The sequence below is a fragment of the Bufo gargarizans genome, chromosome 6 (genome assembly GCF_014858855.1).
Source record: "Bufo gargarizans isolate SCDJY-AF-19 chromosome 6, ASM1485885v1, whole genome shotgun sequence".
NCBI lineage: Eukaryota > Metazoa > Chordata > Amphibia > Anura > Bufonidae > Bufo > Bufo gargarizans.
In genome coordinates, this window is record NC_058085.1 from 43,305,349 (window position 1) to 43,369,656 (window position 64,308).

General features: G+C 44.4%; 4 protein-coding genes across 4 annotated transcripts; 3 read left to right on the forward strand and 1 right to left on the reverse strand.

Annotated features, from left to right (window-relative positions):
* Positions 1-10,127: 10,127 nt before the first annotated feature.
* On the reverse strand, positions 10,128-19,828 carry LOC122941225 (E3 ubiquitin-protein ligase Midline-1-like). Its single transcript, XM_044298298.1, has 2 exons — positions 19,752-19,828; positions 10,128-11,901 (listed from the first exon to the last, which is right to left on the reverse strand). Exons 1-2 carry the CDS (start codon positions 19,752-19,754, stop codon positions 10,279-10,281), a joined length of 1,626 nt encoding a protein of 541 aa, XP_044154233.1. The 5' UTR covers positions 19,755-19,828; the 3' UTR covers positions 10,128-10,278.
* A 7,917-nt stretch (positions 19,829-27,745) lies between these two features.
* LOC122941229 (E3 ubiquitin/ISG15 ligase TRIM25-like) lies at positions 27,746-28,390 on the forward strand. Its single transcript, XM_044298302.1, has one exon. It carries the CDS (start codon positions 27,770-27,772, stop codon positions 28,388-28,390), a length of 621 nt encoding a protein of 206 aa, XP_044154237.1. The 5' UTR covers positions 27,746-27,769.
* Positions 28,391-28,398: 8 nt separating this feature from the next.
* Positions 28,399-30,197, forward strand: LOC122941228 (butyrophilin subfamily 2 member A2-like). The gene has a single exon (XM_044298301.1). The coding sequence runs from the start codon at positions 28,399-28,401 to the stop codon at positions 29,320-29,322; it is 924 nt and encodes a 307-aa protein (XP_044154236.1). The 3' UTR covers positions 29,323-30,197.
* Positions 30,198-38,173: 7,976 nt separating this feature from the next.
* On the forward strand, positions 38,174-41,576 carry LOC122941227 (E3 ubiquitin-protein ligase TRIM39-like). Its single transcript, XM_044298300.1, has one exon. It carries the CDS (start codon positions 38,720-38,722, stop codon positions 40,205-40,207), a length of 1,488 nt encoding a protein of 495 aa, XP_044154235.1. The 5' UTR covers positions 38,174-38,719; the 3' UTR covers positions 40,208-41,576.
* Positions 41,577-64,308: the final 22,732 nt, after the last annotated feature.

Sequence of the window (64,308 nt, forward strand, 5' to 3'; positions counted from 1 at the left end):
GGACGTCATTTGCGGAAACACGGAACGGATGCGGAAGCACAACCTGAAATTGTGTAAATTGTAATAGCCCCACCCAGGAAAGTTGTATATAAGCTGGTTATGTGAGTGTTTGTACCCTGGAAACACAGCCTATAAAATGGCCACCAGAGTGTCGTCGTATTCCTTGGCTTTGCTCGCGTCGTATTCTTGCAGTTTGGGTCTTGCATTCACCATGGCAGATGACTCTGATGATGAGGTCCTCCTGCACTGGCTTATTTCTCGTCAATTTGGACAGCAGTCCATTCTGTTGGAAGAGGAACCGAGGAGAAGGAGGAGATTTTGGGTCCATCTCATTGTTTTCCAACGGTACAGGAAAGGACACTTCCATACACTGATCTTCGTCCGCATTCTGAGAAGTTCTTTGCGTTCCGTCGGCTGTCAGTGTCAACCTTTGATTGCTGTCGTCTCTACGTACTGTCCTTACCTTCACAGACACCAATATGAGGCGCAGCATTTCTCCATGAGGAAAGGCTCATTGTCACGCTGAGGTAAGCAATGTGTTATTTATTGCTAACATTAATGTCCAGTGCTGTCCTTAGTAAAATGTTGTTAGACAATGTGCTGATGTAAGCTGAAGTTACCCTTGTTTGTTCCTTTTTTCTATGCGCCATTGTGTAGCTCTTTTGTTATATTTTTTTCCGGCCAAATAACATGCAAAGATGAAGGGTAGTGTTGGGTTTGCCACGTCATCATCATGCTGATAGAGTACTCACAGCATCCCGCGTTGTCCATACAGTGTGCATTGAAATTGCGTGACCATAGTAGTCGTAACCGAGCTTGTAGTAATACGGGCCACACACCCATTTTTGTAGTTTGTTAGTCAGAAGTGAATTATTATTTTTTTTTTTTTTTGAGTAAAGTGGTGTATTTGAAAAAATATTCATTTTTGTATTTTTACCTTTTTCCACAGATTTCTTTCTACGGGTAACTCATTTGCATCCCTGCATTTTGAGTTTCTTTTGGGAACCTCAACGATTTCTCGGATCACGCGTCACACCTGCCATGTCATCTGGCATCAACTCCGAGCGACAGTGATGCCACAGCCCAAGGTGGCGGATTGGGTTAGAATCGCTGAGGGCTTTAATATTTCTGCGCAGTTTCCAAACTGAATCGGGGCAATGGATGGCAAGCACATCCGTGTGAAGAAGCCTCCTCACTCAGGGTCCCGATTCTTCAATTATAAGCAAAAATTTTCGGTAGCGCCTATGGCTGTTGCTGACAGTAACTACCAGTTTCTAATGGTTGATATTGGGGCCTATGGAAGCACTGCGGATGCTCACATCTTTAGTGCTTCTAGAATAGGCGAGCGGCTTCGTGCCAACCAGCTTGCCCTGCATGAACACAGAAGACTGCTCGGATATGGGCAGGTCCACCAGCTCCATTTGTCATCGTGGCGGATGAAGGGTTTGCATTAACTCCCCAATAGAGGGTGTTTTTGTCATCCATACAGATGGATCCGGAGAATGCTACCCTGGTGATTCAAGCTTGTGTTGTTTTACACAACTTCACCAGGATTCACGAGGCTTCCTCTTCTGTTGAGCTGGATGAATTTCCAACGTCATCAGATTTGGGTTTGGATCTGACCCTGCATAGACGACCTGCGACTGCAGGCATTGCAGTTCGGGAACTCTATGCAGATTTATTTTCCAGCCCAGAAGGGCCTGTGCCATGGCAGATGGACGTTATTTGTGGCGGGATTTGATCTGGTTTTCACAGATAGATTAGTCAATTGATTATGGTGTAGTTGAGTGTAGGGACTCGCAAGATAATGAGGACCTTTGACGTGGGCTTGCAGGCTCAGGTTTTGGCCATTTACAAATTGAAATATTCAGAGAATTAAACCGATTTTGGCAAGTGTGTTTTTGAAAAACATCATTCATCAATTTGCACTATGGACCCCAAAACCTTCTAATACCTCATTTGCAAATTAATAGTTTGAGAAGTATGTTGATTATATTAAAATTATACTGCTTGAAGGATATATTGTGTGTGTTTGATTTTTGATATGAATGTGTAGAACTGCTAACGTATTTTGGTGGGATAATCAATACTACAAGACAAGCAAGTTTTCACATACTTCTTTGAAAAAGTCATTAAAAAAACTAAATAAAAAACATACATAAAAAAAAAAAAAAGGCATGTGTGACATAATTTTACACAAAAAAAAATATAAACAAAGAATCCAACATTTATATATCAAAAAGATCCCTGGTGAAGGATCCTACTGCATATGAGGGTCCGGGACGAGCATGTCCTGGATCCTGGGCCCCTGTTGGATAAGGGGCAGGATAATTGGGTTGAGGCAAAGGTTGGTTCTGACTTTGGGACAGATATACATTTGGGGGTTGGCAAGATGGTCCTTTGCCTATGGGTGGCCGAGGTGGGAAGGTGGTGGGCTGTGGATTTTGTGACACCACCAGCTTGGCGCCTGACCCATTCGATTAGAGCAGTGTTTCCCAACCAGTGTGCCTCCAGCTGTTGCAAAACTACAACTCCCAGCATGCCCGGACAGCATTTGTCTGTGCGGGCATGCTGGGAGTTGTAGTTTTGTAAAAGCTGGAGGCACACTGGTTGGGAAACACTGGATTAGAGTATGTATGTCCCCCTGGTATGGGTGGCCATACATCTCTAACACCAGGGTCAGGGACGCCATGCACATTGCCTGGTTCTCAGCTGGGACCCGTTGCAATAAAGGAGCCAGGCCCCTCATCATAGTTTCCTCCCGCACTTCAGTCCTCTTCTGGGCTAGGTACTGAATGACTTGAGAGTCAATAATTTCTTTAGTAACTAGTCCAGAAGAAGCCTGAGCGGCAGCTCTCCTACGCAGAGTCTGTGGCCTTTGGGTTTCTTCTGTGAACACTTCTGCAGGCCTTGCGGGTTCCCCCGGCTGCTGCTCATGTTCTTCTGTGGGTTGATGTGTAGGACGAGGTTCTTGGGAAAACACAGCTGGTGTCTCTGCCCCTTCACCGTCGGAGTGCTGTGACTCAAATGTCTGGACTGTCCACAGTACTGTAGGTTGAAAACATATGAAAAAACATATTAGACTTCTCATAAAACATTTATACACAATATATAATCCTAGTATGGCAAACATAGTGCTGCAAGTCCAGAATAAGGTGAGCATGCACAGATCGCTCAAGGGTTGTAAATAGGAATGTTAGCAATAAAAGCTTTGTGATAACATAATAGAAATCCACAATTGTAGGACTGTTGATCAGGACAGTGTGCAAACTGAACATTTTGGAGGTAGTGGGGTGTTTGTAGCTGTCCAACACGAAAACACGTTGACCCGTTTCGGAGCCAAGTTCTGAAATTGGATAGATAGATAGATATACACATACACATGCACATATACACACACTTCGTATTGGTTGGCATAATTGAACAAAAGTGATTTTGGGGCCTTTGCCACAGGCGGGTAGAAAACCAAAATTACAAGTATAAAAATATAGCAAGTGAAAAACAGTAAAGGCTTATTTTACACACGATATGATCTAATGAATATACAACCACCATCATATATTGCAGACCAAACCCTGGAAAGAAAAGGTCTTCAATATATTATCATATTGCCCAAATTTTTTTTATATATATATATATATATATATATATATATACATATACATATATATATATATATATATATATATATATATATATATATATATATATATATATATATATATATACATATACACACACACACACACACACTGTCTAACATGATTTATTTTAATATATGAACTTACGGCCTCAAATCCATGACTGGCTTCAGAAAACGCAGCTGCTTTGTTTACATGTAGGGGCGTTTTTGTGGGGCCCCATCACCACTTCTGCTCTTCTCAGTCAGTTCTCGATGGAACTGGTCGCGGCAACTGTTCTATCAAGTTTTTGTTTTCTTTACTGTGAAAACATAAAACATTACAAATATAAATATAGTTTTAAACCACGAAAAACAATAAAAAAAAAAAAAACAACCACATAGCTTTCAAAGACTACGAAAAGGGGAGAATCCACAGCACATGGCACAGTAGGGCAACGCTCAATAACAGGCCACATCCGACAGGTCACAGGTCCATGGGCATGGCCCAGTACGAGTCAGCTCTGTATATACAGCTAAGGCTACTTTCACACTAGCATTCTGCTGTCCGCTCGTGAGCTCCGTTTGAAGGGGCTCACGAGCGGAGCAGAACGCTTCCGTCCAGCCCTGATGCAGTCTGAATGGATGCGGATCCGCTCAGACTGCCTCAGTCTGGCGGCGTTCAGCCTCCGCTCCACTCGCCTCCACACGGACAGGCGGACAGCTGAACGCTGCTTGCAGCGTTCAGGCTGTCCGCCTGGCCGTGCGGAGCCGTGCGGATCCGTTCAGACTTACAATGTAAGTCAATGGGAACGGATCCGCTTGAAGATGACACCATATGGCTCAATCTTCAAGCGGATCCATTCCCCTATTGACTTTACATTGAAAGTCTGAACGGATCCACTCAGGCTACTTTCGCACTTAGAAATTTTTCTAAGTTATTAATGCAGACGGATCCGTACTGAACGGAGCCTCCGTCTGCATTAATATGATCGGATCCGTTCAGAACGGATCCGATCAAACGCAAGTGTGAAAGTAGCCTAATGCGTTTTGACATTATCTAGCAGGGATTACTCGGCTCGTCGTTTAATCCAGTGTTTCCCAACCAGTGTGCCTCCAGCTGTTGCAAAACTACAACTCCCAAACTCCCAGCATGCCCGCACAACCAAAAGACTGTCCAGGCATGCTGGCAGTTGTAGTTTTGCAACAGCTGGAGGCACACTGGTTGGGAAACACTGGTTTAATCAACACTGTCAACTCACCTGCCCAAACTACACACCAGCAAAACAATGTCCTGTCCAACATGGCGAGGCAGGGGTGGGCATCAGCAGCATTATAAAACGGACATTATCAGCAAACACAACATCAAAATACACAACAGGGCAATGTCGGACAGTACATGGTGGTACTGATGTGGAACACTGGATACTAATGTTAGAGAATTGCATGAAGTTTTAAAAGATTTAGGGTACCCCTTTTAAATTAATAATATTTTATGGGAAGGGGACAGATGTCGCCAGATCTATTCTAACAGGGCGACATGAGTCCGAAACCGTAAAGGCCGCAGGCTGCGCAGACATTACTACTGTGTGCTGGAGCAAAGGTTGTGACATGCATTAAAACATTGGGGTGCTACTAGTACAGCAATAATTAGGGACAACACACAAAAAAACATCGATTGCACTAACCTAAATCCGCACGGCCTCTCTGGTTGGCTCGGTCCCATTCAGAAGGTCTCAAGAGTCTTACCACTTCTTCCCATGAGCAGTCCTTTTTAATGCGGTCGTTGTACAGACTGCTCCTTGTGTCCCACAGCACTGGCCGCTCCTGGACCAGGAGGATACGTTTTTCTACATCCCAGCAGGGCATTATTTTATCAAGTGTCACACAATCTCTCCTTTACAAATCATATCTCTTGGCAAACTGCCTTTGAACTTCCTGTCCAATTTCAATTTTTTAAAATTTATTTTTTATAAAGCTTCAAACCCTTGGACACAGGTGTCAGCGGATCCGCAAAAAATGTGGATGACATGTGGATGGCTTCCGTTTTGCATCCGCCGTTTATTGACTTCAATGGGTCCGCAATCCGTATTTTGCGGACAAGGATAGGACGTTATTTTTTTTTGCGGCTAATGGAACGGCAGCAACGGATGCGGACAGCATATGGAGTGCTGTCCGCATCTTTTGCGGCCCCATTGAAATAAATGGGTCCGCATCTAAGCCGCAAAAAATGCGGAACGGATGCGAAATAAAGCATCGGTCATGTGCATGAGGCCTTATGCAGACTGGTTGCTAAGAGCTGAATCTTCTGAAATATGGGGCAAGTCTAATAGTTAGGGATTCTGGAATATCATGGTAATCATAACTACATATATGAAAATTTAAATTAGGGTCCAAATGTGACAGTTATCTTTAAAGGGACCAATATTTCCCCCCTTTGTGTTCTAGCAGTCATAACTTTTTTAAATTTTTATTTCTAATTTTTTTAAATTTTTATTTAGCAGGTTTAGTTCTATTTTTTTTTTTTAGGAACCATTTTGTGATATATATAGTGTAGTAAATAAAATTTGATTTTACAGGGGAAAATTTTTTCTAAATAAATAAAAAAACACAGCAATTTTAACCACCAGACTGAAGGTGGTGGGGGGGCTGCTTATCACTGGTTTGGAACGGGAGATATGGCATTCCAAGCTTTCAAACAATACCAGAATGAAAGCAATACCTTGCAGTGAATACAGCTGAAAGTGAAAATAAAAGCAGATTTTACCGCGATTATTCTCGACTCCATTTCTAACAGTGATCTCTCCTGCTTATTTTTGAGCTAATGCTGTCATTTTAGTCTTGTATGAAAGCCAGCTTTCAAACAAGACCAGACCCATGCATCTAGCTGCTACCAATCAGAAGATATCAGCAGGTAAAATAGCCCTACCCCATTCCTCTTATTCCCAGCTCGGGCAGAACAGTTGAGTACTTTTCTCACAGCCCGAGCTGAGCTCCAGCAAAACAGGTGGTTAAGGGGGAGTACTTTGGGAGGAGCCTCTGATACAATACAGTGACCCTTACTCCTCTTCATGTTGTGTGCTCGAGACAAAAGTGGGACTCATCGCTCAAGAGGATATACCCCCATTTCAGCCTCCATTATCCTCTAGCTGTGTACCAATGTCATGTAGACACCTTCAGTTTGGGTAGACCAGGAAGGCACAATCATCCCACACAACCAGATCCAAATAGTTGAGGTTTCAAGTGGCTAAAAATAAAAATAAATTTGCTACTTATCTTTCAATCTGGCTTTTATGCCCCTGCCTTATGCCATAGATTGGAGCTAGGTGCTTGAAATCTGCAGATCTTAGCGACATCTGTCATTTTCTTGATTTGCCCAAGACAAGACGGTGGCTCACTCAGGAAGGAACTATGGAGCAGGTGCTGCTAGCCCAAAGGGAGGGACACCCACCCTCTGTAAAGTGAATATGTAAAACTAAAGTGATGGGCGAGCACACTTCATTTGGATCATAGAGGTTAAAATTTAATTAAATTACAATATAAGTAGACACGTGTTCGAGCATAAAAAGTCCAATCAAGTAAAATACAATAAAACAATAAATACAATTAATAATACAATTTAGGTAATCCACGGATTATATAGTGGAAAGGATGGTTTTTTCCTTTTTTCTTTTTCCAATGTACTATAGTCTGGTGATGGTATTTTACCCAGAGTACTGTACAACAATAGGTGTCTTCTAGTATTAAGAATCCACAGATGTTTCAATTGTTAGATACTAGTATTATAACGTCAATGTAAATAGATGGTATAGATATCCTGATTCAGTCTCTGGTCGACTGTATACATTAGAATAGTCTTGTATATTTCTTATATATTTCTCAGATGTTGGGTGCCAATCATGTGCACCGGATTTCTGGATAATATTGAACAGTCCCGTAATCACTGTGATTATTTAAGCTTATCTGTTAAAGCTTCTTACCTCCCTCGTTGTGCACGGTCGCTTTCAAACGCGAGTCGGGCAGCGCAGGACACTTCCGGCGTCTTACTTCGTTCAGCTGCAGCTGACTTACCCGAAGTCTCACGAGATATCAAAACGGGATTATCGTCCGTGAGGGAACGCAGTGTATCTTTGGTATCGTTTCGGTTATTGATGATCAAATTTTACAGCATGGCCATGCTTACAGACGTGGAGGTGCTTTTCTTACGCACACCTGTAAGAATAGCACCTCCACGTCTGTAAGCATGGCCATGCTGTAAAATTTGATTGAAGGACCACATCAAAAACTATAGTACATTGGAAAAAGAAAAAAGGAAAAAACCATCCTTTCCACTATATAATCCGTGGATTACCTAAATTGTATTATTTATTGTATTTTACTTGATTGGACTTTTTATGCTTGAACACGTGTCTACTTATATTGTAATTTAATTAAATTTTAACCTCTATGATCCAAATGAAGTGTGCTCGCCCATCACTTTAGTTTTACATTTTCTTGATTTGCATAACCTTTCGGCTGGTCCTTCTTGCTGTTGTAATTTCAATGTAAAGCATTGTATATTTTCACACTACACTGTGCATCCACCAACAATTTTACAATTAATCTTTAAAAAGTTGTCCGACATTAGAAATCTCCCTAAAGTCTCCAAAAATAAATAAATAAGATACTGATCAACTGATCTGTTGCAGTTTCTGTTGTGCTACATGGCACAAGAAGGCAGAGGACAGGGGTCTGATGCTGTATACAATCAAGTGTCCTCTGAAGCTTGTAAACGCAGGATATGCCAACCAATGTCAGATAGGTGTGGATTCCAGAGGTGGGACTCGCACCTACATCTAGAATGTGGCCCCAAAAGTGAAGAACAGCGCCCTGCACATGCGATGTGTGCTCTCCATTCACTTTGATGGGAGTTACGAAAAAAGCCAAGTGAGCCCGCTCAGCTTTTTTTGGTAGTCTCATAGAAATAAATGGAGAGCGCACCACCGAAGCTCCATTCTCTTTTATAGGAGTTCTGGAAATAGCCAGCATCCAGCTATTTTTGGAACTCCAGTAGAGATGAACAGAGGGCGGCCGCACATGTACGGTGCACACTAGTTCACTTTGGTGGCTTCGTTCTAGAGATTGAAATGATCCTGGGACCCATATCTAACTCCGATGCTCTCCCTAAATCGAGCAGGGCAAGGGCTTTTTTTAATTTTTATTTTATTTACCAGAGTCTGTAACGTACTGGGTCTCTGATAGGCAGAGGCTTCCGCCTAGCAGTGTTACCTGTGATGTCAGCGACACTAATGGACAGGCTTTAGCACTGTTCTAGGCTGTAAAACAGGCAAGGGCAGAGCTAAAGTCTGCTCATTAGTGCTGGTGACGTCACTGGGATCACTGCTAGGCGGGAGCCTCCTCCAAGCAGTGTAAGTTTGTAAACAAAAAAAAGCCCTTGCCCTGCACAATACAGCGCAGGATAAGGCCTCTTTCACACGACCGTTTTTTTTTTCCGTTTTGCGGGCCGTTTTTTGCGGTCCGTATACGGAACCATTCATTTCAATGGTTCCGCAAAAAAAACGGAATGTACTCCGTGTGCATTCCGTTTCCGTATTTCCGTATTTCCGTTCCGTTTAAAGATAGAACATGTCCTATATTTGGCCGCAAATCACGTTCCGTGGCTCCATTAAAGTCTATGGGTCCGCAAAAAAACGGAATGCATACGGAAATGCATCCGTATGTCTTCCGTATCCGTTCCGTTTTTTGCGGAACCATCTATTGAAAATGTTATGCCCAGCCCAATTTTTAATATGAAATTACTGTATACTGTATTTGCCATACGGAAAAACAGAACGGAACAACGGAACGGAAACGGAACCACAACGGAAGCAAAAAACGGAACAACGGATCCGTGAAAAACGGACCGCAAAACACTGAAATGGACATACTGTCGTGTGAAAGAGGCCTTAAGGGAGAGCATCGGAGCATGAAATCTCAGAGGGGCTGTCTGGGTGAAGATGATATGTTCAGGTTCAGGTCTGAACCTGGACAAACCCTTTAAAAACTTATTATAATCCTAAACACAGTCCCTTTAGGACATGATCTCATACTGAATAACTAGAGCCCAACTGGGAAAACTTCCTAAATTTTATAAAGCACTCAGCATTCCTATCTTATCATTATATATCCTAATTGTGCTCCAGAGCTGCACTCCCTATTCTTCAGGCTGCATAGCTGAAATCTAACACTCTCTGCCTGTTGCGAATATATAGAAAGTATCACTTTCTACATATTCAGACAAATATCATTTTACAGCAGCAATAGGCTCTAGGAAAAACTGTCCCGCTAATGTAGGAACTCTGCTTTCAGAGGAAGGTGTGAAAGATTTGAATTAAGAGTTCCAGATTTGGGAATGTAGGTCTAGGCTATAAAAACAGGCTGCAACTCGAGATCAGTGCAAAACAAAGAAAATTTATTTACAAAGTCAAACTTTTTTTAATTTATTTTTTATGTATCTCAAGTCAACAGATTAAGATGAATTAACATTTATTCAGCAGATGTGGCTGCAGCATCCACATCTCATTGCCTTTAACGTCAGTATCTCTCTGCATTAGGATCCTCCCTGCTTTCTCACTGGCTGTAATTTGAGGCAGCCTGATATATAGTATATTGAAACAAGCCTAACTTAAGACCCTCACCCAAGCATTAGACCACACAACGATCACTGGGTACAGAGCCTCGGTGAAGGTGGCATTGTAAGTATATAAGTGTCTCATCGAGTCATCCAGCTCATAGAAAGACAGCTGTCCAGCCATATAATCCAGATAGATCCTCACTTTATAGCAGGTAGCTCTGTATACTAATGGGATTTCTTTCCGGTCATGCCTTACTGAATATAGCTTATTAATTCCACGCAGACCCCACGACGACTTATTATTTCCAATGAGGGAATATTTTCCTTTTCTTCCTATACTTGCATAGGTCATTCCCACTCTCCATCCTCCCTCCTTACTTACTTCTACATCCCAGTAAAGTCTTCCATCAGAAAAACCCTTCACACTTAAAACTCTACGAATCACAAATCTCTCTCGGGTTAAGGGACGACCAAGATGGACTTCCGACCAGGAAGCAGTTTTTAGGTCATCCGAGATAAATACATCATTAGAAGCGGTGTTGACATCCAGCAATATGCCAGAAGCCTCCTGCACATAGTAGCCCTTCTGTAGGCTTGAAATGATGTTCACTATACCAGTGCTCAGGGTCTGGCTGATCACATCTTCAGCCAGATCATCAGGTTCGGTCATTTTTAGGTTATTGTTGTTATCGGACATCACCTCAGCAAAGACCTCTCTGTCTGCCTGTAAGAAGAGTAACGGATCCATCATATGACATCGCTCATCTATAGTAGATATTTTACTGGAAAGATAGTCCTTCTTCAATTTCAGCTGCTGGGTCAGTTTAGAGACAGACATTGACACCCGACCTTTTTGCTTAGTGATCTCTTTCATAACCTGATTCTTTAATGTATCTTGCTTCATCATGAGGTTTCTAAAATGGGTAGAGACCCTCTCCGTAACATCGGCTACTTTTCTTGGTAGGCGATTTACGTGGTCCTGGAGATATTGGACTCTCGTTTCAAGCTCTCCTCTTTCTTTGACGATATTTTCTCGAATAATCCTTAGTTTTTCTTTTTCCTGTTTAAAGGCTTCATTCAATAATCCAACTTTGTGTCCTCTGTGCTTTTCACCCAGGCAACAAGAAACACACAAACACTCAGCATCCTCAGTGCAGTAATACACAATGTCCTTCTTGTGCACAGAGCATCTACCAATCTTGAGGGAATTTGTTGGTTGAATTAAGGTATGTTCTGGGGACTTGCTGTGTCCTTCCAGGTGAAGTTCACATAGGGAAACTTTGCACAACCGGCACGTTTTCAAAGCAACCACAGGAGTATCACAGGATGTACAAAATACCTTACACTCTTCCAGTTCTTCCTGAGAAAGAAAATGCTCCGCTATGTTACACAGTGTGGTGTTCCTCTTCAGCACAGGACGTATATGAAATTTAGCTCTGCATTGAGGGCAGCTATTGGATACAGATGGCTCCTGTGTATCTAGCGTGGCCTCCATACACTTCTGGCAGAAGTTGTGTCCGCACTGCAGAGTTACGGGATCGGTGTAGAGTTGAAGGCAGATAGGGCAGGTCAGCTCATCTTTCAGGTCAACAGAAGACATCATATGGCAAAAGGAGGAACTCAGATCACACCCTCTCGAGGCCTTCAGTCTATCTTCATGTACACGACTCTGGAAGTAGACCAAACATCCCATAAGTGAATTGTTTCAACTGAAATGCGTAAGCCTGTGTCTACGCTAACATGTTTTTGTATTTTAAGAAGAAATAAAGAATTATTACTAGTAGAAAGAGGGAGGTGCTCATGCCGCTCTACAGAGCACTAGTGAGACCTCATTTGGAGTATTGTGCGCAGTACTGGAGACCATATCTCCAGAAGGATATTGATACTTTGGAGAGAGTTCAGAGAAGAGCTACTAAACTGGTACATGGATTGCAAGATAAAACTTACCAGGAAAGATTAAAGGACCTTAACATGTATAGCTTGGAAGAAAGACAGAGGGGATATGATAGAAACTGCTAAATACATAAAGGGAATCAATAAGGTAAAAGAGGAGAGAATATTTAAAAAGAAGAAAAACTGCTACAAGAGGACATAGTTTTAAATTAGCGGGGCAAAGGTTTAAACGTAATATCAGGAAGTATTACTTTACTGAGAGAGTAGTGGATGCATGGAATAGCCTTCCTGCAGAAGTGGTAGCTGCAAATACAGTGAAGAAGTTTAAGCATGCATGGGATAGGCATAAGGCCATCCTTCATATAAGATAGGGCCAGGGACTATCCATAGTATTCAGTATATTGGGCAGACTAGATGGGCCAAATGGTTCTTATCTGCCGACACATTCTATGTTACTTTAAGAGGAATATACCAGATCATACAGAAAAAAAAAAAAAAAACGCAGGCAAGCTTCTTACCATATACCAGGGTACCGATTTGTGGTTTCCAAACTTTAGGTGTTCTACAAGAGTTATTCGCAAATGGAGATGAAATTTCTGAATTTCTATTTCTGGTAACCTTGCCTCACAAAAATGTAATATAGATAAACCAAAAATCATATGTACCCTAAAAATAGTCCAAACAAAACTGCCATCCTTTCCCGTAGTTTCCAAAATGGGGTCACTTTTAGCGAGTTTCTACTATAGGGGTGCATCAAATGGGACACGGTGTAAATAAACCAGTCCAGCAAAATCTGCCTTCCAAAAACCATACTGCGCACCTTTCCCTCTACGCCCTACAGTGTGCCCGTACAGTAGTTTACAAACACATATGGGGTGTTTCTGCAAACTACAGAATCGGGGCAATAAATATAGCATTTTTTTGGCTGTTAACCCTTGCTTTGTTACTGGAGGAAAAAAAAAAAAAAAAAGGATTAAAAATGGAAAATTTGCCAAAAATAAAGAGTCTAAATTCTGAAATTTTATCTCCATTTGCCATTAACTCTTGTGGAACACCTAAAGGGTTAACGACATTTCTAAAATCAGTTTTGAATACCTTGAGAGGTGTAGTTTCTAGAATGGGGTAATTTTTGGATTTGAATTTTATATAAGCTTTACAAAGTGACTTCAGACCTGAACTGGTTCCTAAAAATTTGTAGTTCTATCTGTGTAATGGACATGTAGCAGAGCTGTGTATAGATTGGAATAAATAAAAAAAAAATATTATATATATATATATATATATATATATATATATATATATATATATATATATATATATATATATATATATATACATATATATACACACACACACACACGATGAGGCAGCACTCCAAATAAAGTGAAGAAATGGTGGATCTTTTATTCCCCTCTGCAACGTTTCAACCGTCTCAATGCAGTCAACTATATATAGTTGCGCTAACTAATGATCATGTAGTAGAGCTGTGTATGTAATCTGTATATGGGAGCGCCAGGCGGGCGCTGTGTCCCACTGTTATGACGAGAGTGGTCTTGTTTTTTCTTATTGCCATTTCTGCGCAGAAGACATCATAGAGGAGACTAGTAATGGTTTCCCTGCAGAAATAGTCCTACATAACTATGAGGCTGCCAAAAAAATACTCCTCAAATTTGTTAAAAGGAGTATTTTTACTCTCCTGGAAAAAAAAAAAAATAGTGCGACCTCTGGTTGTGTGTATGAGCTGTAAAGTTGACATTTATTCTTCTACACTTGGGTTGTCTCTGAGTTTTGTCTGCAACAGATCCTGCACCTACTCATATCTGTCCACATTTGGACGTTATGAATGGACCCAGGGTTAGCACCCAAAAATATACACTCACCTAAAGAATTATTAGGAACACCATACTAATACGGTGTTGGACCCCATTTTGCCTTCAGAACTGCCTTAATTCTACGTGGCATTGATTCATCAAGGTGCTGATAGCATTCTTTAGAAATGTTGGCCCATATTGATAGGATAGCATCTTGCAGTTGATGGAGATTTGAGGGATGCACATCCAGGGCACAAAGCTCCCGTTCCACCACATCCCAAAGATGCTCTATTGGGTTGAGATCTGGTGACTTTGGCGGCCATTTTAGTACAGTGAACTCATTGTCATGTTCAAGAAACCAATTTGAAATGATTCGAGCTTTGAGACATGGTGCATTATCCTGCTGGAAGTAGCCATCAGAGGATGGGTACATGGTGGTCATGAAGGGATGGACATGGTCAGAAACAATGCTCAGGTAGCCCGTGGCATTTAAACGATGGCCAATTGGCACTAAGGGACCTACAGTGTGCCCAGAAAACATCCCCCACACCATTACACCACCATCAACAGCCTGTACAGTGGTAACAAGGCATGATGGATACATGTTCTCATTCTATTTATGGCAAATTCGGACTCTACCATTTGAATGTCTCAACAGAAATCGAGACTCATCAGACCAGGCAACATTTTTCCAGTCTTCAACAGTCCAATTTTGGTGAGCTCGTGCAAATTGGAGCCTCTTTTTCCTATTTGTAGTGGAGATGAGTGGTACCCGGTGGGGTCTTCTGCTGTTGTAGCCCATCCGCCTCCAGGTTGTGCGTGTTGTGGCTTCACAAATGCTTTGCTGCATACCTCGGTTGTAACTAGTGGTTATTTCAGTCAACGTTGCTCTTCTATCAGCTTGAACCAGTCGGCCCATTCTCCCCTGACCTCTAGCATCAACAAGGCATTTTCGCCCACAGGACGGCCGCATACTGGATGTTTATGCCTTTTCACACCATTCTTTGTAAACCCTAGAAATGGTTGTGTGTGAAAATCCCAGTAACTGAGCAGATTGTGAAATACTCAGACCGGCCCGTCTGGCACCAACAACCATGCCACGCTCAAAATTGCTTAAATCACCTTTCTTTCCCATTCTGACATTCAGTTTGGAGTTCAGGAGATTGTCTTGACCAGGACCACAACCCTACATGCATTGAAGCAACTGCCATGTCATTGGTTGACTAGATAATCGGACTAATGAGAAATAGAAAAGGTGTTCCTAATAATTCTTTAGGCAAGTGTACATACACCTCCTCAGGTCACGAGTTCCCCACCACTGGCTTAAAGGGGGTGTCCGAGGTACATTTTCTTCTGTGCCGCTTCCAGTGTAGCGCTACAGTCCTCCCAGTTTGTGATAGTTTTCCTGGCTGCAGCAGTGACATGCTGTGCACACATCACTGCTACAGCCAATCACTGGCCTCTTCAGGGACATACTGCACACTACTGAAGTCAGTGATTGGCTGTGCAGTGATCTGTGTGCAGGGGACGTCACCGCTGCAGCCAAGAAACTGCTCAGAAATGCAACACTGGAAGAAGCAGAGGAGAAACATTGAAAGTAACTATACTTTAAAAGTAGTGAAAGTGAACAAAAGGAGGTCATGTCATTTTAAGCCCACACTGAATGCTGTAAAAACAAAACCTTGTCGGAGTTGAAATTTTTTCCCCCACAATTTCAGCCCACAAAGAATTCTCCAATATAAATCGTGATGAGCGGGAGGTGCCATATTCGATTTCGCGATATTTCACAAATATTCGATTGAATATTCGTGTTATATTCGTCGAAATCAAATATTCGCTATTATTCCAATTACCGCAAATAATATGCGATTTAATTAATCGCGTATTGCGATTTTTTTTTTTCTTTTGATAGTATAAGGCAACGTTCCTATGACTAATTGACTATGGCTAGGCTACTGTGTATTTTACGAGTATTCTTAATATTGCTCTAACTTAGTCTTTTAGAATATTCGTAACATTCTAAAAGACGAAGTTAGAGCAATATTACGAATTTTCGTAAAATACACATATAGATTGTAATTTAGCTAATATAGTGCTAAAATCCTTTTTTTTCCTCAATTTTTTTGCCTCTTATGAACTTAAGTTTTGTAAAATATGTACACTATTAAAAAAATTACTATAGCAGTATATTAGCTAAATTACAATCTGTGTACAGGTCCTTCTAAAAAAATGAGCATATTGTGATAAAGTTCATTATTTTCTGTAATGTACTGATAAACATTAGACTTTCATATATTTTAGATTCATTACACACAACTGAAGTAGTTCAAGCCTTTTATTGTTTTAATATTGATGATTTTGGCATACAGCTCATGAAAACCCAAAATTCCTATCTAAAAAAAATTAGCATATTTCATCCGACCAATAAAAGAAAAGTGTTTTTAATACAAAAAAAGTCAACCTTCAAATAATTATGTTCAGTTATGCACTCAATACTTGGTCGGGAATCCTTTTGCAGAAATGACTGCTTCAATGCGGCGTGGCATGGAGGCAATCAGCCTGTGGCACTGCTGAGGTGTTATGGAGGCCCAGGATGCTTCGATAGCGGCCTTAAGCTCATCCAGAGTGTTGGGTCTTGCGTCTCTCAACTTTCTCTTCCCAATATCCCACAGATTCTCTATGGGGTTCAGGTCAGGAGAGTTGGCAGGCCAATTGAGCACAGTAATACCATGGTCAGTAAACCATTTACCAGTGGTTTTGGCACTGTGAGCAGGTGCCAGGTCGTGCTGAAAAATGACATCTTCATCTCCATAAAGCTTTTCAGCAGATGGAAGCATGAAGTGCTCCAAAATCTCCTGATAGCTAGCTGCATTGACCCTGCCCTTGATAAAACACAGTGGACCAACACCAGCAGCTGACATGGCACCCCAGACCATCACTGACTGTGGGTACTTGACACTGGACTTCAGGCATTTTGGCATTTCCCTCTCCCCAGTCTTCCTCCAGACTCTGGCACCTTGATTTCCGAATGACATGCAAAATTTGCTTTCATCCTAAAAAAGTACTTTGGACCACTGAGCAACAGTCCAGTGCTGCTTCTCTGTAGCCCAGGTCAGGCGCTTCTGCCGCTGTTTCTGGGGAATGCGGCACCTGTAGCCCATTTCCTGCACACGCCTGTACACGGTGGCTCTGGATGTTTCTACTCCAGACTCAGTCCACTGCTTCCGCAGGTCCCCCAAGGTCTGGAATCGGTCCTTCTCCACAATCTTCCTCAGGGTCTGGTCACCTCTTCTCGTTGTGCATCGTTTTCTGCCACACTTTTTCCTTCCCACAGACTTCCCACTGAGGTGCCTTGATACAGCACTCTGGGAACAGCCTATTCGTTCAGATATTTCTTTCTGTGTCTTACCCTCTTGCTTGAGGGTGTCAATGATGGCCTTCTGGACAGCAGTCAGGTCGGCAGTCCTACCCATGATTGCGGTTTTGAGTAATGAACCAGGCTGGGAGTTTTTAAAAGCCTCAGGAATCTTTTGCAGGTGTTTAGAGTTAATTAGTTGATTCAGATGATTAGGTTAATAGCACGTTTAGAGAACCTTCTCATGATATGCTAATTTTTTTAGATAGGAATTTGGGGTTTTCATGAGCTGTATGCCAAAATCATCAATATTAAAACAATAAAAGGCTTGAACTACTTCAGTTGTGTGTAATGAATCTAAAATATATGAAAGTCTAATGTTTATCAGTACATTACAGAAAATAATGAACTTTATCACAATATTTTTTTTTTATTTTTTTTAGAATGACCTGTATTTTACAAATATTCTTAATATTGCTCTAACTTCGTCTTTTAGAATATTACGAATATTCTAAAAGACGAAGTTAGAGCAATATGAATATACGTAAAAAGTTGAAATCGCAATTCGATTATTATAACTTGAATTAATCGAATTGCGATTTCAACTTAGCACTGCTATATTCCATATTAGGCTAGAATTAACGAATATGGAATATAGCAGTACCAAGTTGAAATCGCCATGCGATTACTTAGAGTTATATTAATCGCATTGCGATTTCAACTTTATGCTGCTGCTGGGTCTCAACTAAACCAGGTCCAAGTTGAAATCGCAATTAGATGAATTCAAGTTATAATAAATCGAATTGCGATTTCAACTTGGACCTGGTTTACTATGGTTGGCTTCAATGGTTTGGTAGAATTAGCGAATATGACGAATGTATTCCCCAAAACGAAGATAAAGTATTCTCCATCTTCGTTTTAGCTACCTATTCATCAACTTCGCTAATTCTAGCAATCATATAGGAAAGTTGACTATAGAGACAGCTAAGTTTAATTCGCTATGCGATTATATTACTTTGCTTTTTTTAAAAAAATAAATAGAATAATTATACCTGATAAATATTATAATTATTCTATTTATAAAAAAAAAAAAAGCTAAGTAATATAATCGCATAGCGAATTAAACTTAGCTGTCTCTATAGTCAACTTTCCTATATGATTGCTAGAATTAGCGAAGTTGATGAATAGATAGCTAAAAACAATGATGGAGAATACTTCGTTATCTTAGTTTTGTGGAATATGACGAATACATTCGTCATAGTCGCTAATTCTACCAAGCCAACCATAGTAAACTAGGTCCAAGTTGAAATTGCAATGCGATTAATATAACTCAGTAATCGCATGGCGGTTTGAACTTAGCACTGCTATATTCCATATTAGGCTAGAATTAACGAATATGGAATATAGCAGTGTAAAGTTGAAATCACAATTCGATTATTATAACTTGAATTAATCGAATTGCGATTTCAACGTAATTCTCAAATCCGACAGTACATTCTAGTATATGGAGACATTCCCATGGTGATGGGGACGCTCCATGAGCACGGAAGTCGGCAGAAGCGGCAACGGGCACTGACTGGAGCAGCCAGGAATCCAAAGGACAGGTAAGAACAACTTTAGGGAAGTGGGAAAGAAAAAAATATAACCATTAAAAAAAAAAAAATGAATATTCGATTTCGCGAATATATAGAACTATATTCAAAATATTTGCGAAATCTGGAGGGAAAAAAAAAAAAAAAAAAAAAAAAAAAAAAAATCGCAATTCAAATATTCGCGCTCAACACTAAATATAAACTATGGCAAATTAAAGAGATCTCAGTTTTGTCATTTTCAGCATCAACTGACAGTAAACACATTATGACTAAGTGACTATTTATCCATAATGCCCTGTTTTCCGGCACTCTATAGCGGTGACGTGGCATATTCCGTTTTCCAATATAAGACATAGTAAATTAAACGGGGCCATTAAAAATTAGCTCTCATATGGCTATGTGAACGGAAAAATAATAAAGTTTTGTTGGATGCCTCTTCTCACTTGGCCTTACACCATTTGCTAATTCGCTCACACAAAAATGGTAATACACAAGATCTGTCTTCGTCCAGGTCTGCTCAGTTCCTGATAACACTCAATTCTCCCTCAAATATTCTCATCTCTCAGCATACTCCTACCTAATCGACATTTTAGGGCTGTTTCACACGAGCAGATGCCGCAGTAACACGGAGCAGTAACATGACTGATAATGACTGACGACTTTATCTCACGGTGATTTCGTAGTAAAGAGATCACAGAGAGGCACGGAGCATTATCAATCATGTTAATGCTCCATGCCTCTGCAGTCTGCATCGGGTCTTGGCTGTTATTCACGGAGCGGACGTCACGCACGGCATCCGCTCGTGTGAAACAACCCTTACAGTCAGTGTCCCAATCTTTCCCTATTCTGTTTCCACCTGGCTACCAACCATTACAGTGAAAGACAAGTGTTCTCTGGATGAAGCAGCAATTCCTACGCTCCAAACCTCCGGGCATAGACTGGAAAACCTTGGCATGCCTCATGATTTTCCTCGCAGATGACTGGCACACCTGAAGAAAACAAGAATGTCAGCAGATTTCCTCCATTTATGATAAAAAAAATACTAACTCTGCCCTTTGTCAAAATAACTTCTACTTTTTACTTTCTCCTAGTCCTAAATTGCGCTACCACTTATTTGAGAGGTATTATTGACAACCTCTCATCTCTCAGTCTCCCAGAAGCATCAACCCTAGTCTCTCCCATATTTCCTCTGGTTTACATTCAGCCTTCGATCCAATGACTGAAGTCTCCAGACTCCTCTTCTCACCCCACTACTACTTGCAATAGTGACCCCATTTTTCCCCACACCACCTTATTTGCCGCCATAATTTATCTAACTACCCAAAACCTCAGTTTTTTTATTTATTTTTTAACATGTCATAACCACAAGAAAACAGAAACACTGTAACCAACCCTTCCCCCCCCCTCTTTCATTTTCACTCCACTTCTAACCAAGACCCCTTTTGTTGTCTTGACTGTTGTATTATATTGTACTTTTAGAATATATTTTATTTTACTAAATTGTTAACTTTTTTTGAACATAAAAATGATAACATAAATAAAAAAATAATAATACCCACACACCACTACCTACTCCTTGACCCATCCTGCACTGGCAACCAACCAATCTCTAAGGTCACGTTCACATCTCCGGTTCTCTACCTGATAAGCCTGCCAGAGTTCACCACATCCAGCATTTCAAAAACTTGATATACTGTACAAGCATGGATTCTACACTGTAATCCGATGAGGGAAAGGGAACTATTTCTCCTTTTGGAGGACACAAGGACACATTCAAGGCAATGCTCCTCTGGGGGGGGGGGGGGGGGGATCCAAGGTTGCTTTACTATAAATAAATGTTCTACCTTGAGACCTGATTAGAGAGAACCAACTGGGTGAAAAGCAATCACCCCAAAACAGTTGCATGCAAGGGAGGTACTGGACTGGCTATAACCCTAAATTATGTTTTAAGACCTGTCTAAAAAGGTGTATTTTTTTTTTTCATAGGATACCTACCTTCCAACTGGTGGCACCGCTTTTCTTTCTGAGTAGAGCTATGTTATTTTCAACACCGTAAAACATTGAAATAATGTTGTGGCGGGTTAAGCGTGGCAAATCCCTATGACAAGTTCCCTTCAAACCTGTGCAGGGATACAGACACTATTAGCAAGTTAAAGTGAGGAATTATTTTCTAAATCTTGAGCCCAGTCCAGGTGTCCCAGGTATCTCCACCGATCCCAATAAGGAGGATACCTAGTCCCGTTGGGGAAGTGGTTGAACCATCGCTCTCCATTACAGCCCAAGTGAGAGAGATTCAAATGCATTGACATGCCAACTCTGCATCAAGAAGAAGTACCTAGGATCCACATGTGGTATGCACATGATCGGTCTGGTGGAGGTCTGACACTTGGCACCCAACATAGGTCAGTTATTACCTAGAGTAAACAGTGTACTGCACACTCCGGAACTGTAGCAGATGTTCCTATTCAAGTGAACGGTAGCCAAGCGCATTACCGAGAACGTCCAGAACATTTTGTGTGGAGCCAGAACACAGGTTACGCAAATCGAGGAAGTATCAGGACTTGTAAAGATTTGTATTACTATGTTGTTACTATGATGATTACTATGTACCCTGCATCATACGACTTCATACTGTTCATACTTTGAGATTATACCTGTTACTCTGATTTTCTGTATAACTGTGTACTGTTTGTACAACTATATGCTCAAAAAAAAAATTTAAAAAAAAAATCTAAAAATTAAAAAAAAAAAAAAAAATTGTTAATAATCACATTTGCAATTACCTAGCTCTAATCTGTGCCATGTGGGAGGGGCATAAAATCCAGATTGAAAGCAATTTTTCAATGCGCCCTGTTGGTCAGAATCCTTGAACTTAAAAACCTTGGTTTATCACTCTGGCAGAAAGCTACGCACCTAGGCTAAGATGTCAGCTCTGTTCAACGTTGTATGTCCAGGTGGTTGGGAGAATGCACCCGTTGCTGTAATTCTAGCTTATCAGAGATGCAAACCTCTGCATGGACGGATCGTCAAAAGAATGGCGCATAATGATCCATTCTGTACTGCAAGTAAAATTGGACTTCACATCCCAAGCCTAGGGCAGCGAACAATGTCTACACAAACTACCAGGTGGCATTTGCATTCAATTGGGGTAAGAGCCAGACATCCAGCTACAGGTTGTACCATTGACCTCTTGCCACCAGTCAAAGGCCATCATGGTGCACAACAGCAATGACTGTTAGATTAGGGATCTATCCTCTTCAGTGATAAGTCCTCCTTTTCTCTCAGATGCAATGATAACTAGAGATTGGTCTGGATACCATGCGGGCAACACCATGGAGAGGACTTCGGGCTGGTATGACATTCCCTTGTGAAGTTCATGACCTCACTGGCCTAAGGAAAGTAGCGAGAAGAACATGGTGCTCATAGGACTGTTGGTAATAACCAAGGGTAAAAAAGGGGAGAAGGGGGTACCTCTTATTACACCTGGCCCCTCCCATACCAGCCGAATACAAATGACACCGACAACCATTCTTCTTTAACTCTAGCAACAGCTATTAAGCGGCAAAACCATAAAAACACCATAACCAAACAGGGCGGTCTGCCGGCCGCTAGACTCTCAGTGGGCAAGTACGACAAATTGTCTCCAACACCTCTCCGCTGTATTCACCTGACGCCATAAAGGAGACCTGTCCTCTGAAACGGGGCTCTGACCACCACCACCGAACAAAAACAGGGCCTGCTCCACCCTATTCTGGAGGCCAGAAAAAAAAAATATATGTCCAATCTGAAATTGGAAAGGTGAACGCCGTCAGGCCTCATTAACGAACTGTTATCACCCTCCAGCTACGCCCCCCCCGGGACCTAACAAAGCGGGATATACGACGTGCATTCACCCTGTGCCTGCATTTTTCCACCACTTCCCCATCCCTGGCACCTTGCCATACTACCCAGGGAATGACCTTGGACCAGACCAAAACCACCTCCTAAAAAAATAAAAAAAAATAAAAAAAAAGGACGGACACTGCTCCAAGTTAGACCGAATAAGGGTCAAAAGCTCCGCCAAGCGCAGGGAACCTATATCATTGCCCCCCACATGAATGACCAGAATTACCAGACCTCTTGCCTGGAACCACCTAAGGCCACGAATCTCCCTCCAGAAGACATCCACTTCCCGTAAACAGACGGACCGCCCGCAGGGCCTGCATTTGGCTCTCTGTGCCACCCAGAAGATATATGAATGACCGACCCATCCATATGGCTGGCCGGCCCAGACCTGCAAGAAAAAAAATATCATTAGACCAAACGCAAACAGGAACCCAAACTAACGGGGTGCAATGTAGTTACCAACATCAACCACAAGAAATATATCCATCTCCTTGATTTTAATTTTTTTTATTATTTTTGTTTAAAATCAGAAGGTCTGGTCTAATATATCCTGCAAAACAAGCAGATGTCCACCTGCCAATTCTCATAACTTCCGCCTCAGGCAAACCAGCCAAGCCGCCTCCGTAGCGGTCCCAACCCGGGGAGCGTAGAGCACTTGAAGCGGATATCAACTGCACCGGGCAAGCTACCGCCGGGACCGGGTGAAGGGAAATCCATGTCCCCAAGCCGAACTGATCCGTTTTGGAGCGACAAATGCAAATTACCCATGACAACATGCTGACACAACAGACCCCCTGGCTTGCGACATGAGAGAGCAACCAACTCGAAGGGCCGCAAAAAAGGCTAGACTAAAGCTTGCAGAAAACAAGGCAGCCTCAAAAGGGCGATATACAGACATCCGGAAAACTGCTAATCATCCTATTTAGGAGGCTGAAAGAGACGGGACGCCGACTTTCCCGGGAGACGTACTCCTTCCTCCAACCCCGCAACGCCTGCTGAATAATAAACTGCTTAGCGAGTACCGTCCAGCCACGCAACTGTAAATGAAAAGCAATCCCCGACAGACGTCGCTACGCAACTGCCGCAGAAACACGCATGGACTGCAACAACCACTCAATCGTGACCTCCAAGTGCAGATTATCATGCGAACAGACGTCCCTATAACCTACCATCCCCCATCATTCAGCCCAGGCCTTACCATACGCCTGCCAGGTAGCAGGGGAAACCGAAGAGCTAATTAACAACATCAGCTGCTGTCCACCGGCTGCCACAGGTACTGTGGGCATTCCCTGCCTTTCTGATCCACCTCTGGTAGAAGGGCCCGAAAATCCTGCCAATAAAAAACGGGAAAGAGCATCAGCAACTTTGTTATCTACCCCCAGAACATGACGAGCCCTAAAACAGATATTGCACTCAAGGCACCGCAACACCAAGTGCCACAGTAAAGCCAGCACCGGGAGGGAACAGGAGGAAAACCACCCCCAAAATTGTCCAAATCAGGAAGCCTGCCCCCCCCCCCCCTCTCATAACTCAACCACCACAACAAACTGGGAACAGCTCTAGTAACGTGAGATTCTTGTATAAAACGGAGACCTCCACAAATCTGGCCACGAGGAAGCACACCATTCGGACCCGAAAATAGTCCCAAAACCACATTACCCCGAAGCATCTGAAAACAGGAATCGGAATTTCAGATCTCGCTGGATATGCAACATGTGTGGCCATTCTAAGAGTGTAGAAACGCTCTCCAAACTCCCAAATCCTCCTTCAGAGACTTAGTAAGACGGATGCGATGCCCACTAGTTGTGCCCGCCCTTGGCCCTCCCCTAGCCTGCCCTGCAGCTCCCAATGGATTCCGGAAGTTACTTAGGGTTCCAATTTCCTGCGCTGCGGCCGGGCCTGCAGCGCTTGTGCCTGGCTCCGCCTCAGTCCTTCAGGTATGCCCTCGTTCCGGCCCCCTCCACCGCCTACCTCATCTGCTGCTCGTGCGCCCTGCTCCAGTCTGACTCCTCCTCCCCAGTCAGGCCCGAGCTGCTCGCGGTCCGCGGCTCGGGCCTGGCTGCCTGTGTGTAGTGTGTGTGTTAATTAAAAAAAATAAATAAATAAAATAAAATAAAATTCAACAGAAAGCGGTCCGGATGAGTCCCCAGTGACGTAGGGCCCTTAGCCACTGCTATGGTTGCTATGGCGATCCCTACGCCACTGCCCAAGAACCTCCAGGTGCTCCTGCACAGATTTAAGGTTATCCGGAAAAAAACTGGAAACCGATTGAGAACGAATAGAATAAAAAACCCAAACCGAAAGGCAGTTGTGCTGCTGCCTGCTAATTGGGGCTCCTGTCTAGCCAGGGGCCCATCGCGGCTACTTGTGTCCGATTTGATCGGGCTGCTTGGGAAGTTAAACAGGGGGGGGGGGCACGCCTATTAGCCAGGTGAGAACCGTTGCAGTCTGAGCATTCATGCTTATATTTGCACAAACCGGCGAACCTGCAGTACCCTGCATTAAACGGCCCCTGGGTGGAAGATCCCCCTGAACCAGGGGGTGGCATTTGTGACACCATCAATCTCAGCCAAACATCCATGGCCTTAACCCCCCAACCAATTTCCGGTTGCAATGCCAAGTGGCACCGAAACTCCTCATCATAACACAAGGCACTCCCGCCATGGCACTTGTAAGCGCTGTAAATGGTGTCCTAGTAGACAAATTCCTAACAGCGGTCAGGGTAACGCTGACCCTTAATGCAACCCAAAACCGAGAAGGCCTGCAACCAATTGTTCATGGTTTTGGCCACCCTGGGCCTACGCTCGTAAGGCTTATCCAAAAAACGCCTGTCCCTGTTGACCAAATCCACCGATATTGGGGACCAGATATCAATATACTGGTCAGCCCAAATTCTTTCACGGACGGTCTCATCCAAGTGGGCTCCAAAGGGACTAACTCCACAAAAGCAAGAATCCTTATGGACCCATGCCAACACACGCACCGGCTTGGGAGGGACAGAAGACCCAGGAATTTGGGCAGGCTGCTGCAACCAACCATTCTAAAAGTGCCCTCACCACCGCTGTGGTGTCTGCACTACCACTGCCCGTTCCCCACACCCCCGTAAGTTGGTACTCACCAGACGTAGGTAGGGCTGGTGCCACCGAAGGACCAGGCACAGGAACTGCATGCCGAAGGTACGTAGCAGGAACCAGGCTATGGGTCCTGGAGGACTGGCTAGGCATCCGTCTCTTGCGTTTGTATCGCGACATCTGACCAGACTCCTCTGATGCGCCCGACGACCCATCCGAGGATGATTGAGCGCCACCTAGAGGATCTGGAGCGCCCACTCCTCGCCGAGTCTCTGGACGGGACAGACACCTACGGGAATCGCGGTGACCATGCCGCCCGCTTTCCTGTGAGAAAGATGGAGAACCAGACAGCTTCCTGCGTGATCTCTGGGGAGCAGAAGGAGGCATAGGGGGTGGTGGGGGTCATTATTGGGGGCTCCTCCGGCACCCCACTGATTTATTCAGGGGCAGAAGCACCACTCATGGCAGAAGCAGGGGCCACTGTAGCCTCGCCAGCCTGCGGGCCATGCACGGCAGGGGGCACTAAGGACCAGGAGGGGAGGATGTGTAGAGGGAAGCCCCTGTGATGAGGAGCTGCTGGAATTGGCGCCCATCCTGCAGCTCAACTGCTCGCGCCACAAAAGGTACCCGGGATGGAACGCCAGGTGGACCGCCTGCCCCCCGCCGCAGCCCCAGAGCTAGCCTCCAATCACGACAGCTCCCTAGCAGGACAAACAGGAACAGGGGAGGAGAAGAGCAGGGGAGAGCAGAGGCTGCTCAGAAAAGAGCGCAGCCACCCCTCGCCCTCCTCCGTAGCTCTTGCCTGAAGAGCCTCCCAAGGGAAGCATCACCTGCGGCCATCTCTCGTGCGGACAGAACGCAGTGAGAACTCACCACCACAACGCTTCCGCTAAAGAGGAAGTGAAGAGGCGGGGCAGGGGAGTATATAAGCCCTGGTTGACTACCCGCCCCCTTATCCAGCAACAGGAGGATCCCGGCCATTAACCCCTAACCTCCCTGACCACCCCTATCCATGCCACAAACGGGGCCAGGACGCACCCCTTAAAAAAAATAATAATAATTATATAGATGGGGGGGGGGGGGGGAATCACCAGTCTCTGCTCACCCTGCCTAGCCTGTCAGGTGCCCACCAGAACCCCAGGCCTTCTCAAATAGCTGACCCCCTCCAATTAGATGCTGATGACCTATCCTAGGTCATCAGTTACAAGTAGTCAGACAGCCTCATACCCCAGATTAGATGAGGATATTATTATTAATAAATAACTACAGTAAGGCTAATTTCACACTTGCGGCAGGACGGATCCGACAGGCTGTTCACCATGTCGGATCCGTCCTGCGGCTATTTCGCCGTGCCCGCGGACCGCCGCTCCGTCCCCATTGACTATAATGGGGACGGGGGCGGAGCTCCGGCGCAGCACGGCGGTGCACGGAGAAAGCCGCCGGACTAAAAAGCCTGACATGCAGTAATTTTAGTCCGGCGGCCTTTCTCAGTGCACCGCCGTGCTGCGCCGGAGCTCCGCCCCCGTCCCCATTATAGTCAATGGGGACGGAGCGGCGGTCCGCGGGCACGGCGAAATAGCCGCAGGACGGATCCGACATGGTGAACAGCCTGTCGGATCCGTCCTGCCGCAAGTGTGAAAGTACCCTTAGCCCATTTCCAGTAATGTCATCCCACACAAACTATGGGCGCTCAAAAATTCACTGTAGACTGTAAACCTTTGTAGGTTAAAAAGGAGCTGTTTAATGTAATTCATTCTTCAGCCAATATGCCACAGATAAAGCTCATCAGGAGTTAAAAAGGAAAAATAAATCCCCCACACCCTTTTCAGGGAAATCGAAACTTATGTCTTCAGAGGTGGAGTTCTAGCAAGTTACAAAGGAAATACGTTGCTCCCTGCATTGCCTTCACTGTCCTCTCTATGCTTCAGCAATGGCTTTGGCTGCTCTGAAAGAAGAACTCACCTGCTCCATCTGTCTGAACATTTATACAGATCCTGCAACACTGAAATGTGGACACAGCTTCTGCGGGGAGTGTATAGAGAATGTGCTCGAAACACAGTCTGCATCTGCAAATTTTAAATGCTTTACTTGTCCTGAATGCAGAGGAGAGTTTGAGGCGTTCTCAATGCCGCAGAAGAATGTAAGTCTACATAACATAGCAAAGCATGTCCTCTCTGCCAAGCAGGAAAAGGCAGTCGTAGAGATCTTTTGCACTTACTGTATTCAGTCACAGGTACCAGCCATTAAATCCTGCCTCTGGTGTGAGGCTTCATTGTGTGATGACCACCTGAAGGTTCACAGCAAGTCTAAAGAGCACATCCTCATAGAGCCCATGACTTCAACAGCAAACAGAAAATGTTCAATTCATGATAATGCCCTCTTGTATTACTGCACAGAGGACACCTTGTGTGTCTGCGTCTCCTGTAGCCTGGCTGAAGAACACAAGGGTCACCATATTGAATCATTGAACGAAGCCTCCGAGAGGATTAAAGGAAGTCTGAGGGATCTTCTGAGAAATCTAACCTTAAAGAGACAGGAGACCAAAATGTAAAGACAGATATGACGGAAAAAGCAGTTCGCATAAAGGATATGATCACCACCCTATTTAGCGATATCAGAAGACAATTAGATTTATTACAGAGTAAAGTATTTTGTGAGCTGTCCAGTGAAGAGGAGCGAGTGTCGCTCTCAATCTCTGACCCGATTAAGCAGCTGGAAACTGAGAAGGACAAAATGTCTGTGGAGATTAATCAAATTGATGAGATGTGTAATATGACAGACCTGTTAGCTCTACTGCAAGCTGGAAAATCTAGTTTCCCTGGAATGGACAAAAAGATTCTAAACGAGAAAAGGGATGCTCTCCATTCTATAAATGGCTTGGATGAAGGTCTGATTGCAGCTACCTTCTACAAAGGTTTAGCAGATATTGTGACTGGGATAAAGAGGAGATCCTATGTCGCAGCAGACTTGGACATTTTATTGGATGTAAATACAGCAGCCAACTCTTTAGCCATTTCCGCAGACTTAAGACTTTCCTCTAGTTCAGTAATAGAGAACGATTACACAGAGACACCCCAGAGGTTTCAATCCCATCAAGTTTTAAGCACCAGGAGCCTTAGTACAGGACAACATTATTGGGAAGTAGAAACAGCAAGAACTGGAACCTTTAGGTTAGGGGTGGTTTATGCGAGCATAGACAGACAAGGCGGAACATCATTCATTGGAAATAATGATAAGTCTTGGGGTTTGCGTAGGTGTAAAAATCAGTATTCATTTCGTTATGACCAAGTAAATGTTAAGATACCTCACAAGCCCTCCAGTCAGACTCTAGCAATATTTCTGGATTATGAGGCTGGCCAGTTGTCTTTTTATGAGCTCAGTGACCCCATTAGACACCTCTACACCGTAAAAACCACATTCACAGAACCAGTTCACCCTGCATTTCTCATATGCGATAACTGCTGGATAAGAATTATCACTTAGATTTAGAAAAATAAATAAAAATCAATCTAGTCCTAGATCATAGATCAGTCTGATTAGGGACCTCCACTTGCCAACATTTGCTTTGACACAAGCCATATCTTTGATCCATAGTAGTTTGGTTCCTAAATGTCTGCATACGCCTCATTTGTCTACACATCCTTATGTTATCTGATTAACTTCCCCTTCATTTCAGCCACAAATACCCCCCACCCCTCACCAAATTGTAGGGCAATACAGCGACAATGGAGGATATTTCACACTGTATAATTTTCCCATGGAATGTCCTTGGTTATGCTTCTTCTGAACAATCAGGTGGTGTAAGTCTTTACAAATGCGGCTACCTGACACGGTAATAAATAGTTTTCCCCCATGTTAAGTTGTTTTTCTTACCTTAATGCAAAATAGAAATACTCCTCTTAGCATTTATGAGAATTATTTTAACTAAATAAAAGGCCGGACCGGGGCAGAGCATTAGGGGAGGCTGGCATGACGGGGGGTTTGGTTAGTGAGACCAGGGGAGGGGCGAATGGGTAATTTGAAAAAGGAGTGGACTATGAGGGGGTTAAAATGGGAGGTGAAGCAATGAATGGGCGCCATTTTGTGAAGGGAGAATGAACAGCTACCACCCACCCTCCCTGTTCTTCTGGGGCAGCTAGGTGCAGTGAGAGTTCTTGTTTTGGGGCGGGGCATGGATTTTTGTCACGGTAGTTGGTGGCGAGAGGTCCTTGAAGTTGTATTAAATCTCTGGTGGGGAGGATGGGAGGCATCCATGGTTGGCGGTTGGTTGTGGCAGGGTTAGGGGTCCATCAGTGGTGCCTCCGAGCTAGCGCTTATCGGCTGGGGACAAGATGGTGTACCCTGGGCGGTGTTAAGTAACTATCTGGGGCTTAAAGGGCTTCTGTCACCCCATTAAACCGTTTTTTTTTTTCTTTACTAATAATCCCTACACTGCGATCTCATCATACATAAGCTAATTAATGATTTTCGTTCAGTAGAATTTGTTAAAAATCGATTTTTGAAATATGTAAATTACCTTGCTACCAGCAAGTAGGGCGGCTAGTTGCTGGTAGCAGCCGCATCCTCCGATGGTAATGACGCCCCCTCTGCTTGTAGATTGACAGATCCCGTCCGCTGGCCCTTTCTCTTCTGGCCCTGCCTGTTTTGATTCAATATCTGGCGCCTGCGCCGCGGCCGAACCTCTCTTCAATCTGCGCAGGCGCACTGAGAGGCGGCCGCTCGCTCCTCAATGCGCCTGCGCCGGGTGTAGATGTGACGTCATCGGCGCAGGCGCATTGAGGATGGAGCGGCCGAGCCGCCTCTCAGTGCGCCTGCGCAGATTGAAGAGAGGTACGGCCGTGGCGCAGGCGCCAGATATTGAATCAAAACAGGCAGGGCCAGCAGAGAAAGGGCCAGCGGACGGGATCTTTCAATCTACAAGCAGAGGGGGCGTCATTACCATCAGAGGATGCGGCTGCTACTGCAACACGCCAGACCTGCAGGGCATAGACGAAGTGAGGTCACGGTTATGGGCAATCGAGGGTACTCACTATATTTGAAGAACCCTGGGCAGGCGCGTGGCAGTGAAGGAGAGGTAGACACGGTTCCTCTGGGGCACGCTCTGTAGATAGGGACCAGGCCTGATGGTGGATGAGGTGCCCTGGATGTTACAGGTATTTTGTGTGCCTGGGGCAAGGTCCCTGTGGTATTCGTGACGCCAGTGCCTTTGGACGGTGGCACGCCGGTTGGTGGTTGGAATGATGGAGGTACACAAGTATATAGTGAACCAAACGTAACTTTACTGACCAATCCAACTTTGTACAGCAGGTAGTAGTACAGTCTTTATATTACAGTTCCACAAGTAGGCTTATTCACAATATGGCAGGCAATAGTCATGCAAGATACGCAGAGGGTAACTTCACAAGCACTCAGCAGCAGGTTGTACCTTTCCTCAGATTCAATGTACAGTGTCCTTTCTAGAACTCCTGCTCTGGCTTTATATCTCCCAAGGCCCGGATGCCTAAAAGGGTGGCTTAAATCCTTGGTTACTTTCTTCCTCAGGTATTAGATTCTTGCTACACTTTTCTAGGGTCCTCTGCCCATCAGGGTCACTTTGCTTACCCTGGGTCGCCTCCTCCTATAAGGTGGATGACTGTAGGTTTCTCCCAGGAGGTTGGGTCCTGCAACTGGGGTATCTCTTCAGAGCTAACTTAGGCTCTCTTGTTCTCAGGCAGGCTGGAGCTTCTCAACAGCCTCCTGGACATCACTAGCAGCCAGGGCTATCCAGCTGCATGTCAGGAGCAGGCTTCTTAACCTCTGTCTTCTCAGACTCCTGACTCTGCACACCCTCTCCCTGTCTGGGCCTGGACATTTATACTAGGGGCTCCCTATCTCCCTCTAGTGTCTGGGATGTCTAACTACACCCAACTAGGCCTGCTGTTGCATCATACAGGGGTACATTGCATATAACAACACATTAAAACATACATTAAATGCACAATTAAATATGACATTTCTGTTCCTTGTGAGTAGGAGTAACGCGCACACCAATTGACCCTTGTGTAGTGCCCACCCCTACCTAGTGGGACACTACACTACCAGCAAGTAGCCGCCCTACTTACTGGTAGCAAGGTAATTTACATATTTCAAAAATCGATTTTTAACAAATTCTACTGAACGAAAATCATTAATTAGCTTATGTATGATGAGATCGCAGTGTAGGGATTATTAGTAAAGAAAAAAAACAAAAAACGGTTTAATGGGGTGACAGAAGCCCTTTAACCCCTCAAGGACCAGGCTCATTTTCACCTTAAGGACCAGGCCATTTTTTGCAAATCTGACCAGTGTCACTTTAAGTGCTCATAACTTTAAAACGCTTCGACTTACCCAGGCCGTTCTGAGATTGTTTTTTCGTCACATATTGTACTTCATGACACTGCTAAAATTGGGTCAAAAAAGTGAATTTTTATTGCATAAAAAAAATACATTTTTTAGCAAAAATTTAGAAAAATTAGCAAATTTCAAAGTTTCAGTTTCTCTACTTCTGTAATACCCCCAAAAATTGTGATGACTTTACATTCCCCATATGTCTACTTCATGTTTGTAGCATTTTGGGAATTATATTTTATTTTTTGGGGATGTTACAAGGCTTAGAAGTTTAGAAGCAAATTTTGAAATTTTTGAGAAATCTTCAAAATCCCACTTTTTATGGACCAGTTCAGGTTTGAAGTCATATTGTGAGGCTTAGATAATAGAAACCTCCCAAAAATGACCCCATTCTAGAAACTACACCCCTCAAGGTATTCAAAACTGTTTTTTCAAACTTTATTAACCCTTTAGGTCTTCCACAAGAGTTAATGGCAGATGGAGAAACAATTTTGAAATTTCTATTTTTTGGAAAATTTTCCAATATAATCAATTTTTTCCAGGAGTAAAACAAGGGTTAACTGCCAAACAACACTCAAAATGGGTTGCCCTGATTCTGTAGTTTGCAGAAACACCCCATATGTGGTGGTAAACTACTATTTGGCCGAACAGCAGGACATAGAAGAAGGGGAACGTCATATGGTTTTTGGAAGGCAGATTTTGCTGGACTGGTTTATTTACACCATGTACCCTTTCAAGCCCCCTGATGCCCCCCTAGAGTAGAAACTCCATAAAAGTGACCCCATCTAGGAAACTACGGGATAAGGTGGTTGTTGTTTTGGGACTATTTTTGGGGTAAATTTGATTTTTGGTTGCTCTATATTACTCTTTTTTGAGGCAATGTAACAAAAAAATTAAATTCGAAAATTGTTTCTACATTCGCTATTTAGTTTTGTGGAACACCTAAAGGGTTAACATAGTTTGTAAAGTAACTTTTGAATACCTTGAGGGGTGTAGTTTTTTAGATGGGGGTCACTTTTTTGGAGTTTCTAGTCTAGGCTACATCAGGGGGGCTTCTAATGGGACATGGTGTAAAAAAAAAAAAAACTGTCCATCAAAATCTGCCTTCCAGAAACCGTATGGAGTTCCCTTCGTTCTATGCCCTGCCGTGCGGCTATATAGCCATTTACGACCACATATGGGGTGTTTCTGCAAACTACAGAATTGGGGCAATAAATGTTTAGTTTTGTTTGGCTGTTAACCCTTGCTTTATTACCGGCAAAATGGATTTAAATTTAAATTTTGCCCAAAAATAGGTGTTTTGGCACCGTTTTTATTTTATATTTTTAACACCGTTCATCCGAGGCGTTTGGTAAAAAGTTATTTTTATAGCGACGACTTTTACGCATGCGACGATGCCCAATATGTATGGCTCTCAGACTTTGGAGACACTAAGCAGGCATCCTAAAACTGCGGCCCTCCAGATGTTGTAAAACTACAATTCCCACCATGCCCTGATGATGGCTGTAGGTTGTCTGGGCATGCTGGGAGTTATGGTTTTACAACATCTGGAGGGCCGCAGTTTGAGGATGCCTGCACTAAAACTAATATTTTTTGGGGAAAGAAAAATTGTTTTCGTGTCTCCAAAGTCTGAGAGCCATAGTGTTTTATGTTCTCTAGTGAACTGTTGGGGATTATAAAAATTTAGTACTCCATGGAAGTGTGATACTCCCTGAAGCAATCGATAATGCAGAGGCCCGGATGATCGGGGCACGTGTCACATTGAGTGGTGGTGTCCTTCCGTATCCCCCTCTTGTGACACACTCTGCACTTTTTTTGGGTTCGTCCCTTCTTTCCAGTATGGGGGACCACACCTGGAAAGTGTTGGCCAGGGACGATCCGGGCGCCTCCAGTTCCCGAGGTACTCCGGCCTGCTCTTTCCCGGTCCGAAAAGATCAGGTCCTTGAGGACTGCCTCATAGAATTGGAGGAATGTCCCTGTGCTGCCAGCGCTTCGGGATAGTACAAAAGAGTTGTACATGGCAACCTGCACCAAGTAGACCGCAACTTTTTTGTACCATGCCCGGGTTTTGCGCATGGCGTTATATGGCGTGAGGACTTGATCAGAGAGATCAACTCCTCCCATATACCGATTGTAGTCGACGATACAATCGGGCTTGAGGACAGTTGCCGCGGTACCTCGCACAGGGACTGGGGTGGTGCTGTTACCGTGGATTGTGGACAGCATAAGGACATCCCTCTTGTCCTTATACCTGACCAGCAACAGGTTTCCACTGGTAAGTGCACGGGTCTCACCCCTGGGGATAGGTACCTGGAGGGGGTAGGCAGGGAGGCCGCGTTGATTTTTCCGCACGGTCCCACAAGCGAACGTGGATCTGGCGGCAAGGGACCTGAACAAGGGAATGCTGGTATAAAAGTTATCCACGTACAAGTTGGTGTAGGGGCAAGTGGCAGGGGGGGGGGGGGTCAGGGGTTAGGGTTAGATGGATAGATGGAAGTTTGGAAGTTTGGAATAAAAGTACATTTTTTTTTTTTTTTTTTTCCTAACTTACTTTTCCCTTCTTTCCCTGCCTAACGGTGCCTCTCCCTCACTGACCCTAACCTACCTGGGTGGCGATGGGTGCAGGAGGGTGATGGATGGCGATTAGGGGGACACAGGAGCTGGTGCTGGACGATGCTGCACGGTCAGGGTGCTGGACAGGAAGAGGAGGGGAGAGAGGAGCGCAGGAAGTTTGAATCTCGGGCCTCTCTCCCCTGCACCAATCAGCACCCTGGACAGCAGTGTTCAGTACCAGGGCCAGCACCGCCTCCTCAAATCCTCGGACTGCGATTGGTGGTGTAAAATTACGCCACCGATCGCAGTCTTTTTCCAGTTCATCGGGTCACAGGACACCCGAATGGACCGGAAACGCAGAAAACCGCAGGTCTGAATTGACCTGCGGTGTTCTGCGATCGCCGATACGGGATGCGTTGTTACGGGATGCCGGCTGAATGATTTCAGCCGAAATCCCGTTCCGATTAACCCCCGCGGCGCCGGAATTACATTTTTAAGTCAGGACGTACCGGTACGTCCTCGGTCCTTAAGGACTCGGGAAATAGGGCGTACCGGTACGTCCTATGTCCTTAAGGGGTTAAAGAACTCTCCTGTAATTAGTTATATGTATGGAGAATAAGGGGTTGCTTATATACCGTTGCATATGGGTTATTTAAATGTTATGCTATTTAAATGGTTTAATGGTTATAAAACAGCTGCTGTGGCCGATAGAATCCAACTCGGTGTGTGTCTTATGTGGGTTAAGGTGAACATTGATGGGCTAGTGGGGAAGGTGTTCTTTGGTCCGTCAGCTGTGAACAAGGAGCTGTATTATTGCCAGTTTTAGGACCTCCAGAAGGATCGCTGTTCAGCTGCGCTCCTCAGTGCAGAGTAAGGCCGAATGCACACGGCCGTTGTTCACGGTCGTGAGCGGTCCGTGGAACCGCGGCCTGGATTCCTGCTGAGAGCAGTAGCGCACGGCGTCATGGGTTGCTATGATGCCGTGCGCTCCCTGTTGCCGCAGTACAGTAATACACTGGTATAGATCATACCAGTGTATTACTGTACTGTGGCGGCAGCAGGGAGCGCACGGCGTCATAGCAACCCATGACGCCGTGCGCTACTGCTCTCAGCAGGAATCCAGGCCGCGGTTCCACGGACCGCTCACAGCCGTGAACAACGGCCGTGTGCATTCGGCCTAAGGCCTAGTTCACACGATAGAGTGTACGGGCCTTTTTTTGTGTTCCGTATACAGAACCATTCATTTCAATGGTTCCGCATTAAAAACGGAATGTGTTCCGTAAGCATTCCGTTTCCGTATTTCCGTTGAAAGATAGAACATGTCCTTTTATTGCCCGCAAATCACGTTCCTTGGCTCTATTCAAGTCAATGGGTCCGCAAAAAAAAAAAATAAAATAAGGGAACACGTACGGAAGTGCATCCGTATGTCTTCCGTATCCGTTCCGTTTTTTGCAGAACCATATATTGAAAATGTTATGCCCAGCCCAATTTTTTCGATGCAATTACTGTATATGCCATACTGAAAAACGGAACAAAAAACACAACAGAACAATGGATCCGTGAAAAAAAACAAAAAAAAAAAAACTCCTCTTACCATTTTTGTAAAGTAGTTTTACCTGAGGAGGAGTACGAAAGTTGCAGTAATGCAAATACATAATATGTAGGCTTATACTTGCTCACATCTGCATTGAAGGCTCAGGCTACTTTAACACTACGTTCACACTAATGCAGACGGAGGCTCCGTTCAGAACGGATCAGTCTGCATTATATTGGCAAAAAATGGCTAAGTGTGAAATTAGCCCGAGCGGATCCGTCCAGACTTTTACATTGAAAGTCAATGGGGGATGGATCCGTTTGAAGATTGAGCCATATTGTGGCATCTTCAAACGGATCCGTCCCCATTGACTTACATTGTAAAAGTCTGGACGGATCCGCACGGCCAGGCGGACACCCGAACGCTGCAAGTAGCGTTCAGGTGTCCGCCTGCTGAGCGGAGCGGAGGCTGAACGCTGCCAGACTGATGCAGTCTGAGCGGATCCGCATCCATTCAGACTGCATCAGGGCTGGACGGAAGCGTTCGGGTCCGCTCGTGAGCCCCTTCAAACGGAACTCACGAGCGGACAGTTGAACGCTAGTGTGAAACTAGCCTCAGTCTGTTGCAGATTCTGTCAAAAAAACCGAAAAAAAAAAAAAGCCTATATGCAACAACTTTTTTTGCCTGGTAAAAAGACAGACAGGATCCCGAAATGGAAACTGAACGGATCCCATTATAGTCAGTGGGGTCTGTTCCGCTTCTTCCCTGTCAGTTAGGCTACATGCACACGACTGCGGACCCGCAAAACACACACAGCCTTTACTATAATTGCCTATTCTTGGCCGCAAAGTGCGGACAAGAAAGGGACATTTATTTTTTATATGTCTATCACATATATTAGTTTCACCTTTTAACCTCTTAAGGAATAAATGTCACATTTAGACCCCAATTTCAATTTTCATATATGTAGGGGCAAAGGTTTAAAAGTAATAACAGGAAGTATTACTTTACTGAGAGAGTAGTGGATGCGTGCAATAGTTGAAAAATCAAGATACACTTACAACTGAGATTTATAGGGTATCATGCTATTATATCTGTCATTGAAAAGGAGTATCATCTATGGCAGTATTAAGTATGTACTTGCACTCACTGCATGAATATGTACTACTGATTTTGAATGACCAATAAAAATGTATATAAAAAAAAAAAAAAAAAAAAAAAACTAACATTTGTTATAGGAAAGAGTAGCTGTATCAACATGCATGAGTGAAGTCTGGTAATTACTATTGATGACCTTTTCTCTGCATAGGTCATCAGTATCAGATCAGCAAGGGTCCAACACCTGGATTCCCCACAGATTAGCGGGTGCTTTGTGATCGCTGCGGCCTCTTCCTAGGCCATGCAACATCACTGTACATCGGTCACATGGCCTAGTTGCAGCTCAGCCCCATTGAAGTGAATCGGGTTGAGCTGCACCACCAAGCACTACCACTGTACTACGTATGGTGCTGTGATTGGAGACAAACCAGGAGCCAGCTGCGCTCACCAGAGCTCCGGCGAGTGCAGCATCTCCCTGTAAGGGCCGTTTCACACGAGCGGATGCCGTGCGTGGCATCCGCTCCGTGAAAGAGTGCCAAGACCCGCTGCAGACTGCAGAGGCACGGAGCAGTAACATGACTGATAATGCTCCGTGCCTCTCTGTGATCTCTTTACTACGAAATCACAGTGACAACTGTGATTTCGTAGTAAAGAGATCACAGAGAGGCACAGAGCATTAACAGTCATGTTACTGCTCCGTGCCTCTGCAGTCGGTCTTGGCACTCTTTCACGGAGCGGATGCCACGCACGGCATCCGCTCGTGTGAAACGGCCCTTACAGCTGATCGGCTGTGGTGCCGGGACTTGGACCCCTGCCGATCTAGTAATGATAACTTATCCTCAGGACAGACCATCATCATCTTTTCCAGGATAACCCAATTAAGAAATAGGGTACATGTGCATTCTCAGGAATGTAGGCAAGTCTCCCCCACAGCTGGCAGTCTGGTCAGCCCTAGTGGTGGTCAATTATGGGCCGCTCCTATGAACTAAGTCAGTTACGTGATCAGCTCAAGTGCATCATGACTATGAAAGGTGGCAAGGGGCCCATGACTATACCGCTTCTCAGTCCACCACTGTGCTGCACTCAGAAGAGATTAAAAAGGAGTCAATACAGATTAGAGATTATTGGAAAAATGTCTGTTCCCGTGTAGAACTCGCTAACACGTCAGCATGTTATTGAAATTTAAGTCTAGCCAGGGGCAGAACAACTTAATAAATTCATAAAAAGGTGAGGCCCGACATTGCAGACTCGCCCAGATTTGGAATAAGGTAAAACAAGCTCCACTAGATTTCAAGAGACATTTTTCAACTCGTCTATTTTTTTTTGAGAATGGCGTCTACTGATGTGACAGAAAGTCTCATCTGCTCCATCTGTCTGATTATCTGTGAGGATCCTATAAAGCTGAGATGTGGACACAACTTCTGCAGGGAATGTATTCAGTACCTGCTGGATAACCTGGAGGGATCTGGAGATTTTACCTGTCCGGAGTGCAGAGCCGAGTGTCGAGAACATCCTGTTCTCCCAAGGAAACAGCTTTTGAGTGAAGATAATGGGATCTTCTGTACCGAATGCACATTTTCTCCTCTACCTGCTGTGATATCTTGTTTGTACTGTGGAGCTTCTCTATGTGATAATCACTTGCGAGTCCACAGCAAGTCAGAGGAGCACGTTCTCACTAAACTGAATTTGACATGTTCCACTCACAAGAAAGCCTCCACGTATTACTGTTCTGAAGATGCAGCTTGTATCTGCGTCACATGCTTGCTTTCTGAAGAACATCAAGGACACCAGGTGGAGCCACTGACTGACACCTCAGATGATAAGAAAGAAAAACTATTATATGTTCTTGAGACACTGGTCAAAAACAAAAAGGCTGCAGAGGAAAAAGTTGAAGACCTACAAAACTATCTAAGAGAAGCCCAAGAACATGCATGTGGAGTGACCGAGAAAGTTGTGGCACTGTTTAGAGACACTAGAAGAGAGCTGGATGCCCTAGAACATAAAATCCTCAATTACATCTCCAACCAGGTGGAGGAGGCCAGAGCTTCAGTCTGCGATCGACTCCACGAGCTGGAAATACAGATAACTGAACTGTCCAGAGAAATAAGGGACATGGAGGAGCTATGCACCAGGACAGAGCCTTTGCCGGTCTTACAAAGATGGGAGTCTCTCAGGCATGACATTGGGGATGCCCCCAATCAGGCTCGGAGTGATGTGGATGTAGGCCTGATCTCAGCAACTCTACACACAGCCCTTTCAGATATTGTGACCAGGGCGAAAAGGGGTTTCTATGTCCAGCAGACACCAGACATTGTGCTGAACTTGAACACCGCTTCTAATGATATACTTATTACTACTGACCTTAAAAGTGCATCTGGGTCACAGTTTAAGCCGAATTGCCCAAAATTACCAGAGAGATTTCAGTATAACCAAGTTTTAAGCACCAGGAGTTTCCCTTCTGGTAGACATTTCTTAGAAGTGGAGACTTGTCACACTGGGAATTGGAGGCTAGGAATGTCCTACCCCAGCATTGCCAGGAAAGGCTACCACTCGCTCATCGGTCATAGTAACAAGTCGTGGGGTTTGTGCAGATATCTGAACCAGTATTTTGTACTACACGACAGGAAGTTCATTCCTGTTCCCCACAAGCCATCTTCTCAGAGGTTGGGGATATTCCTGGATTACGAGGCTGGCTACTTGGGATTTTATGAGTTGTGTGATCCCATAAGGCACCTGCATACCTACAGCACCAAGTTCATTGAAGCTCTTTATTTTATACTTGGTGTGTACACGGGATGGGTAAGAATTAGAAACTAGTTCTAACAATCTGGGGACCAATTCTGGTTGGTTCCATTGTGGAGATTTATGTTTAAAGAGGGTTTTCAAGTTTGGCGTACAAGGTTCGGGTTATCCAAGTATACCATTATGAATTCCACTGCCACGGACCACAAGTTATGGTCCGTAGTAGCGGAATCCATCATGGAATTCTTAGATAACCCAAACCTGGTACGCCAAACATCGAAAAACACACATCCGTTCCACACTAGTCTCCACCTAAATGTACTTGTAGAAACTAGTTTAGAAGGAATGTCTCAATGGCAACCCCTCTACAGATGTGCCATATCCCTCTACTCCATTGGTACCCACCGGTCTTTACTGACTAGCACTGCAGCGACTACATACACGTGATGCTGTAGACTGACTGGCTGACATATAGGGCCCGTCGTCACTAAATAGAGACCAAATGGGACACTGGGGACTGAACAGGCAAGTTGCATATTTTCCACTTATTTCATAATTTTTTTTGATCTTCAGTATTTTATTTCTGAATTCCAGACAACCCCTTTAATCTCTGTCATATGCTAAATCATTCATTCAGTGGCCTAGCTATAAGGTGCAGATGTGACATCACACCCAAAGCCTGGTATCCTTCCACTGTACAAAAAGCACAGTAGTGCTATAGTCCTATAGCATGTGATGGTTCAGAAATATAACTGTCTAGATATACAGTCATTGGAGCATAGCTAGTCAGATTTGCCAGTCTGGACCCTGGGAAACCCAGCTTTGCCAGAAAGAGGTCATGGAAACAACTTGTATTTAAAACTTAAAGGGGTTGTCCAGGATAATAAGAACATGGACGCTTTCTTCTAGAACAGCGTGTACCTATCCACAGGTTGCTGTGTGGTGTTGCAGCTCAGCCCCTTTCACTTCAGAGTCAAGCCGTTTTACCACATAACAATTTTACAGCCCTTTATCCATAATACATACGACACACTTAGAAAGTCATGACACTGCTAGGATAACGGAACATGGATGTATATTATGGGAAGGTATTGGGGTAAATAGGCAAAGTAAAATGATCTTTGTCCTCTCTGCCTGTAGAAACCACTAGAGGGAGCTCAGGAGCTTACTGTATACTGTGGATCTGTCAGCAGTTTTGTACCTATGACACTGGCTGATCGTGTTGGTTCCATGTCCATATATGCCCATTTTTCTCAGCAATGTGAGGTTTTAAAATATGCAAATGAGCCTCTAAGAGCAACAGGGGCGTTGCCATTACACCTAGAGGCTCTGTTGCTATCTCTGCAACTGCAGCGCCCTCTTTACTTTGATAGGGCCATTAATGATGACGTTTTCACTGCCTGGCCCTGTCAAAATGGAGAGGGCGTAGTAGTTAGGCCTATTGCACACGACCGTATGGCTTTTTCAGTGTTTTGCGGTCCGTTTTTCATGGATCCGTTGTTCCGTTTTTTGTTTCCGTTTCTGTTCCGTTTTTCCGTTCCGTTTTTCCGTATGGCATATACAGTATACAGTAATTACATAGATAAAATTGGGCTGGGCATAACATTTTCAATAGATGGTTCAGGGAAAAACGGAACGGAAACGGAAGACATACGGATGCATTTCCGTATGTGTTCCGTTTTTTTTGCGGATCCATTGACTTGAATGGAGCCACGGACTGTGATTTGCGGGCAATAATAGGACATGTTCTATGTTAAAACGGAACGGAAAAACGGAAATACGGAAACGGAATGCATACGGAGTACATTCCGTTTTTTTTGCGGAACCATTGAAATGAATGGTTCCGTATACGGAACGCAAAAAACGGCCAGTAAACGGGAAAAAAAAACGGCCGTGTGCAATAGGCCTTAGAGGCTCTTCTGTCTCTAGGTGTAACGGCAACGCTCCAGTTGCTCCTGAAGGCTCATTTGCATATATTAACCCCTTCTATCCAGGGTCAGTTTTCTCCCTTCTGCCCAGGCAATTTTTTTGCAAATGTGAAGTGTCACTTTATGTGGTAATAACTTTGAGACTGTTTTCTTGTGACACCTTGTACTTCATGATTGGTCTTAATTTGAGTCAATATATTTTACCTTTAGTACAAAAAAAAATAAAAAATAAATAAAAAATAAAAAAAATAGAATAATTAGCAATTTTCTAAATTTATATTGCTCAGCTTTTAAAAATACCTCATAACGTATTTATCACTTAACATTCCCCATATGTCTACGCTATGTTGGCATCATTTTGTAAATGTCTTTTTTTTAGGACGTTAGAAGGCTTAGGCTACTTTGACACTTGCGGCAGAGTGACCCGGCAAGCAGTTTCGTCGCCAGAACTGCCTGCCGGATCAGGCAATCTGCACGCAACCGGACAGCATTTGTAGACTGATCCGGTCTCACAAATGCATTGCAAGAACAGATCCATCTCTCAGTTTGTCATACGGACAAACTGATCCATTCCTATTTTTTGTTCACAGTTTTACCAGTCTGCGCATGCACAGACCTAAAGGACGGATCCGGCATTGCGATATTTTTAATGCCGGATACTGCACTAATACATTTCAATGTAAATTAACGCATGGGGATGAAACTGATGAGTTATTTTCCGGAATTGAGCCCCTAGGACAGAACTCCATGCTGGATAAGAAAAAACGCTAGTGTGAAAGTACCCTTAGAATTTTAGAAGTAATTCTTAAAATTTAATTTCCAAAACAGACTTTAAGGACCAGTTCAGGTCTGAAGTCACCTTGTGGGACTTGCATAGTGGAAACCTCCATAAATGACCCCATTGTAGAAACTACACCCCTTAAGTTACTCAAAACTGATTTTACTAACTTTGTTAACCCTTTAGGTGTTCCACAAGAATTAAAGGAAAATGGAAATGACATTTCTAAATTTCACTTTTTTGGCAGAAGAAAAGGAGCGCCATATGGTTTTTGGAAGGCAGATTTTGCTGGACTGGTCTTTAGATTCCATGTCCCATTTGAAGCCCCCCAGATGCATCCTTACAGTCGAAACTCCCAAAAAGTGACCCCATTTTGGAAACTAGGGGATAAAGGTGCCAGTTTTATTGGTACTATTTTGGGGTACATATGATTTTTAATTGCTCTTTATTACGTTTTTTGTAAGGCAAGGTAACAAAAAACATTCATCTGACAAGATAGATCATGCGCTATATTTATAGAGCAGGTTGTTACGAACACAATGATAAATATGTCTTTGTTTGAGTTTTACATAATAAAGAATAAAAAAAAAAAAAACGTTTGTGTCTCCATTTTCTAAACGCCATATTTGTTAAATTTCTGCCGATAGTCTTGTGCAGGGGCTCGTTTTTTGCAGGAAGAGTTGATGTTTTTATTGGTATCACTCATTTTTTTTGATCACTCATTATTACACTTTATGGGAGCAAGGCAACAAAAAAAAAAAAATTGGTTGTTTTGGCACAGTTTTTATTTTATTTATTTATTTTTACAGCGGTCACTACAGCGGTCACCTGAGGGGTTAGGTCATGTGACATTTGCATAGAACAGATCATTACGGAAGTGGCAATACCTAATATGTATACTTTTTCTTATTTAGGTTTTACACCAGGCATGCTCAACCTACGACCCTCCAGCTGTTGCAAAACTACAACTCCCATCATTTCCACACATCCTACAGAAGGGCATAGTGGGAGCTGTAGTTTTACAACAGCTGGAGGGCCACAGGTTGAGCATCCCTGTTTTACACAATAGCATTTTTAAAACAAAAAATAATTATGTTTTAGTATCTCCATAGCTTTTTTATTTTTTGACCGATTGTCTTAGGTAGAGTCTCCTTTTTTTCGGGATGAGGTGACGGTTTGATTGGTACTATTTTTTTTTGGGGGGGGGGGGGGGCATACGTCTTTTTAACCACCTCCCGTCTCGCTAACGCCAAAAGGCGCGATTGCTGCGGCGCTGCCAGGTCACACTAACGCCAATCGGCGTCATCTACAGCCTGCCAGCGCGCGATTGTTCGCTGGCAGGCTGTAGATGCGATTTTTTTTTAACCCCTAAACGGTATATTAGACGCTGTTTTGATAACAGCGTCTAATATACCTGATACCTGGTCCTCTGATGGTCCCTTTTGCTTGGATCGACCACCAGAGGACACAGGCAGCTCTGTAATAAGTAGCACCAAACACCACTACACTACACCCCCCGTCACTTATTAACCCCTGATCACCCCATATTAGACTCCCTGATCACCCCCCTGTAAGGCTCCATTCAGACATCCGTATGCGTTTTGCGGATCCGATCCATGGATCCGCAAAACACATACGGACCTCTGAATGGAGCCTTACAGGGGGGTGATCAATGACAGGGGGGTGATCACCCCATAGAGACTCCCTGATCACCCCCCTGTCATTGCTCACCCCCCTGTAAGGCTCCATTCAGATATTTTTTGGGGCACAAGTTAGTGGAAATAGATTTTTTTAATTTTTTTATTACAAAGTCTCATATTCCACTAACTTGTGACAAAAAAAATAAAATCCCACATGAACTCACCATACCCCTAACGGAATCCAAATGCGTAATTTTTTTTTGACATTTATATTCCAGACTTCTCACACTTTAGGGCCCCTAAAATGCCAGGGCAGTATAAATACCCCACATGTGACCCCATTTTGGAAAGAAGACACCCCAAGGTATTCCGTGAGGGGCATGGCGAGTTCTTGGAATATTTTTTTTTTTTTTTTTTCTTTTACCCTCAGTCTCCCTTGTGACAAAAAATTTTACATGAACTCGCCATGCCCCTCACAAAATACCTTGGGGTGTCTTCTTTCCAAAATGGGGTCACATGTGGGGTATTTATACTGCCCTGGCATTTTAGGGGCCCTAAATACCCCACATGTGACCCCATTTTGGAAAGAAGACACCCCAAGGTATTTTGTGAGGGGCATGGCGAGTTCATGTAAAAATTTTTGTCACAAGGGAGACTGAGGGTAAAAGAAAAAAAAAAGAAAAAAAAAAAAATTCCAAGAACTCGCCATGCCCCTCACGGAATACCTTGGGGTGTCTTCTTTCCAAAATGGGGTCACATGTGGGATATTTATACTGCCCTGGCATTTTAGGGGCTCTAAAGCATGAGAAGAAGTCTGGAATCCAAATGCCCTCCTAAAAGATACTCATTGGAATTTGGGCCCCTTTGCGCACCCGAGTACGGTATCGCCGTACTCAGGAGAAGTTGGGCAATGTGTTATGGGGTGTCTTTACATATACCCATGCTGGGTGAGAGCAATATCTCTAAAATGACAACTTTGTATAAAAAAAAATTTGGAAAAGTTGACTGAGAGAGATTTCTCTCACCCAGCAAGGGTATATGTAAAAATACACCCCAAAACACATTGCCCTACTTCTCCTGAGTACGGCGATACCACATGTGTGACACTTTTTTGCAGCCAAGGTGGGCAAAGGGGCCCAAATTCTAAAGAGCACCTTTAGGATTTCACAGGGCATTTTTTTACGCATTTGGATTCCAGACTTCTTCACGCTTTAGGTCCCCTAAAATGCCAGTGCAGTATAAATACCCCATAAGAGACCCCATTTTGGAAAGAAGACACCCCAAGGTATTTCGTGAGGGGCATGGCGACTTCATGTAAAATTTTATTTTTTGACACAAGTTAGTGAAATATGAGACTTTGTAAGAAAAAAAAAAAAAAAAAAAAAAAAAAAAACACATCATTTTTTGCTAACTTGTGCCAAAAAAATAAAAAAACTCTAGGAACTCGCCATGCCCCTCACGGAATACCTTGGGGTGTCTTCTTTCCAAAATAGGGTCATTTGGGGGGGGTATTTATACTATCCTGGCATTCTAGCACCTCAAGAAACATGACAGGTGCTCAGAAAGTCAGAGCTGCTTCAAAATGTGGAAAAAAACAAAACACATTTATGTACCATAGTTTGTAAACGCTATAACTTTTGCGCAAACCAATAAATATACACTTATTGCATTTTTTTTTATCAAAGACCTGTTGAACAATAAATTTTGAAAAAAAAAATTATATAGAAATGTAGATTTAAAAATATTTTACAACCGAAAGTGAAAAATGTCATTGTTTTGCAAAAATTTCGATTAATAACAAAAAAAGTAAAAATATCAGCAGCAATGAAATACCACCAAATAAAAGCTCTATTAGTGAGAAGAAAAGGAGGTAAAATTAATTTGGGTGGCAAGTTGCATGACTGAGCAATAAAAAAAATAAATAAATAATAATATGGAGGGTCTGATCCAGGGGCGTACATAGAAATCATGGGGCCCCATAGCAAAACTCAATATTGGGCCACTCCCTCTCTGCACAAATATAAAGTACAATTTAAGTGTGCAATATATATCTTTTGCAAAAGTATTCACCCCCGTGACTTTTTTCGCGTTTTGGTGCCTCACAACCGAGAATTAAACCTTTCATCGGTCCAAACATTGTAAGATAACTATCAGGTTGTATAGAGCGGCGCCCCGGGATCTCACTGCACTTACTATTATTCCGGGGCGCCGCTCTGTTCTCCCGGTATTTTCACCGATTTGGTTATACTGGGAGAAGTCTGCCCTGTTTCTCCTTGGGCGTTCAAATCGCAGAGCTCACAGCCAGGGAGAAGGGACAGCGCTACAGCCAGGGAGAAGGAGACGCCCAGGGAGAAACAGGGCAGACTCCTCCCAGTATAACAAAAACTGCGAAAATACCGGGGGACATAGCAGAAGAACAGAGCAGTGACGTGGAATAATAGTAAGTGCAGTGAGATCCCGGGGCGCCGCTCTACACAGCCTGACAGTTACCTTACAATGTTTGGAACTATGAAAGGTCCTCTTTAACATGGTTTGTTTGAGGATTTGCATCATTTAAATTTACAGAACATGCCCACAACTTTGAAGATTTTTTTTAATTTTAATTGTGAAGCAAACAAATAGGACACAATAACAGAAAAAGTAATACTTTGTAGAGCCACCTTTTGCAGCAATCACAGCTCCAAGTCGCTTTGGATAAGTCTCTATGAGCAGTTGCCACATCTTACCACTGGGATTTTTGCCCATTCCTTCTTGCAAAACTGCTCCAGCTCCTTCAGGTTGGATGTTTGCGCTTGTGAACAGCAATCTAAGTCTGACCACAGATTTTCTATTGGATTGAGATCTGGGCTTTGACTAGGGCCCAGGGATGGGCAAACTGCAGCTCTCCAGCTGTTGTAAAAACTACAAATCCCATCACCTGTGGGGATGGGGTTCTTTGGGTGATGTGATGTGTTGGGTTTGCGCCAGACATAGCGTTTTCTTTGCTTATATAGGGAACAGTGTGTCTCCCACTCCCACCCAAATACATTCTGGTGGCTGCTGCTGCGAAATCCCCCCCCCCATGAAATAGACAGTTTCTCACTGACAACTTGCAGGTGACGCTGGGGGCTGGAGTATGGTGGCTGACTGAGCACGTCCCGCCCCCTCACTTCTTTCTCCTGATGCTGCGATGCACTAGCCAATCAGCAGCAGGAGCCTAGCACTGCTAAAAGCTGATTGGCCAGTGCAGAGTCCACTGAGTAACATGCTCACCTGCCTGCCGACTGTCCGGTCTGTGCACACAATATATCTAAGACAGGGATCCGCAACCTTCGGCACTCCAGCTGTGGTGAAACTACGACTCCCAGCATGCACACCTTCTCAGAACTCCCAAAGGAGTGAATGGAGCATGCTGCAAGTCGTAGTTTCACCACAGCTGGAGTGCCGGAGGTTGCTGATCCTTGATCTAAGAGAAGAGGGGAGGGGGGCTTGAACAGAGGAGAAGCAGGGCCCACCCGAGCCCTGGATAGAAGACAAGCCATACTGCAGACATTGTAGGGGGTGTGGCTTTCCATCCACTCCAGGCCCCCTCCTGCAGTTGCATGGGCTGCCACTATTGGCGGTACGCCACTGGTCTGATCTGTATTGTAATGCATTGCCTGTTAGTGGATTACACCGAGTCCTACACTAACAGGTTGCCTAGGAGACCGGGCATGGGGCTGGATCTCCTCGGCCCCCGTAGAAGGGATACTATGTAAGGCATTGGGCAGCCTCTGCATGGCATCGGGCTGTCTTGTCACCCATCGGGTCCGCGCCACAGCAGAGCGGGGACCCGATGGGCTCCCTCACCCGCTGTAAACCCCTTCTATGCTGCGGTCAGCGCTGACTGTGGCATAGAAGGGGGTTAATTTGCCAGCATTGGCTTTTACAGCTATGCCGGCGGATACAGCAGGGGCCCAGCCTATCAACATGACGTAATAGTACGTCAAAATGCTGCAAGTCACTTGCTGCCATGATGTACTATTATGTCATATGTCGGGAAGGGGATAAAATAATTTCTCAAATGCAGGCACATATGAACATGGGACAGACATGTCTTCAGCTGCCAAGCACACATGTAACAGGTCAACCAGTGTCATAGGTACAAATCTGCTGACAGATGCCTATTAGGTGCCATTCACTCGACTATTTTTGGTCTGCATCTGATCTGCATTTTTTTGTGGATCAGATGTGGACTCATTCTTTTCAACAGAGCTGCAAAAGATGCGGACAGTAGCCACAAAAAAAGGATAGAACATGTCCTATTCTTGTCTGTTTTTGCAGACAATAAACATTTCTAACATAGGCGAAGGGTGTGGGACCGCAAAGTACACATAGCCGGTACAGTCGTGTGAATCGGCCCTAAAAGTATATAGTAAGCTTCCCCTAGTGGGGCCTGAAGACAAAATCAGAAATTTTACATTTTAATGAGTTAAGTATGATGCCACCCATATATTGATGGTGGGGGTGACTCCTCGGCAGTTTGAAGAGTCCGCAGGGGAAGTTTCTCTGAAGTCCTCAGGAAGCTGTAGACTAGACATGTTCTCTCTTTATTTATAGGCGCAAAAGAAAAACAACTTGTATCCTGAAAGCTCAAAGCAACCTTCCTACACAAAACAATTTAAATACACTATATAGTACATGGTTTTTGCAGTGTATGTCAAAAAAATAAAATCAATAAAAACTGGTGGCTCACCTCTTCACTAATTTTATGGTAGGATGCATTGGGCACTCTGCCTGCCGATTACCAAAATATCAACTTACTAAAAGATATAGCAATGTGTAAGTGACTGGCAAAAAAAACCAAAAAAAAACAAACAAACACACATTCAATATATCAGTCTTTGTAACAAAAATTACTTTAAATATGATAAGTTTAACCACTTCAGCTCCCCCAGCATAAACACCCTTAATGACCAGACCACTTTTTACACTTCTGCACTACACTACTTTCACCGTTTATCGCTCGGTCATACAACTTACAACCTAAATGAATTTTACCTCCTTTTATTCTCACTAAATAGAGCTTTCATTTGGTGGTATTTCATTGCTGCTGACATTTTTAACTTTTTTTTTTTATATTAATCAAAATTGACCAAAATTTTTGCAAAAAATAAAAAACACACATTTAACTTTGTTGTAAAATTTTTCAAATACTACGTTTCTATATAAATTTTTCTCTAAATTTATTGTTCTACATGTCTGATTAAAAACAAAATGCAATAAGTGTATATTTATTGGCTTGGGTAAAAGTTATAGCGTTTACAAACTATGGTGCAAAGAAAATAAATTTACGCACTTTGACTTTCTGAGCACCTGTCATGTTTCCTGAGGTTCTACATTGCCCAGACAGTAGAAACACCCCACAAATGACCCCATATCGGAAAGTAAACACCCTAAGGTATTCGCTGATGGGCATAGCGAGTTCATGGAAGTTTTTATTTTTTGTTACAAGTTAGTGGACAATGAGACTTTGTAAGAAAGAAAAAAAAGAAAAAAAAAAAACTATTTCCGCTAACTTACAAACAAAAAATACAAATAAAAAGGGAGGTTAGTACAGCCCCTTGGACACATACAAGACTAAATTTACATATCTATAAAATCCTTTTTTTTAAAGAAATTAAAAGCACACAGCCCTATAGGACAGATATATTGCGGACATGCTAGCGGCGATCTAGCCGAGCATGTCCGCAGCTCTATAGCCCAAAACTTGGTGACAGAATCCCTTTAATGGGCACCTTTGCACATGGTGGAGGACAATCTAGCTACAGGCAGCCTCACCATACATTGAAGAATACAGATTAGCTACCTGTTCAAGGGCTTGGAAGATACAGAAACAAAAGGACTAAGCATACCAAATAAGAATGACAGGCAGGGTCGGACTGGGCCGGGGGGCAGGGGGGGGGGGCAATTGCCCCCCGGGCCTCTCTGTTGCCTCACTGTCCCGGCCGGCCGGGCCCGGAATCAGACTGTCACTAAGGGAACTGCCTCCGCCGCGGACTGCGGAGAGAGAATGGGAGGTGTGCTGCCGGCAGCCTATCAGAGAGGCCGCCGGACCGGCGTGATGACGTCATCGCGCTGCCTGACTAAGCCGCTGCGCTGCCGTAAAGACATCAGCAGCACTGGAGGCAGGACGGGGGCGATTCAGTGAAGGTGCTCGAGGAGGTAAGTATAAGGCTCCTTTCACACTAGCGTTCATCGGTCCGCTCGTGAGCTCCGTTTGAAGGGGCTCACGAGCGGACCCGAACGCTTCCGTCCAGCCCTGATGCAGTCTGAATGGATGCGGATCCGCTCAGACTGCATCAGTCTGGCGGCGTTCAGCCTCCGCTCCGCTCGCCTCCGCACGGACAGGCGGACAGCTGAACGCTGCTTGCAGCGTTCGGGTGTCCGCCTGGCCGTGCGGAGGCGTGCGGATCCGTCCAGACTTACATTGTAAGTCAATGGGGACGGATCCGTTTGAAGATGCCACAATATGGCTCAATATTCAAGCGGATCCGTCCCCCATTGACTTTACATTGAAAGTCTGGACGGATCCGTCCGAGGCTATTTTCACACTTAGCTTTTTTTTGCTAATATAATGCAGACGGATGCGTTCTGAACGGAGCCTCCGTCTGCATTATTATGATCGGATCCGTTCAGAACGGATCCGATCGAACGCTAGTGTGAAAGTAGCCTTAGTCTGACTGACTATTTATAAATTTTTCTGTCACTGATAGGGGCCCTATCTGGCTACTGGCACATTATAGGGGGGGGCCTACGGCTACTGGCACATTATAGGGGGGGGGCCTACGGCTACTGGCACATTATAGGGGGGGGGCCTACGGCTACTGGCACATTATAGGGGGGGGCCTACGGCTACTGGCACATTATAGGGGGGGGCCTACGGCTACTGGCACATTATAGGGGGGGGCCTACGGCTACTGGCACATTATAGGGGGGGGCCTACGGCTACTGGCACATTATAGGGGGGGGCCTACGGCTACTGGCACATTATAGGGGGGGGCCTACGGCTACTGGCACATTATAGGGGGGGCCTACGGCTACTGGCACATTATAGGGGGGGCCTACGGCTACTGGCACATTATAGGGGGGGCCTACGGCTACTGGCACATTATAGGGGGGGCCTACGGCTACTGGCACATTATAGGGGGGGCCTACGGCTACTGGCACATTATAGGGGGGGCCTACGGCTACTGGCACATTATAGGGGGGGCCCTACGGCTACTGGCACATTATAGGGGGGGCCTACGGCTACTGGCACATTATAGGGGGGGCCTACGGCTACTGGCACATTATAGGGGGGGCCTACGGCTACTGGCACATTATAGGGGGGGCCTACGGCTACTGGCACATTATAGGGGGGGCCTACGGCTACTGGCACATTATAGGGGGGGCCTACGGCTACTGGCACATTATAGGGGGGGCCTACGGCTACTGGCACATTATAGGGGGGGCCTACGGCTACTGGCACATTATAGGGGGGGCCTACGGCTACTGGCACATTATAGGGGGGGGCCTACGGCTACTGGCACATTATAGGGGGGGCCTACGGCTACTGGCACATTATAGGGGGGGGCCTACGGCTACTGGCACATTATAGGGGGGGCCTACGGCTACTGGCACATTATAGGGGGGGCCTACGGCTACTGGCACATTATAGGGGGGGCCTACGGCTACTGGCACATTATAGGGGGGGCCTACGGCTACTGGCACATTATAGGGGGGGCCTACGGCTACTGGCACATTATAGGGGGGGCCTACGGCTACTGGCACATTATAGGGGGGGCCTACGGCTACTGGCACATTATAGGGGGGGGCCCACGGCTACTGGCACATTATAGGGGGGGGCCACGGCTACTGGCACATTATAGGGGGGGGCCCTACGGCTACTGGCACATTATAGGGGGGGGCCTACGGCTACTGGCACATTATAGGGGGGGGCCTACGGCTACTGGCACATTATAGGGGGGGGCCTACGGCTACTGGCACATTATAGGGGGGGGCCCTACGGCTACTGGCACATTATAGGGGGGGGCCCACGGCTACATAGGGCACACGGCTACTGGCACATTATAGGGGGGGGCCCACGGCTACTGGCACATTATAGGGGGGGGCCCACGGCTACTGGCACATTATAGGGGGGGGCCTACGGCTACTGGCACATTATAGGGGGGGGCCTACGGCTACTGGCACATTATAGGGGGGGCCTACGGCTACTGGCACATTATAGGGGGGGCCTACGGCTACTGGCACATTATAGGGGGGGCCTATGGCTACTGGCACATTATAGGGGGGGCCTATGGCTACTGGGGGGGGCATTATGGTGGGCTTTATTACTCCCCCATGGTATGACCCCCTAGTAGCAGCACCAGGCTCTCCCTGCTCTGCTATCCCTCTGCCTCTTCTCCAAATCCTTATTATGAAATTTTTCTCATTAGGATAAAACACATTAGCTCCGCCGAGCCCCCGGCCAAAGTGTGGAGGTGTCTGAGATCCCCAAGGGTCAAGCCAAGTAATTGTAAGTTTTCATATGAAATATGTTTGTTATACACATATAGCCTACACTGTGCCCCACAATATACAGTTTCTTCTGCTAAAGTCATCAAGTGTCATGGCGGGGGGGGGACACAGAGCAGCGCCCAGCGGGGAGGAGAGAATACACGGATGCAACACTGCATCAGCCAGAAAATGACACTTTCGGCATTATACCAAAAATTCCATTTTCGGCTGATATGTTTCGGCGACCGATATATCGGAGCATTCCTAGTTTATTTTGTTTTCCTGTGTTAGAATTTACATGGCTGACGAAAGTGGCAAGGGGGGGGGGGGGGGGGTCAGGAGGAGGCAGGGGAAATGGGAAAGCAGGAGGGGGGCTCAGTGGGCCTCTGGGTGTTACTGGCCCCCTGGGCCAAAAGTTGCCAGTCAGCCCCCGATGACAGGCAACCTCACCAAATTACTCTGGTTTACTAGGGACCTGAAGCAGAGTTACCTACCAGAAATACTTCTACAGAACCTTCAAGCTAAGCTAAACCCAGCCAAACCTATTAATAGTGGATCAACAGAATTCCTCTAAATTGCAAAAGACTGTATTCTGTCTGGATGTAAATGCCGCAACTGGAACCAACATCAGTAAAAGTTGTGAGTTGTATCCTACCACTGTCTACTTCATTCTTACCATTAGTTGTAACACCATTAACAGTACTGGCGTCACGACAAATAGCACCAGCCGCCACAAGCACCCTAAACACCACTGCCATCAAGGGCACCTCAACCTCCATCTTGGCTGATGCTTCCCTACTACAGAGCGTGCCCCGGAGGATTCCGTGCTGTCTTCCTCAACACTGTGCTGCCAGCCCAGGGAGGCTTTCTGCTAACCGTGAGTAAACCGATGAACTGTGTTATTGTTTGGCCCCTCATCGGCCCACCGTGCTCCTCACAGGTTACCCCTGCGGTTCTGGCTGGCTGCACAAGTTTCTTCACAACATTAAGCTAAAGCGCTGCCTCATCCTCTTCTGTGGTCTGCTTGTCAGGGATTATGATCCTGAAAACCGTTTAACATGATGTCCTGGGGAAGATCTGCAGAAATGGAGTCCATCAGAAGCAGCAGCTTTTGTATGCAATCTCCATTAGCACAGTCTGTCCTGTACAGCCTCTCTCTACTTCATGTCTCCTCATGGACTCCATTCCTACAGAGATTTAGCTAAACCATATCAGCTGTATTCAAGACTCAGAGCAGAGAGGATGATGAGGCAGCTCTTTAGCTCACTGCTCTTTTTTTTTTTTGTGTACTAATAGGACGGCAGCCATTTTATTTCCCTAATGATTAATCCCCAGACAAAACGAGCCATTATAACTAATGAAAGGTATTTAGGAATATAGTTATGATAAAGTAATATTTAAGTATTTTCATTTTCTTAATTCCCCTTTAACCCCTTAAGGACTTAGGGCATGGATGTCAAACTCATGGCCCTCCAGATGTTGCAAAACTACAACTCCCATCATTCCCTGATAGCTGTAGTATGCCCAGGCATGATGGGAGTTGTAGTTTTGCAACAGCTGGAGGGCCACGAGTTTGACATCCCTGACTTAGGGCGTACCGGTACGCCCTATTTCCTGAGTCCTTAAGGTACGCCCTAAGTTTAAGTCGCGATTGCGGCGCGGTGGGGGTTAATTGTGACAGGATGCTGGCTGGAATCATGTCACAATGCGTATCTGCGATCACCACAAACCGCAGGTCAATTCAGACCTGCGGTTTGCGGTTTTTACTTGCGGTTGCAGCGGTGCCATTGGTCCCCATGCAAGTTGAATTAAGTTTTCCCTCCAAAAAATTTTACGTTTCAAGTAAAAATAAACAAAAACGTCATTTTCCCCAAATAAGGTTAAAAAATAAAATTGGTAAAAAAAAAATATTAAAAAAAAGTTGTATACATATTAGGTATCACCGCGTCCGTATCGACCGGCTCTATAAAAATATCACATGACCTAACCCCTCAAATGAACACCGTAAAAAATAAAAACTGCTAGATAAACCATTTTTTTGTCACCTTACATCACAAAAAGTATAATTGCAAGCGATCAAAAAGTCATATGCACCCCAAAATAGTGCCAATAAAACAGTAATCTCATCCCGCAAAAATCATACCCTACCCAAGGTAATCGCCCAAAAACTGAAAAAAAATAAAAAATATGGCTCTCAGACATGGAAACATTAAAACATGATTTTTTTTTTATTTTATTTATGTAAGTTTTACACAATGATTTCTTTGGTGAAACAAAAAAAAAAAAAAAAAAAAAAAAAGCATACATATTAGGTATCGCCGTGTCGTGACAACCTGGTCTATAAAAATACCACATGACCTAACCGGTCAGATGAATGTTGTAAATAACAAAAAATAAAAACTGTGCCAAAACAGCTATTTCTTGTTACCTTGCCTCACAAAAAGTGTAATATAGAGCAACCAAAAATCGCATGTACCCTAAACTAGTACCAAAAAAACTGCCACCCTATCCCGTAGTTTCTAAAATGGGGTCACTTTTTGGGAGTTTCTACTCTAGGGGTGCATCAGGGGGGGCTTAAAATGGGACATGGTGTTTTTTATTAAAATGGAAAATCTGCCAAAAAAGTGAAATTTTAAAATTGTATCTATTATCTATTAATTCTTGTGGAACACCTAAAGGGTTAACGAGGTTTGTAAAATCAGTTTTGAATACCTTGAGGGGTGTAGTTTCTAAAATGGGGTCCTTTTTGGGTGGTTTCTATTATGTAAGCCTCACAAAGTGACTTCAGACCTGAACTGGTCCCTAAAAAGTGGGTTTTTGAAAATTTCTGAAAAAGTTCAAGATTTGCTTCTAAGCCTTGTAACATCCCCAAAAAATAAAATATCATTCCCAAAATGATCCAAACATGAAGTAGACATATGGGGAATGTAAAGTAACTATTTTTGGAGGTATTACTATGCATTATAAAATTAGAGAAATAGAAAATTGGAAATTTGCAATTTTTTTACAAGTTTTTGGTAAATTTGGTATTTTTTTTATAAATAAAAATGATTTTTTTTTACTTCATTTTACCAGTTTCATGAAGTACAAAAAAATAAAATAAAATAAAAATCTGAAGTGGCCTGGATAAGTCAAAGTGTTTTAAAATTATCACCACTTACGCTGCGTTCACACCTGAGCGTACAGGATGGAGCGCTCTGTATGCGAGTTTACAATCGCAGCTCCGGAACAAGCGAACGCCGATTGTCGTGCGTTCCCGGAAGTCTATGTACGGGAACGCGCGACAAGACTCCCCAAAGAAGCTTTTGAGCGTTTTACAGCACGTAGGAACGCGCTGTAAAACGCTCAGGTGTGAACCCAGCCTTAAAGTGACACTGGTCAGATTTGCAAAAAATTGCCTGGTCCTTAAGGTGAAATAGGGCTGAGTCCTTAAGGGGTTAAGTGTCAGGCCTGACCCTTAATAATCCATTTCTTCTATATCCACAAAGTTAAGGCTAGGTTCAAACCTGAGCGTTTTACTTCCTACGCGCTGTAAAACGCTCAACAGGCAAGAACCAATGATTCCCTATTGGAATGGTTCTCACCTGAGTGTTTTACAGCGCGTACGATCGCGCTGTAAAACGCCCCAAGAAGTACATGAGCTTCTTTGGGGCGTCTTGTCGCGTGTTCCCGTACATAGACTTCAGCGGGAACGCGCGACAATGGGCGTTCGTATACTACCGGAGCCGCGTATGTGAGACGCCGGAGAATCGCGCATACACAGCGCTCAGGTCCGAACCGGCTGTAAGTTTTTTTTTTCGTTTTTTTTTTTTAGGGGGGGGGGGGGGGGGGGCGCGCAGCACTCCAGAATAATAACAATAACAATAATTGGATGTTTAACCAGGAGTTGTCACTATACCAAAATTTTGATTTGATCTAGATACCATAAAAAAAAAAAAAAAAAAAAAAAAAAAGTATTGCGATACTCTATACCACGGGGAAAAATGGAACGTCTGGACCATAATAGTCCGATCCTAATTTTTGTTTGGACAAGGTTTTCACCGCATTGGAGATATTTTTTTATATTTTAATTGTTCACACTTTTTTGGGCATGGCGATATGTCATATGTTTATTTTTTTATTGTTTATATATTTTATATGTAAAATTGGGAAAGGGGGAGATGTAAACTTTGTATTTGTGTTTTTTTTTTACTTTCAGGGGCTAGATCCTGGGATCTTTTCATCCCTTGTCCTATTCACCCGGATAGAGCTCTGTTAGGGTGAATAGGGTCTCACACTCTCCCTGCTGCCCTGTGCATAGTACACACCCTCGGTCTCACCAGCCTATGGCTGTACGCAGGAAGTATTTAAAAGCGCTTCCTACCCCAGGAAGATGCCTGAGCAATCTTAGTCACTAGTAGGGATGAGTGAATCGACTTTGGATGAAACATGCGAAGTCAATGCGCATAAAACTTTGTTTCAATACTGTACAAAGCGAGCACTCCGTACAGTATTAGAATGTATTTGCTCCAGTGAGCCGAAGTTATTACTTCATGAAGTCTCACGAGACTTCGGGTAATAAACTCCTGAAATTGATTTATACTGTAAAAAATGAAAACACAACATTTCCCCGAACTCTGGTTTGGTTCCAAGGTACCACTTGGAACCGAACCCGAGTTATTAGATACATTGCAAATGGTTGCTAAATCGCACATTCCCAAAGACCTGTACAGAAGATGATGTCGTACAGAAACTGAACACTAGAGGGCGAGCTACATCCAGACATCACAACTGCTCAGTATTTCACCTGCAAAACCCCGATCCATCAGTGGTTAACATCTTCCTTTGGCACACAGAGCAAACAATCTAAATGGTCATGTCTGATCCTGTCATTTGTTCTTTCAGATCTACTAGGAAACCAATAATTAATTCAGAAGCATTCAGGTTTATAAAGATAATCACCGGAAATGCATTACAAAAAAAAAAAAGAAAGTAGTTATTGCCCAATGAACTAAGCTAAGCATATTTACTACTGTAATACTATCGCCCCCTTATGGACAAGATTAGAACTCTTCTAATATCTATTTCTTCAAACCTGGCCATCTTACACTGCTCATCTGGGGAGATCTTGAATCAATGTATGGGAGGACACGCCTGTACTAATACTGCCCCCTGTGTACAAGAATATAACTACTATAATACTGCTCCTATGTACCAGAATATAACTACTATAATACTGCCCCTATGTACCAGAATATAACTACTATAATACTGCTCCTATAAACAGGAATATAACTACTATAATAGTGCCCCTATTTACAAGCATATAACTACTATAATACTGCTCCTATGTACAAGAATATAACTACTATAATACTACTGGGAGATCCACAACTACAGGACATGGATTACATGAGATGATGGGAGGTCTTCGTACAGACAATAGGCCTCTCATAGTATTAATGAGGAATCTTGAGACTGTGCAGAACACGGGATTCTCACATCACCAGCATCTGCCAGACATGAATAGCCGAGCGCCTCATCCTGCACACTGGACCATTGTCCTGTCACAACAAGGCTCTGAATGGAGAATCCGTACAATACAGCCCTACACAGTAAAGACAGCATCACGTTATACACACAGATGTAGCAGAGCCAAGTTTCTTATTCCATGCCGTGTTGCTGCCTTGGTATGTTGGGGTTAGTAGTTCAGACATAAAAGACGACACTTTCCATTTTTATGCACATTTACATGCCAGCCTGATACATTGTAACAAACAATCAGCATGAGTGATTTGTGTGCTGCATCATCAGTACTAAGGATCATCTACACTGACTACAACTAAAACAAACCCTCAGCTGTGAAAGGAACTTGTTAGTTTCTTTCCCCCCCCACAATAGTGCTATTATTCACTAACAGCAAGCAGAGATCTTGAAACACAAAGAATACTATAAAGCAATTAATAGAGCATTACAAATGGCGGATTATTAAACGCCCTGTATTATCAGACAGCGACAGGACATCCTGCTAACCCAGTACATCAGTTTCCATGTCACCCAATAGCCCGGCACACAGGGGGGAGCGCAGCAGTGAAGGCCTCCGCCATATACATCCAATAATCTGACGGTTTAGTGACCCCACACGTGCCAGAGTAAGGCCTCATGCACACGACCGTTGTTGTGTTCCATTCCGCAAAATGGGGTTCCGTTGTTCCGTGATCCGTTTTTGTTTCCGTGTGTCTTCCTTTATTTTTGGAGGATCACCAGACATGAAGAAAAAAAAAAAAAAAAAAAAAAAAAAAATTTTTTTTATCTAAGTCAAGTTTGCCATGCAAACGATAGGAAAAAATACGGACGCGGATGACAATCTTGTGTGCCTCCGCGTTTTTTCACGGCCCCATTGACTTGAATGGGTCCGCAAACCGTTTTCTGAGAAAAAAATAGGACAGGTTATATTTTTTTGACAGACTGGAACCACGGATGCAGATGGCTAACGGTGCATTAGCCGAGTTTTCAACGGACCCATTGAAAGTCAATGGGTCCGCAGAATAATCACAAAAACGGAACAACGGACACGGAGCACAACAACGGTCATGTGCATGAGGCCTAACAGAAAGTTCCCAGAGTAATCTCCTAGGTAGTTACAGCCACTCACACAGAGATTACAGATTATCAGATGGCGGATTAGAGGAATGTCACCCCATATAGAAAAAATACTAAACTTCAGGGAAAAAATACAATGCAAAACATAAAACAACAGGCGTGAAGAAGACTCATCCGCTCAGCTACCGCCTCACAGGAGAGAAAACAAGATGGCGGCCCAGGCAGCAGTGAGGGCCCTCAGCCAGAAGAGATTAGACTGTGCAAGCTGGAGCTCTGCTTACCCTGCTTCTCCTCAGGCTGTGTCCACACCAGCTGCAGAGACTCACTACCAGACACCAGGCCTCACCTGGCCAAACTGAGCCTCATAACCAGTGCAGAGAGCAGCTGGGGGTACTACTAACCAATCAGATCACAGCTTCTATGCACATTGACCATAGCAGCTCGCACCTCATGTTCTGTGTAGAGGCCATCACACTCAATCACCTCACACCACGCCTGCACAGGCCATGGTAACCAATCAGCTCACACCCCTCATGTTCTGTGCACAGACCATGACAACCAATCAGTGCACACCTCTCATGTTCTGTGCACAGACCATGACAACCAATCAGTGCACACCTCTCATGATCTAGACACAGGTCATAGCAACCAGTCAGCTCACACCTTTCATGTACCGTGCACAGACCATGACAACCAATCGCCTCATACCTCTCATGTTCTGTGAGCAGACCATAGCAACCAATCACCTCACACCTCTCATTTTCTGTGGCTCAGGCCACAGCAACCTATCACATTTAAGCTTTCCTGTTTTGTGTATTAAGTTGTCAACCAATCAGCTTGCTGCTTCCTTGTCCTTAAGACTAGCTAGAGAAATGAGAGCAGGAATGTGATTGGTCGCTATGGACAACTACCCTACTTTGCCAGCAGTACTTTCGGTCAATCTTTATTGCTATGTAACACCCAGACACTCTGTAGTTCTGTTGACCCTTGAAGTGAAGGTCGGTTCAGCAGCACCTTAGGGTGCAGGGTCTTGCAGTTGTAATACATACAGTACGCCAGAATGTTATTCTCTAGAGCAGTCATCTCCATCGCCCTCCAGATGGTGCAAATCTACAATCTCCAGCTGCAGGCTATCAGGGCATGCTGGGAGTTGTAGTTTCCTAGCCACTACTTTAATTAAAGGGATTTTATGAAAATCTTGACGCTTAGCACTCAAGTTTTGACAGTCCCTGTGACTCGACAAGGTGATGTCCTCTTGATGTTGGTCCGACCTGAAAACGATAAAAGACTGAAAACGCAGATTGAGAATAGCACCTTTCCTGGACAATATGGCGCTCAGTACATTGGAGGGGTTGCAGTCTGATCAGCATGAGCCATGGTTACTTAAAGGGATAGTACAGGATTAATAAAACATGGCTTTTTTCCCCCCGCAAAGAGCGACACGCCTGTCCATGGTTATGTCAGGTAGTGCAGACCAGCTCCATCAAAGTGAATAAGGGAGAGCTGCAATGTCAGGCACCACCTGTGGACAGGTGGGGGCGTTGTTTCCAGCTCCATCAAAGTGAAGGAGTTTAAGCATGCATGGGATAGGCATAAGGCTATCCTTCATATATAAGGCTATCCTTCATATAAGATGGGGCCAGGGACTATTCATAGGATTCAGATATATTGGGCAGACTAGATGGGCCAAATGGTTCTTCTTATCTGCCGACACATTCTATGTTTCTATGTTTCTGGAAGAAAACAGTAATGTTAATAGATGAAGGGAGAGAACCACTCCACCGGATGACAGTCATGGGGAACACGCATGTCCTGCGCTTATTATGCATTTATTGTGCTGCCATATTGAGCCACTGTACAGCACCGTATTCATTCATTAGGGTACCCAGCAGAACCAGACTGGATGTCTTATTCTAAGGTGGACTGACTTAAATTGGCCAAACCGCAGATTTCACTGGGTTCATTCAACCATATAATGTGCATTTGACGAGGTGGGGGGGGATTGGGCATGTTGTATTTCAGACTTAAGTGAGATGAGCCGTCAGTAGAGGAGACTTATTCGCCTCACCCCATTGAGAACACTTGCACGCCCAGTTGAACCGAGCATGCATGTGTATGGGTGCTCCTGAAGAATAGCTGTTGACCAAATGAGTATGGCCACCGTTGGTGTCCGCCATAAATTAGCACGGCCATCTTAGCATAGCCGCTCAGTCCATTCGGGTTGCAAGATCGACAGTCTGGATGGTATTCGCTTATCTGAAACCAGGCTAATTTAAAGGGGTCGTCCCAAGGGTTTAATACTGACGACCGATCCTCAGGAGAGATCATCAGTATCTGGTCGGTGGGGTCAGATGCCTGGCACCCCCACTCATCTGCTGCTTGAGGAGTCTGCGGTGCTCCGGTGTGCGTACCGAGGACAGTGCCGTACATTGTATAGCGGCAGTGATTGGTACTGAAGCTCAGCCCCGTTCACTTGAATGGGACTGACCTGCGCTTAGGCCACGTAAATGTGAAGTCAATGGCCCAGGAAGAGGACACACACTCTTCAAACAGCCGATTCCTGGAGTCAAACCCCCACCGATCAGACACGGATGACCTACCCCGAGGACAACCCTTGGGTAGGACCATTCTTTCCCATCTCAACAGCGCCGCAACCTAATGTCTACAAGGCCCAAAGGAGCATTGTGGTAACTTGGCAACATATAAAGGCCACTCAACGGTAGCACTGGGTACCTATTTATCGGCTCAACGCTCAATATTAGGTCTCATGCACGCGACCGTTGTTTTGGTCCGCATCCGAGCCGCAGTTTTTGCGGCTCGGGTGCGGACCCATTCACTTCAATGGGGCAGCAAAAGTTGCTCCGTTCCGAGGCCTTCCAAAAAAAATATATAGCATGCCCTATTCTTGTCCGTTTGCGGACAAGAATAGGCATTTTTACAATGGGATGCCTGTTCCGTTAATTGCGGAAGGCACACGGGCGGCAAAAAATGGAACGGTCGTGTGCATGAAGCCTTAAGCAGTACCGGCTACAAACATAACCAGCACGCAAAGTACTGCAAATGATGGAAGGAGCCTGATGCGCACATACTGCTGAGGACTCCACATCTAATCCATTAGGCGATAGATGCATTCAAGTGGAATCACTATTTAGATGAGACAATCCACCCAACCTGTCAGAACACCCAAATATCACCCACCACCTGGTCTGGTATTGGTGGCGAGATGGGCGTCATCAACAGTGTCGGACTGGGGTACCTAGGGCCCACCAGTAAAATTAATTTTGGGGGCCCACAGTATGGATACATTCAAATATAATAAATAATCTAACAAGTTTTTTATATAAACATCAGCTGGTTGAGGTGCTGTACACTGAATATATGTATGTAGTGCAGTAAGTCTACTGTGTTATGTGCCACTTGTGCATGGGGTGGGAGACTAGGTGCCCACCTAGCTCAGGGGCCCACCGGGGGATTCCCCTGTACCCCTGTGGGCCAGTCCAAGCCTGGTAATCAACATTCAGGTCGATGAATAAACAGAACCACGAGAGTTAAATAAGTGCTGCAAGTTTTGGGGTTTTTTATAATGACTATCCGTTCCTATCACCATGCTTCTTGGACTCGTCTATGGCTAGGGGACTATTGCATTACATGATGCCAAGTGACATAATACTGTGGGCATCATTACTATGGGCCACTGATGTGCAACAGATACCTAATGAGTGTTGACTCCAGAAATCACCCGCCCCCTAAAATAAAAACACACAGGATTTTTTTAGTTTTTTGTACATTGGTTTTTATTCCCTTCTAAAATGACCACCGTTTCCAACAGTCACAAACCGTTAATGGTCACAGGCAGATTTCCGATATCATTGGCCGCGCCCGTGAAGGACCCTCGCCCGCCATCCGTACAACATGCTGTATAGAATCTTCAATAAATATAGAACTACGTCGCCCGAGTTATGTACAAATATCTCAGGCAAAAAAATATTATGTTTACAAATCTATGTACAATAAAAACAAACAAAAAATGTAAACAGTCACAACGTCAACGAGAAGGGGAGCGGGCGGGAGCGGACAGGAGGGGCGGGAGCGGACAGGAGCCTGGGGAAAACGAAGTGCGCTTTAAAATAATGTGCAGGGGGCGATGGTATAGAGAGAGATAGAGAGAAAAGCAGTGGTCGCAGGAGAAAAGTACCCGTGTTTCAAACCCATCGATGCTCGGGGTATGGGGAAAGTGCTCTTTGTCTTCTGTCTAATGTGCAAATAGAAATGGAGAACCGATGGCTCCATTTTATTTCTGGTTGACATGGTGTAAAAAAAACACAAAAAAAAAAACACATGGAACTGCATCCCTTCTGAGCCTTGAAGGTCGGGGTTGCACAGCATTAGATAACATGGCTGGTATTGCAGCTCAGGTCCATTTACTACAGTGGAACCAAACTGCAATACCACATACAATCTTAGGGCCAGGTGTGGCGCTGTTTTTCTAATCCTATACCACCCCCTTCATGAGGTTCCTGCCTACATGGTCAACGTTAAACTACTTGGCTGGTCTTAAAGGGGTTGTCTCACCAAGTATCGCTAGGATATGCTCCCAATGTCCGATAGGTGTGGGTCCCACCTCTGTCCTTAGAACAGACCCCTTAAAGTGAAGGTGCGTGCACGGCCACCTTCCATTCATTTCTATGGGACTGCTGAAAACAGCCAAGTGCTGGCTCATCTATTTCCATA

What these genes read in the sequence shown, in the direction of transcription:
- LOC122941229 (XM_044298302.1), top strand. Translation starts at nt 27,770, where the DNA reads ATGGCTTTGGCTGCTCTGAAAGAAGAACTCACCTGCTCCATCTGTCTG.
- LOC122941228 (XM_044298301.1), top strand. Translation starts at nt 28,399, where the DNA reads ATGACGGAAAAAGCAGTTCGCATAAAGGATATGATCACCACCCTATTT.
- LOC122941227 (XM_044298300.1), top strand. Translation starts at nt 38,720, where the DNA reads ATGGCGTCTACTGATGTGACAGAAAGTCTCATCTGCTCCATCTGTCTG.